Source organism: Hydractinia symbiolongicarpus, chromosome 11 (assembly GCF_029227915.1).
Source record: "Hydractinia symbiolongicarpus strain clone_291-10 chromosome 11, HSymV2.1, whole genome shotgun sequence".
NCBI classification, from domain to species: Eukaryota; Metazoa; Cnidaria; class Hydrozoa; order Anthoathecata; family Hydractiniidae; genus Hydractinia; species Hydractinia symbiolongicarpus.
In genome coordinates, this window is record NC_079885.1 from 12,931,742 (window position 1) to 13,003,830 (window position 72,089).

Below are 72,089 nucleotides of genomic sequence, written 5' to 3' on the forward strand. Positions count from 1 at the left end.
TATTATTGTAACAAAAACATCCAGATCAGGGGAATCTTAGCGAAGATACGTTAATAGAACAACCGTCACAGCGAATACATGATATTGTTTTTGATATCATTGACGAAGACATGGTATTGAAAGCTGCCACGTATACCAAAGGTGGTTCTGGTCCGTCAGGTTTGGATGCTGACGGATGGAGACTTATACTTTGCTCGTCCACATTTGGTACAACCAATACTGATCTACGTAAAGCCATAGCCGAGTTAACTAAGAAGCTGTGTATTGAATCTATTCCAGAATCTGATAGATCCCGCTTGAAGCCTTTGTTGCTTGCCGCCTATTACCGTTAAACAAAAATCCTGGTTTACGACCAATTGGTGTTGGTGAGGTGCTTCGTAGAATAGTTGGGAAGATTGTGATGAACATATCTAAAAATGACGTAATTAAAGCAGCAGGTTCGTTACAAGTTTGTGCTGGTCAAAATGCTGGTGTTGAAGCAGCCGTCCATGCGATGCATGACATTTTCGACAACGATGATACTGAGGCTGTTCTTCTAATCGATGCTGAGAATGCCTTTAACTCAATTAATAGAAAGGTAATGCTGCATAACATCTCGAAGTTATGCCCAATGATTGCCACGTTCATCAACAACTGTTATGCTGTACCTGCATGTTTATTCGTGACTAGTCAATAAGGCCCGTGGAAAAATCCACTGAGGCAGGATAAAATTGAAAAATAAGCGTCATATGAATTTTGATGACGTCAGCAACCCATCTGAAAAAAAAAATTAGAACCTTGTTTTTACGTTGCCGTTATTGTGTAGACCTTAAGCGCTGATCAAGAAAATGTATGTAATCACGTGCTTTTGATGGTTAATGAGATTTACGGGTTTAAAAATTTTGCTGATGTCAGCAAAGTCCCTAATAAAAGTACAGAAAATTAATTCTTTGAAATTTGTATACCCGTTGCCTTCATGTTATAGCTCTTGAAACGCTGATCAAGAAAATGTATAGGATCATGTACTTTTGACCAACGGTTACGGAAATATTGTGATTTAAAGGTTTTTTGATGACGTCATAAACCCGTTTATTCCGAAACGGATTTGGGGACCCAGGTTTGGAGAACTACCCAAATTGGTCCCAGCTGGTCCCTAGTTACCCACGCGGTGAAATAACATTGACGTCACCAACTCGTTTCCAAGTTATTTGCCCTCAAAGTTTTAGGTGCACTGTAATGGCTTCATTAATTTAATATAGGATATTGACGTTAAAGTAGTGTTATTGACGTCGCGCCGTAACGTCAAAAAACTTAACATATTAGAAATGCATTTTTCGGCAACATCAAAGAAAAATGAACACATCTACTTTGCCTGTTACAGAGACACAGAACTGGCGTATTATTATACAGACTAGTCGATAAAGCCCGTGGAAAACTCCACTGAGGCAGGATAAAAATTTTGATGACGTCAGCAACATATCCATTAAAAATTTAGAATTTTGTTTTCGCGTTGCTCTATTGTGTAGAGATTCCACTGCCTCGAGGTACAGCAACCAAACTTTACAGCATCTTTCATTTCGAACGAGAACGAGAAGAAAAGAAAATACAATCGTAGAATTTTGAGTGTTGATAATGGCAGTTTCACGCTGCTTACATTTTCAATTCACGGAAGCATGGGTCGCGAATGCATCACTTTTTACAGTCGGCTTTCGGAAATGATAGAGGATAAGAAGAACATACCCATTTCAACTGCAGTCACACATATACGCACAAAACTTTGTTTTGCTCTGTTGAGATCTGGTTTAATATGATTAAGAGGTTCGAGAAGTTTATATAAAAAGTTCGATGTAGGAGATGATATTGTGGTTGATCATAAAATTTCAAAGTTGAACTGTTAAATCGTTAGCTAGGAATATGTTGTGTTATGTCGTAAATTAGTCCCTCGTAGTCATATAATGTTCTACTTATTGTTGTAAAATTATGTGTAAAAAAATATTAATTGCAAAAACATAAGAAACTTCAGGCTTAAAGCCTGCAACTGAAAATAGAAATTCGCCGATCATAAGTGCACCACCCTTGCTGGAAACTCACCTACGTTTCGTAACTGAATTTTATTTCGGACTATTATACTATCTACATTATGGATGGAGCAAAATGATCGCAAAGTCTCATTCACCGTTAGTAGAGCTACCTTTCTGATGCTCTTTTTCACCGGTTTTAAATCAACGACCTTCCTTACTCGAATTTCTTACAGTTCTCATATACCACTTCTACGCCACACCAGTATATAAAAAGAATATTCGACGTTTTAAGAAAAATATTAACATGTGAAAGAAAATGGTGCTACTGCCGAAATCACAAAAACGTGCGATGTTGGGATTATAGATTCCAAGGCATTAAACAGATTATGTGATTTAAATTTACTACACAACTAAGAAAATATCTACATGTAAAATTTTTACATTGCTTCTTTCTTTTTACGCTGTTCTCATATCGATAAATGAGCGAAATGCCAAAACTATTTTTACCGCCATGCTGACGGCGCCGTCCAATCGACGTCGTTATAGAAATACACGATGTATTACTTTTGTAGAAGTCTTTATTCATCATGGGATGTTGATCTACTTAAAAGTGCGTGCATGCGCGTTCCATATCCATCATATCGTCCAGAATCTAAACAAAGTTATTATTGGAAAAAATTAACAATTCGAATAGTTGTTTTTTAGTTAGCAGAATGGACTCGTGTAGCCGGCTTTTTTATGAGAATAGTGATGCTACTGAGAGGTACCAGTGTAGTGGCACGGGATTTTTCAGAGTTGTTGAGTACTGTAAAAAGAATTACCTTGTTAAAAGGTTAAAAGGTACGTCAGATAAAAGCACGCAAAAAAACGAATTGTAATTTCTTTTCTAAACTATGTGTGTTTTTTTCAATATTTTGCAGTCATATTCTTTGTTCTTCTGATGGTAGCAATCGGACCACCGAAATATAAAGAAACAAAAAAGGTGCACTTTAGACTCAACACTATTGTTTGGTATGGCTTCGTCTTTTTCGATGCAATTTTGCTTGTTCAAAAATTTGGAGAGTAATTTAGCCAATTCGGACGGTTGAAATTTGTAAAAAGTCCTACTAGGATTATATATGGTCCCTAGTAGCTTAATACGAAAAAAGGTCTATAAGTTTGGGATATATATATATATTCTGGTCCGTCCAACTGAAAAATTGTGGATACGCCCGGGCTAGTTATACATTAATCGCATAATGCAGCTTGTCGGCACATCTCCACAATAATAGAGTATACTCTCAAATTAGCGGACACCATCCGTGTATGACCAAAGTGTCCGTTAATTGGAGAGAATACTGTAGCGGTATTTTGTTTGTCTGTCCGCAAAAGACGCGTCCAGTTACGGAATCATGAAGCCTAATAATACAGTTAACTGGAACAAAACTTTCAAATGTTACCTATATTAAATGCAGGTTGGTAGCTACACCTTTTACTGTAATATAAACTTTGGCAAAAGTCTAAAGTTTATTGATTCAATAACAGTCTCCATTTATTTTGTTTATTTAGTAACTGCAATTAATTTTGTAATCACAGCCTGTAGGTGGTGCTCTTATCTACACTGACAATTTTGCAAATATCACGAGTTGGTGACACTGGGTTGTAAACTCTGTTCTATTTCGGCTAAAGTTGCAGGAAAGTTATTTTTTGAAAAATATATTACACCGGAACACCAATATTGTGTTCGCTTTACTCTTTTTACGACATACTGCAGACCTGTACTAAAGCGCTCCACCTGAATGTGTGACACAGTGGCTTATCCAGCGTTTCGACACCGGGTCCTCCAGCTAGTCTTTATATTAATAGCCGTTGTTTGTCTGTCGGCCAAAACCCGGCCATGCTAAAACACGCACGAAATCTTCATGCTACCAATAACAAATCCGATATGGTTTTTTCTATTTTAACGTGATAGGTAATTTTGCATGGATTTTTCACGGCTAACGACTACCTTAAGGGAAGGAATTTTCGTGGGAATAAATTTTCGTTGGAATAAAATTTCGCGAATTTCGCGAATTATTATCGAATTCGCGAAATTAAATTCTCGTGAAAAATTTGATTTTCTGTAATACACGAATAAAAAAATTCCTGCAAAAAACATTTTTTCGATTGTTGGATTTTAATGGCAAAAATACTTCCTTAGCTTTACTGTCATCCACACTTAATTGTAATATTTGCAATCGCAAATATAAATTCTCGCTAAAAATTCGAATTTTCTAAATTCGCAAAAGTAATTTCTAGTACAAAATCTATTTTTTGTGATTCCGGAAATACAACTTCCGGAAAAAAAATTTCCCTTTTTAATATTGAATATTTTGTACACTTTTTTTTATAAACAATCATGTGCTGAGGACTGGGGATTGAATTAAAAATGGGTCTTCTTATAAAAATCTGCATACCTGTGCAGCTGTCGTTCCCATCTTTTTTGCGATCTCAAATCGTTCTGTAAAATTCAAGTGGACATACTTGGATAACAACTGACCATCTAGTATGTTCTTCTGAGCGTTTGTTAATGGACGTAATGGAACATTCAGTGCTCTGAATGGAAAAAATTACTTTACAGGATACGGAGGGGATGCATAGCCGTTCAAAAAAAAGAAATTAAATCAAAAGAAAAACATCAAAACTATTGCGCACAAATGGGAAAATATATTTAAAAATTATGTCTTCCTGTTGTAAACCCAATCGTGATAAGCAATAAGTGTCATGTGACCACTAAACTCATAATAGTGAGAAAACATTCTCAAAATGACAAAAAATACTGTGAAAAATATTGCACAGTTAATTTGAGATTTGAAAAGGATTGCTTAAAACGTATATGAAATAACAAATTTAAAGGAGCTAGAACCTCCTTGGTATTAATAAGTTAAAAAATATAAAAAAATAACAGAACAGCTCACTAACCTAAATGCTCTCGGGTTTAATCCAGCTTTGTGTTGGAGGCATTCTGTTAATTTATTTTGCAGCATCAGCAAACGTCGATACGGTTTCTCCGGTAAAGGAAGTATAGAACATATGCTACCATCCAACGTCGCTAAAAAACAAAACATTTTTTATCATGCAAGATTCGAATTTACGAAAAGCAAAGTGAAACACATTAGGACTTTCAAGACAGCAAATAAGTATTAAAAAAATGAAATTGTGAAACTCCCTGTTAATATGTCAAAAGGCGAGATCTGCCAAAGTAAATTCTAAGGATTTTTTTTTACTTGTTCACTAAGACCTAAGTCAAAATTCTGCTAACTGCTACCTCGTGAGGTGTTCAAGAGATTGAGAAATTTATCGAACTTGCCTGGTAAACATGTAGGTATTGGGTTTTAGAAATTTCCAGAATTGTTACCTTAAGAAAATTTTTTTTGCGACTTTGGACCCTTTTCGCAAAATCAACTTCGGCATAAAATTTTTCTACAAAAATGTCCAAACTTGAAGAAATATCCAGGTCGTGGAGAAAAAGTTGAAAAACAAAAACATATCATACGCATAAATGTCACTTGTCTTTGGTCGGGAACTTTACTAAGTGTTGCTTCGTCTTGTGCTACTTTTATTCGAAACATTGTGTTGACATGACAACCAACGTTTATGTCGGCTTTTAACAATAACCGCTGGCCGCCAAAACTCTCCAACGCTATGAAAAAAAGAAAAAATTAAAACTAAACAAAAAATATAATAAGAAAAAAAGTAAACAAATATAATGAGAGAATATTTTCAGCAAACTAATCAATGGGCGGACTTCAGCCACTGTATCTATAATTACATATTCAAGTATAAATTTCTATTCAAGTTGTAAAATCTCATGGGGACACGACACGATATTTTCAAGCGATAGAAACAAATTTTGTTACAATCGTCCTAAAAATATCGTGTCATCACACATCTGCACAACAGGTAACATTACATTACAACAAGAAAATAATATGTTATAATTACTGTATTCAGATTTGTCCTTGTTATTGGCAACACAAATAATGTTGCGATTAAGAAAAAAAATTGTGAGCACTGACGACACAAGTTAATATTCTTAGGCGATAGTAATTAACATAAATCTGTTAAGAAATTTTGTAACTTGTTACTGGTAATAAGATAAATTTCCTTCGTGCTGCCACACGACAAATCGAAGTTAACATTTTTGTATTCAGCCAATCAGAATGCAGTAATCATACTAAATTATATTCTTGTTGTGATAGAATGTTACCTATTGCACAGATGTGTGGTAACACGACAAATTTTTTGACATAAACCCACCAACATAATGCAGTGAAAATCATATATTAACATTGTGTTTTATACTTGCCCCTCAAAATTGCGTAACTCATGGTTTTGATACTAATTTTAAGTTTTATACCCTTCTACCCACCCTTCTTACATTACACGGAATACATTGGCTGTGGAAAGAAAAATGCAGAACCACCGTTTGTGATAGCAGCCATTTTAAGCATCTCATTTTCAATATTTACGAAAGAAAATTTTGATACAGACCGAAAACACAAATTAGATTCGAAACAAATCCTACCTTCAGGTTGATAAGCAAATATGAGAGCATTCTTTTCTGCATCGCAAACTATATGAAAAAAGTAGCATAAAATAAATACACATAAGTCACCTTGTAGAAAACAGCTGAACAATTGTATCACGTTATCATGTAACCCTCCACCTATTGTCATCGCCTCGTGTTAGTCGTGCAATTCGCAAACAGTTTTAACTTCCATAAAGAGTACTTTTGAAAGAAGGTATTAAATTCATACCTACAAATCCTATCTGTGATCCATCAACGAAAAATTCTGAAGAATATGCTTCTAATGGTTTGCTATCCTACAAAAAAAATCAAACGCCTCACTAACCTGAGAAGTAGTAACTTCTTTAATAATTTATTTACAATAAACCTGTCTTTAACTCTTTGTGGTAACTGAAAACGATTGTTGACTCGGACTCGACATCTTTACCAAAAAGACTCGTTTTAAAATTTGGAAGGGCGTTGACTGAAGAAAGCACTTTGGGGAATAGTTTAATCGTAGAGATACATCTCGGGATTAAAATAGTACTGAATTAAAACAGTACGAGCCCCGGGTGCTTAAAATAGTGGATTTAAGAACAAAACCCTGATTTATTTAAAAATTCTGATGCATGATAATGAAATGAAATAAATGAAATGCATGATGATGACGACAATGCATTTTTGCAAGGTCTCATACAACAAAATACAGAACTAATGTCTGCTATATTGGGTTACTAACTAGTATAAAATACCAATCAGTAACCCGTGGATTTTTCGGGTATTATTAATAAAGAGATAAGCGTCTTAATGTTACATTTCGAATATTTAAAGTGCCTTTCCCAAGAACGTAAAACATCCACTGCCACAAAGTTCATTAGCTAACGATTTGGTTGTGCTACAGAAAAATAACGGAATCATTTCTTTACACATAGGGAAGATAATTTCATCGTAGCTATTTTTTCCTATTTAGAAATTTAGTGCTTCGCAAAAGATTGTAGCAACAACATGATTGTAAAGCCTATCAAAGTAACTCCCTATTAAATATTCCTTTTGAAAATTTGTTGTGTTATAATGATGAAAAAAAAACAACTAAAAAGCAGTTATATTCCGATTTAAAGTTTAAAATACTTTTTTAAAAACTCTATACTTTGTCGGAAATTTGTCCGCCGAAATGCTAAAAATCAGGCCGCAATTTTTTAACGCTGGAATATTTTCCATCAAAATCTTCGGTTCTTAATGTTCGGTTCTTAATGTGAACATTAAAATATGAAAAAAACTTACTCTACTAACTAATGCCAGAGATTTATGATTGGTCTAAAAAAGAAATTCTCGATCACCTTAAAAACAAGAAGAAAGGGGGACGTAAACATTGATAAAATAAACAAACCGTCCAGCAGGAATACCTGGAATCTTATAAGAGAGATACTTCTCGATATGTCAGCAGCGACAATGATATTTCGAAGACTGAACAGGTTAACGGTAAAGACTTGTGAATCCACAAAGGCTACTCCAACGAGATCAGCATTTTTAAATGAATACGCGTAAATCTAAGAATAAAAAACGAAGACATAAATAAATATATATTATATCTAAAATGCAAAACGCAGGATAATGATGTACGAAAAAACTTTATGTTCCTAATCTCAGCTAAGTTGAGATCATGTTAAAAAAAAACACATAACATTTTGTAAAAATGAAATTTCAAAATTTACAAGTTATATTCCTTTAATTCACCGTTCCCATAAATAGTGAGATGCGCAATGCATTGTGGTACTTGAAGTCAAGAAAAAAAGCCGAAATTAAAAAAAATTGCTTGCGTATAACAATTAAATAACCGTAGCAATATATTGTGGAGAATAATCATGTTTTGTTACAAAATAATTATCTCCATGATCATAGCTCTTTGTAAAACCTTTATCTCTGTAATAGATTAATCAAGTGTTTAACAAAACAAAGTAGAAAAAGGCTTATTTGAGGGAAGGATAGTGAAACGACAACTTATAATGGATATTAATGAAGATTTAAGTATATTTTTTACGGATAATGATACTGCCCTTGAGCCTAGCTTTTCTCAAAGCTCTAGCACGGTATCAAGGCCAGTTTTCAGAGAAATTTCAAATCAGGAAATTGAAAGAGACGAAGAAGAGGAACTGACCTGTAGTATAAAAGAATGGTCCAAAGACTTATCTCTTTTGCCTGCCATTTCTCATAAAAAACTACAAAAGTATATGGTAGAAGATACTTTAGAAGTGGATAATAAATCTAGAGGTGCAATTAAGCACAAAATTCTGGGATACAGGTTATTTAAAGAGCATTTCGTGAAGAAGGTCAGAGTAAAACCAAATATTGTTGCAAATACAAGTTTGTTTATTGTTAAATGCCTGGCAACAGCCTCCATGAAGAAAATTCAATACAGCGTGTACATTCACCTTTGTCAAAAATCTGGAGATGTTTTATATGCTAAATGCAACTGCAAAGCTGGAGCAGGGGGTTGTTGTAAGCATGTCGCTGCAGTCCTTTACCAGCTTGTAGATTACAGGGAACTAGAACTGAAAAGTGTTCCTGATGATAAAGTATGTACAGATGTTTTGCAACAGTGGCATGTACCTGGTGAAGCTGCGAACTCTGAGGCTATTTTATTTTCAAACTTGCAGTTTGAAAAGGCTGATTTTGAAAAGGACAAAAATAAAAGTCGCAAAAGACCAATAGTTACTGGTGACCGAAAGCACTGTTCGACACCGTTATTTGCAAGAGAACCGTCAAGTGAAAAAATGAAGCAGCTTAGTGGGAACTTATTAAAACTTAAACAAGGAGTAACAATGGCTACTTTGCTACAAGGAAATGACTATGAGCCTTGCTCTTTTTCACAACATCTGTGACAAACTGTGAGATGGAAGCAGAGGAAAATGCACCAGTTAGAAAACATATTAATGAACTCATTGAAAACTTTAATTTTGATATTGAAAGTACCCTGCTGACAGAGCTTAATCTTAATTTCGTGAAAAATCATTTGAGTGTAACATGCAAAGAAATTAAGACTATTGAAGAGAAAACGATAAAGCAATCTAATAGCAAAGCGTGGTTTGCAGAACGAAAAAAAAGGTTAACTGCATCTAATTTTGGAAGTGTAATAAACAGGCGTAAAGGGGTCTTTCCAACTTCATTGTTGAAAAAGATTTTGTGTCAAAATAAGTCTTTTTTTTCAGAAGCCTGTAATTATGGAATTTCTACGGAAAGTATTGCAGTAAAAAAATATGAATTAGCAAAAGAAGTTACTGTGGAAAAATGTGGTTTTTTTATAAATCCTAAATGGCCTTGGTTGGGTTGCAGTCCAGATGGAATTGTTAGCGAAACAAAAGCAATTGAAGTTAAATGCCCTTTTTCAAAAAAAGATTTGACGATCGAAGAAGCATGTGGCGACAAAAGTTTTTTTTTGCAAATGTGTGATGAAGAACCCAAACTTAAACGGAGTCACATATGTTATTTTCAGTGCCAAGGTGTCATGGCAGTAACTGGAATTAGTGAATTGGATTTTATAGTTTATACTGAAAAATTTATGCACATTGAAACTTTAAAGTTTGAGAGTGAAAAATGGAACACGAATTGGTTACCATGTCTGACAAAATTTTATTTTGACTTTATGTCCAACGAAATATTTAAAGATACATAGCATATATATTTTTATATACATTTTATATTCGTATATATATATTGTTTATTCCTCATTCTGTGCTATAAGTGGTGGAAGAAAATTGACTAAATAACAGCAAATTACCCAGACTTTATTTAAATCAGGTGCCATTGACAATGGAAATATTGACTGTAAAATTCTAAAGTTTTTAACTCGATTAATTGCTCTCTCCACATGAACTCTTACAGAAGCAATTCTTCTAGTTTCAAGTTCTTCTCCCAAATCTAGTTGTGTTTTACCTTTTAGAAACGCAGGTATATTAAGAGTTACTCCATCAGGTAAATCCTCTTCAATATCGAATCCTCGATCAGCCATTAACGAGTCACCATGTTCTAATAAATTTAAAATTCCACTGTGTCGAGTAATTTTTTGGTCACTACTTCTTCCAGCATATAAATCAGATACGAATGTAACTGCTCCACTTGGTGCAATCCCTACCAATCCTTTAGCAGTGTTGTGATGTTTATAGCTGGAAAAAGTAGCTGATTGGCTGCGGTATGAAGAAGGCATCTCTGTAAATATTTCTGTACAGTCTATTATAACACGTGTTGTGGGATATAAATCTTTAAAACATTTTGGCATTGTCTCTGCTACTGTTTTTTTTGAAGCCCATATAGGAAGTACTCTCAGTTGAGTGTGCAAAAAGTCTATCCAAGTAATGAATATTCGACTTACATTACTAGTCGACATGTTAAATCGTATTGCCATATCTTCAATAGGAAATCCACAGCGAAGTCTAATAAGAATCATAAAAAATTCTGTTTCAGCTGTTGTAGCTCTGGATCGCCCACGTTTACCATTATAGGTTTTTGTGTTTTCAATGTTAGTATTTGATCCCCAGTATATTAGAGAGTCAGCAGCTGGTTGTAAATATTCAAGTACAAGTTTAAACATTTGGTAGCTTTTAAAACCAGTGTAAAATTTAAAATGTGCAGTGTTGTGTTTAAATCTGTCCACTGTAAATTTATTTTCATCAACTTCTGTTTGTAAAGAATTTATCTCTTTAGGTTTTTCAGGGGAAGGTAGCTTTCTTTTTAAACCAAGACTAGTCATGGTGTTTCTTTTTTTAACCGGTGTAGGTGCTATAGTTTTTGGTACAATCGTTGGAATATTGTTCATGTACGTTTTTTTACCACCTTCAAAATGAGCAGAGCATACTCTATGGCCTGATGTTGGTTTAAAGTTTTTTCTACTTATTTTTGAAAGCCAAGTCTTTCTTAAACCTTCATCTTTTGGAATGACGTAAAACGACAATTCTCTGTTTCTTTTTGAGTTGTTGTAACATAAAGGTACACAACATGTAAATCCTCCCCCAGCTGCAGCGTTTGTTGTTGAAGTTCCTGGCAAATTCCCAATGTTTGTAGCATTCTCTACGGTGAAATCTGTAGATAAATTGTCTAAGGAAACTTCGATGTTGTTTGGTGAAGTAAAGCTTTGAAAAAAGCTGTTTTTAGGTGTTGAACAAGCTGATAAAATATCTGTATTAAGTGTTTTTTCTCCTGACGCCTCCATGATTGTTTATGTTTTTGACTACATTTACCACAATGCATTGCGAAAACTCTCTTTTACGGGAACGGTGAATTGCAAGATCCAAAAGATTCTCAGAAAATAAAACTTCGAACAATTCTATACGCTCTGATTAATCGAAAATCGCATCAAGAGTTAAAATATTCCATGAATTGTTTACATGTGAAGTTGCTATTATGATTTTAGTAGTTGCGTAAGCGTTTTAATTCGAAATTAGTTATTTCAACCTGGGGAAGAACCGATTTAGAAAAAAACTTTCTAAAATTTATTGTGCTCTTTATCATAGAACGGTTGTTGTCAGTTTTATTAATAAATCTCGAAAAATCAAATAAAACGAAGTAGACAACAACAAAAACAGTGTTTAATTGTCTGTGCCTGTGTCTGTACATAATTTATGACATACCAATTACATTGCCCGTGGTTTAAAAACCCGTCACGGTGAATTAGATTTAGAATACAATAGCTAGAATTCCTAGCTAATGAAATTGCTTTATAATATTGATTTGGTCGAACCAAAAATGTACACAAGAATTCCATAAAACGCAGAATAGTTTAAAAAGGGGGTACTTTTGCCTGTTACAGACAGACAATTGTTTAAATGAGTTTTTAACTGTCATCGACTATATAATCGTGATTTCCGATTACATTTGGCAAACCACTTTAACGCAGAAAGTCACGTTTTATATATAGGGTTCAAGTCCCAAAAATTCAATATACTACCTTTTGGCCAACAGCTGCTATTAGATACCCGCTGGAAGCACACATGGCGGTGACAGGTCCCTTTTGTTCTTTGTTATATAAGCACTGTATTAGAAATAAAATGCACAAATTTACAAAAAGTGGTAAAATTTGTTTGGCATTTTGATATTTTAAAGTCTGATATTATTTGATCAGAGAAAAGAAACCGACATTGAACTTGCATTCATTACATACATACTTTGGCAATGGGAGATAAGAAAGAAATAGTTACGATGATTAAACCAATCCAGTGTACCTTCGATTTCGTTTTCGTCAACGGTTGTCCAGGTTCTGGTACCACTTCCACAACATCAAAAACCAGAATCTTGAAATAAAAAAATTATACGATGGAACATGATATGAAAATACTAAAAAGTCCATAAAACACTACCAACTTCCTATGTAATAAAGCATCTATGCGTAGGACAAATACTTATGCATATAACAAAGAAAAAGAGGACATACACTTGTGCACACAATAGGAAAAATTTAATCGAAAGGAACTATTGAATAAATTCGGAACATCTTGAGTGTTTTAAAAATTTCTCTTTGATTTTGCTACTCTGCGAAACATAGCGATCATCATCATCTTAATGCATTTCAATAAAAAGACACAGTATCAAAGCCAGCGTATTATTTTATACAACAGCAATACATTATGTTTGAGATTTCATGTATGTTTCGAAACAGAACAATTGTCTTTTTTTATTACTAGTTATATTAGACATTTTGACGCAGCATTCTATGGCTCTATTGCGAAATTTAACAGGACTAAAATATGTTCTAATTTTTATTATTAGGAACACTGTATCATTATTTAGAGCATGGATACTGAACATTGCAAAAATGCTATGCAAACCCCTTTCCCAACAGTGAACTAATGTCGTAATAGTGCATTTAACGGCTCAGATCCTTTTTGGAATTTTCCGTTGACCATTGATTTTCTTAAAGCTATAAGGTTTGTTTCTGCTAAATCTCGCTTTTGCTGAATCTCGCTTTTGCTGAATCTCGCTTTTGCTGAATCTCGCTTTTGCTAAATCTCGCTTTTACTGAATTTCGCTTCTAAAATTTAAAACCCAATACCGTTGTGCTAGTAAATTAATTTAGAATTTTTTTTAAATATACCCTTCCTTTGCAAGCCAGGTCTTCTCCGTAATTGAAAGAGGTTCCAACCACTACAAACTGTTTCAAACCAGTATCAACAAGTTCACTCTGCAGGTGGAGAACTTTAATACTAGTAACGTGCTCAAACTCCTCCAACACTGTCCTAAATTTTAAACAAACAAACAAATATTCCAGTGTACATTTATTTATAAACTTTATTTATAAAAAAACACATTTAAAGCCTAACTAAAGTACACTTTGTCAATGACATACTAATTGACGAAGAGGTAAAAATCTAAAAAAGATTTTCTCTGTTAGGGTACCTTATAAAGAAATGTTTCACAGCCGTTCTCAACAGCAAACAAGACTGAGATGTATTTCAGTGAAAGACATGAAACAAATTTCCACATACCTTGAATTGGGTATCACTTCCCAACTGACTGGTGATATTAATTCAATAACAAAGCGATCAATTTGAGGGTAAATGTACCTCGATTCTGAAATGTAAAATGTTATTTACAACAATAATGTTCAATTTCTCCAATGTATCGTAGTTATTGTGATTTATTAAAAAACAGACACAATATTCTTAAGAGTATTGCGAAATAGAAAAAAAATGCAAGTTCAGACGCTTTGACTGTGATAATATATCATTACAGCAAACATTCCTGAGTTTAGCTACGTCCCTTATACCAAAGGAGAGAAACAAGTACGTGTTGTAAAACTTACCTCGCTCAACAGTATCAAACTCTCGATCTTCTGTATGAAAGCGAGGTAATTTTTTGTGGTTTTCACCATAAGCTACAGCAACAGCATACACCTGTCCCATAAAATTAGGAAATAAATTAAAAAATTACCAACATTAGTGAAAAGGTTTCACTTTAGGTACTTGCAAACATAATCATAATGCTTTCAATTATCACGCAGTTTTCCATGTGAATTGTACGCCTTAGAATGTCCTTTGCTACAACCTTTTCTTCAAAAGTCTAAAGGCATTTCTCTCTATCACTTCACAGGCAAACTAACAGTAAATAGGGCAGATAACATAACATTTGCTGTGTAGAATGCAACACACAACACGGCAACATGAAAATGTTCAACCCTTTTCCCCAGCTTTCAGGACATGCAATTACAAATAATGTTTTACCTTGGCTTCTGTCTCGTACGCAATATCATATGGTGTCATTCTTAACGGTACCTTTCGAACAGGCCATGGTGAGTCATAGGTGAGATGAGATGGTAAGACAGCTATCCTTAACTCATCCTAAAAATCAACATTGCCAGTTCTATTAACGCTTACTAGCTTCTGTTCATGTTAAATCAGAACATATACAATCAATACTGGAACTGAACCCTATTCGGTCCGCAGGGGGGGGGGGGGGTTGCATGGCTACGATACTTACTGAGTTTCAATATTTACCTATTAGACACCTGCATGCCAAATTTTTAGGACCCATAAAAATGTCTATGAAACCCTTATAATGGGGAAAATATAATAACTCTTATTAGGATTATCGTTAGAACTTGAAACTTACAACACAACTTTGTTTCATCAAGAGAATCATTTCGCATGTTGGGGACACGTGATTAATACGATTTCCCGATTTTTTCGGATTTTACCCGAATATTTGGAAAAACCGGATTTCGGGGCAATTTTTGGCAGTTTTTTATGTAAACTGTGTAAAAAACAGAAAATATGTTAAATAACTTTTATTTAGATTTCAGAAACTTCAAACAGCATGTAAAAATTCGCTCTAGAACTAAATTGAATTTTGAGCAGATAGTGGCATTTTGGACAAATTTCAAGCTTTTGATGACGTCACAGAAAATGTGCTGACGTAAGCAAAAATTTATTGCTGCCATTTTGTTCCTTTTGTGACGTACTATGTGCTAAGTTTGATTCAATTTGGAGAAGCCTATAGGGTTAAAGGAATCCTTTCATGCAAAACTAACACTAATTTTTTCCATTAGCAATTTACTTTTAAACTTACAGCCTTCTTCCAGGGCTCCTTTCACGCCAACCAGAAAAATCATAATACCGCTTTCCATATACGTGATTTACAGACCAGATTTAAGTAATATTCAAGTCGGTATTATTCTCTTGTTAAATATATATAAAAATATGAGCAAAAATAATTTTTAAGAGAAGAACTAAAAAGTTCTTTATGAAAAGATATAAAATATTTTTCCAAAATTGCTAGACTCTCAATTCAAACCTGAAAGTAGTTTTATAGACCTAATAAAGAAGACATCCGAATGGTCTTAATCTATAGAAGATAAGATCGGTGCCAATATTCTGCTCTTAGCCTGCTCTTCTGCTCGTCAGGTCAAACTAGACTTTTCCCCGATTTAATTGGATTAATGTGAACCGAAAAGCTCTGAATGCCTCAGCGTCGTCTCTCCAGGTGACCTGCATGAAATTCTATTTTAACATGCGTAGCGGCGACAATCAATAAAAGTTTTTAACCATCATAATATCGAAATTTTAATTAATAAGCTATTGGGTAATAACAATGTTTCAATTCTGTTCTGTAGGGGATGTATTTCCTGGACACGGCAACTTCATCTTCATATTTTTAAATCATATTTATATATATTATAATGCCCGTATACGTCTGTCCGTCCGTCCGTCTGTCTGTCACGCAAAATGATAGCTTTGCTGCGACGGGCGAACCTGTGGATTTTTTCACGGGCTAACGACCAGTTTTATATAAATACGTAATTTGCCTTTGTGTCACAAAAACAACCACGTGCAAAACACAACTCCTCGACCTCAAAAAGCGATGTCTAGTACACCTGGTGATTCTAAACTTTCTCAAAAGAACGGTAAACAGAATGTTATCTTCTATGGAGAAACAGTGTGCTATCTTCTATGGAGAAACAGAATGTTATCTTCTATGGAGAAACAGTGTGCTATCTTCTATGGAGAAACAGAATGTTATCTATGGAGAAAGTGTATTTCAGTTAGTATCATGGCGTATATTCCTGCTATCTAATAAGAACTTGTTCATACTTTTATTGGCAAACGTGAATTACGTAACTTCGTTTACGGGCTTCCTTTACCACTTATGTTTCTATTAGAAATGGACACATTACAATAACATAGCTTGCTTAGAAAGATCAACCCGCACCCCTTTAAATCGTGTAAAGCCTGTACACCTCATAGAAAAATTTCTCAGAAAAGAAAATGGAAGGGGGTGAGAGATAATAAACACCTGTGCTGAGAGGCGGCCATTATTTAAAGTCATCACATATAAATCAACCAACTTTGGTTCCACAGAGCCTCAAGCTCGTTCACAGCACCTTTTTCGCCCTCTGATATAAAAAACGCGTAAAAGCCCTGGGAAAGAGGTTGCACAATCACAATGTCCGTATTATGGAATAATCCACGACCTGGAAATGTCTGAAAGATCGTGGAGTTGAGTCAGAAAAATTAGCTCCGTTTAAGATATTTAGATTTAACCAAATAACGTAAGATCCTAAGATCGCTGTGGAACATTTGCAAGTCAATTTTAACAAGTTTGGAGTGCATGTTATATACATAGAAACGGCTTACTCAATTGCTTGTGGTTACGAACTTTCAAGTGTTCTCCCTTCCTTTGCAATAAGTTCCGGAATTTTATCTTTTCATTGACGTCCCATTTCAAGAAATGATTAAAGATGTCCTGGGTGGCAGGTTGATAAAATAGCTATATGTTTGACAGTGATATCTTCGTAAGGGATGTTTTACTTTGTGCTTTTTTGTATTATCAAACTATATTATTATCATATAGCACTACCTTCTAAGCCGTTCCTCACATGTTCGTATTTCTTTATTGTGATGCTATTGATCAATTAAAAAAGCAATGAAATTTGAGTTAATAAATGTTCAGTAAAAATACATACTAGCGTCTGAAGCACAGTGAGAATGATGGGTTGTTAATAGGTTTTAGTTCATCCCGGTGGTTAATCTGGTCTTGGTTTCTGCTCGTTAGGTCACATACATATATCGCATTTGTTAGCGAATTAAAAGCAAACTGTAATGGTCGTCGTTAAAGCTCATCCTGCGTGTTATGGGTATAATTATATTATTTTTATTTTCACATATCTAGAGAAATATTAAAAAGTAGGCAAAATGAAATATATTATTATTCACTTATTCATTTGATTTTGCATGGAAGAATTCCTGTAAAACGGTTCTGGCTTGCAGTCCTAGCTATAAATATGTAATTACTCGCCAGTCTATGAACAATCTACTCAATAACTCCTTAAAACAATGGAACATAGTGTGTTTTCGCAGCTAAAACCTTGGACAAAATTTAATTTCTGGCCATGCTTACAAATGGAAACCTCTTATTGCCTATATTAATAGTAAGCGAGATTGTCAACAAGAGAAAAAGAGCCCGCAAGGGGCATTCCATATTTTTTGGTGGGTCTTCGCTAAGGTCACCAAAATTTTAAAACACTTCTATTCCCTTAAACGTTAGCTAAAGGCAAAATAAAGACAGCGAGTTAACGAATTTCTCAAAAAATATTTTGTGCATCGATGGATTAATGCTGACGTCATCAAAATATAATTGACGGATGTTTTGCATTGGCCTTCTGCTTAAGTGGATTTTTCCACAGGCTTATCATCCATCCGCCTTCATTTGTGACAGGCAAAGGGGATATGTTCTTTTCTTTCAAAAATAGCTGTAGTAGTATATCTTCTTTGTCGAGAAAAGCCTTGACTCAGCTAAACGAGGCAAATAAAACTGCAATATGTGATAAAACTCAAGTAAATAATCGCTTTACTATTTCCAGTGTATATAAACTGTTTTTTTTTTCTTACCAGTTTGTTAAAATATAAAAAGCCTTTGGGGCAATTGATGTTGTTAAATGAGGCAAATGACGTCACAGCCCCATCCACAGTCATTGGATGACCATTCACAATACCTCTTGACGTGACAAACAACCAATATGGATGCATTCCACACACGAATATCTGAACGTGAAAGATTAATTTTACTTGAGAACTAATCTGTTTACCATATGTGCGGGAATAGGGGATTTCATAGCATAACGTATTTAAGCCCACTCTCCCTACTATTACCCATCACCATAAAATCTCATATTTTATGTGAAATCTGAAATTCCTGTTTGAAATAGCATATTCTTGTTTTACTAAATTTATAGAATGTCAAATGGAGAAGCATCATATCGCAAGCAAATGATTAAGCGCCCATGCTTAAAGCGAAACATTAAATAAGCATCCGCTGTTCAAATTAACCAGAGCCATAATAGAGTTCTTATTCATGAAACACTGTGTTATGTCTCTGGTTAATTTGAACAGCGAATTGAACTTGCTATTGAACAATAATATGGGACGCACAAAAAGTAAAATGTATCCTAAAAGAAGAAACAACAAGTTGGTTCTAATGTTTTAATAAGGAACCCCTCTCTATCGCTTAAATCAGTACCCATCTAGTGTCCCAAAGTTGAAGATAAGCATTATTGGTGCTTAATTGGCCATTTACAGTTTATCTTACATCTACTTACTCCAACTTTATAGCTTGAAACATCATATACAACACGGAGACGCGGGATCTTTACTTTCTTCTTTTCACTTGATGCAACATCAGCCATTTCTGCTAATTTCATTTCTTCTTTCATACGCATTAAAATGTGAGTTTCTAACTAATATGGAGATGCATAAAATTATTATTTATTTTTGTAAGTCTTGTCTTGGAAGTCATCTAAAACTACTCTATTATGCATTCAAGTAAAAAAAACATCTATGTATGAAGGTAAGCGTTCCCTCTAACAAAAATACAATATCTGCAAACAATAACTAATAGCTCTTTGCTTTGGTGTTCCAATTCAATAATTATTTTTAACTTGTTTAATAATAAACCTTTGTTTTGTTTAAAATAATAAAATCTAGTTTATTCTATGATTGACAGTACCGCTGTCAGTAAACAAATGATTTCCAGCAACTTACCCTCTTAAATCTAATTCCAAGGTGACCACTATCGATATGTTTGTTGTAAGAAAAACATTCATAAATTACTAGATCTTGGTCAATTATAGTGAACAGTAACGGTCTTCTCTTTTTGTTACCAACTCCAACCATCACTATTTCCTTAACTTCGATACCTTTAGACATGGCACTGCAAGATAACAAAACATTTTAGCTTAGAGTTATTAAACAGAATAAGAACATGAACACATTCTTTCCTAGATCTCAATCTTATTTATACTAGACATTTTGGGTAAAATTTGGTGACATCAGTAATTTTGCCATCATGATGCATACCTTTTCTCGAAACACATGCTTTTACCACTCACCGCTATGAGTCCATTGGATCGCTAGCATATAAATTTGTAAGTGTTTCCTATCTTATTATCCCTTATAATATTATCTTTAAGAACAGTGCAGAAAAATATTATAAGTCACCAAGTTTTAGGCCTGTCGAAGGCTGAAACATTCATTTTTTTGGCGATACTTTTTTTACATATCTACCTTTCTTGTTTAAAGGTTTTTAGGTAGATATAGTAGGTATAATAGGTGTTAAAATTAGCAGTAAGCTCGTTAAAATTTGGATGGATTCCACTTAAAGCATAAATAGGCTTTTTTCTATTTTTTTTAATTATATCCTAAAATACCGCTTCAATAGAGCTATAACTTGGTGATTTTTATTGTTGTTCTATTTGGTAACTTTCTATTAAAAATATTTTTGGAATCTAATTTTGAAAAATTTTCATAGCAATAGCTGGTAAATGTGGACCGAGAAAAAGATTCTGATTTTGTGAGGGTTTTATTACTTAACTCATGGATAATTTTTTAATCTCTGTTTTAAATATTAAAATAATCACCTAAGTTTCTTTGGTACATCACCACTATCGGCTAGTACTTTGGGAGCATTTGAAAACTCATTACATGTAAAAACCAGTGTGAACTCTGGCAGGCTATATATTTGCAATTCTCCATTCTCGCGACAAATCACACACCAGTACGTATCTTGGTTCGTTCTAGCTGGTCCTTGGAAGGCAAAACTACAGTTAAAATAAAAATAAACTTTATTCTAAATAATCATGATTATTTTCATGTAAGAAGCCCTTAGGATTATGGTTTGTTGACGAGATTCTAATACAGCAAGTATAATTAACCTTCTCCTTCGTATATTAGCAAGCTGAGCTTGTTGAACATCGGGGTGAGGGAGAGCAGAGGATTCACCATATAACATTTCTTCCTCATCTTCAATTGTTAATGACCTAAGATAAATTTTCCTGGTTTGTTATTGATAAATTTATAATTATTACAAAGTAATAAAATATATTCAACATTATTATCCAAATTTTCTGGTTTGTTTCTGATTAAACTAGCCCTAATTTTCAGGTAAAAGTTTTTATATACACACATAGTATTTGTGTGACGCGCTTCGTAATACTGGAACAGACATTGATCAATAGTTATATTGCTTTGTTCTTGTCGTAACAGCTAAGATTGGTCCTGATTTCAACTAATTATTTCAAAAATTGCCACAGCTAATAACATCAAAAATACTACAAAGAAATTCAAAGTTTAAGACACCAACAATCAAATGTAAAAGCAATTTTGTAGATTTTAAATTACTATAGCAACGCATCAGCAGTGTATCTTGCACTTTTAGATTGTTTCCATGCTTGAATAAAAAACGAAAAAAATCGATAGAAATAAAGTTTCTTTTGATGATTTAAGGTGGGTGTGGAATGACTAATACCATTTTTGCATGTGAAAATAAATTAGATTAACATGCATTATATGATATGATATCATGTCTTGTTCAAAAGTGATCTGCTGACCCCTTATTTTATGAAGCCACCTTATATTGGGTTTTGGATCTAAAATCTGAGTTTGGCAAACCTTTTTGCTTCATGAATATTGGATACAGTTGATAAAACCGCTCCAACAGATGTCAAGCGTCTAGCACGCAATGGTCTCCTTTCCTTATGTTCAGCTTCAATTTGAAATAAACCACTTTCATCTTTGTACATACAGACTGAAGTAATTTTGCTTTCCTGAAAATAAGAATAATTAAACAAATCAACACAATTTGCAAATTTATCCATCACCAGATTAGTCATCTCTGGTTAACTGTTCTTAACTAAAATCTTGTGTAAAATATATATGTGACGATGCCAGGGAACTAAAATTATCGATAGCTAATTTGATAAAAAGAACAATAAAATTATCACTAAAGAGAAATTGATTAGCGATAAAGTTATATAGTAATACAAAATAATGCTAAGCATACTTAGCGCTATCTTGATTTGTTTACTCTCTTGATATCCTTAGCGCAATATGGCTGATGATTTTAAAGCTGTTTATGCAGAAAGCAAAGAGGACAACATTCTTTGTATGTTCGCCAATTAAATAGCTTGCAAACCAGTTGTATTTAAAAACCATTGTATTTATATTGTTCTCCACTTTCGCCTTGAAATAAAAACATTAATTCTCTCTTATTTTTTTTTTTGTTCTGCAAAATAGAGAACGCTGTAAAAATGCGGCCCTTTTTTAGACCGCTTTTATTTTAAGATCTTCTTTTGGACACATTGGCTGCACTGGGGCAAAACCTTAATTTAATAGAATTATTTTACAACAAGGAAGTAACACGTTTCTTTTTTTAAACTAAAACATGTCTGAGTTAAGGGATCTAGCCTAGCTCATGCTTTGAAATAACTTTAGATGTGATCCTTTAATTTGCCAACGTTTCAATCAGGAAAAACACAATATAGTTAAATGTGTTTTCATTCTGAAACTAATTTTGTCAATATTTCCTTTCTGTTTCTCCGCAAAAGAATACGGTATTAGACATTTCGTTTATGGGAGATGGTGTCATCTGAAATTTAATATTTTGATGCCAAATTTTTAGGTGAAAATTTTCACTACATATTCATTTAATTAGAATTATATGTATAGTAATATATTTTAACCTAAGAAATAAATTTAGCCTTTTTTTTATCACGCGTGATATTGAAGTGATCTATGAATCCGTACATACGTCTCATCTTTTCTCTGGATCCAGTCATTACGTTTTATTGATCAATAAATGCTAGAAATTGACATATTTTGATTTTTTTTTAAAAAAATACAACATGTAAATGTTAGTACACATAATTAACTACAAATTTCATTTGGTCTCACATGCAGCAAAACTCTGGTTTTATAATTAGCTGATAATATAATTTTTCACATTTTCTAAAACTCATTTGTTTCGTTTTTTTATATATAGATAAATTATAACCTGAGAACAGTTGATTTGATGTTTAAGAAACATTATGCTGCTAGGCAACAGGCCTTAACTACCCTATATGTTTGTCTAAAAATTTCATTGTTTATGCTCATAATCGTATGTGCCCATTTAAGTGACTACAAAACGGCTGTTGGTTTTCGACTTGACAGGTAGTCCAGCTAATGGCGGTGGGAAAATTTATGATCGGTGAGGACAAAAACAACATCTTAAATCATATAATATTGGGCATCTAAATATAACTGAAAATCACAGAAAAGTTCCATACATATATTGAATATCCATAATTTATTCGATATAAGTACTTGCCTTGCTTTTAATTCAAACTTTTCTAATAAAATAAACTTTAAACATTTTGAAATAGGTAATCAGCTATTTCCTTCGAAGTTTTACATAGAAACAAAGTTATTGCACACAAACTTCAAAATCTTTTTAGGGGTATTAATTACCTTCTTAGCATTTTTAAACAAATACAGCTCTTCGTGGTGTCTCTGTACGTAATCAAAATAAAATTTCGATTTACTAATATTTAGTATATTTTACAGACCGTAGCTTATTTTATCACTAGAAAGAATTCTGAAGGAAGAAAAAAAAATTAAAAAAGTAGCAAATTTATCATGAAAAGTAATTATTTATAAACAGGTTTAAAATTTGTGTTTAATTTCTTCCACCTAGACCTTTTCAGTGGTCTATTTATTACACACCACTCTTCGGAATGTGCAGGGATTGAGCTCATTGAATCGTTTTGTAGCCCCTTTCAGATGTCAACTTGTTTTACTGTACAACCCCAGAGTACTCACAAATATTTTTGATGTGGTTTTCACATTTAAATTTTGGAAGATTTGTATTTATTTACATATATTAAGAACTAAAATTTCAACAGAAAAACTTTTGGGGAAGATTCAAGTAAAAAAATGTATGGGTAAGTTTTTTGAACGATTTTTAACCAAATTTCAAAAGTAATGATTACAGGAAATGACCCAAAAAGAAGGCTAGTAGCATTTAAAGTGTACATATATTCAATCAAGATCTAAAAAAAGGTCTTCAGGATCCAACTTTATATATAAAGCCTCAGCCAAATGTGAAAACAACAAAAATAATAAGAAAAATGTGAAAACCACATCAAAAACGACAGTTTTTAGTGATTTTCTGATTACCGTATATATAATTACTATGCACTGGTCCTTTTTTTAAAAAATTAGAAAAACCAAAATTTTCTGGCAAAAAAACTTTTGGGAGACACAAATTTGGAACGGAAAAATTTTCTGACAAAAAAAATCCGAAAGTTTTTCCGTCCGGAAACTTTAGTTTATAATTTAATTAGATACTTTGTGTTCTTCTCTTAAAAATCTCTAATGTTGTTAGCTATAAAATACAATTAAAGAGAGTATTGTATATTTTTGACAAGTTCTTGCATTCCTAGTTAATACGCATTTTTTGTAAGAAGTTTTTCTTTCAGAAGGCTTTTACTTAACAGCAAATGACAGTTCAATTCAACCAGACAATATACAATTTGTTCCTTATGGACAAAGCCTTTGCTACTTGTTTACTTTTGTATTTTATTTCACATCAAAATATAAAATGGAAACGTTGATGTTATTAAATTATTTCTTTCCTCCAGTTGCTACCCTTTGGGAGTAGAGAGAGTTTTAGATTACAGGAGAAAATTTTACAGCTTTTGAAAAATTCTCAAAAGTTTGTTTTTGGATTTCTATGTTGAAAAAACGTAAGAAATTTAACCCTATTCAGTCCGGAGTTTTTCGAACATACTATGAGGAGGGTTGGGAGGGGGGGGGGGGATTCCGCCCCTCAATAACTTTTCATAGGGTTGTTCAAATTGAATCAAACTTGGCACACCTATAGTACATCATAAAAGGAACAAAATGGCGGCAATAAATTTTTGCTTGCGTAAGCACATTTTCTGTGACGTCATCAGAAGCTTAAAATTTGTTAAAAATTGTGCGTAATTGTACATGTCAGAAAGAAAGCAAAATCTAAAAAATAATTTTTTGAGGAAACAAGTCCGAGGAGACAATTTAAATGAAAGAATAATTTACTGAGAAACAATGCACAAGAAAACAATGCAAAAGGAAATAAAGTCATTGGTTGTGTGCAATACCTGTGTGTGCAATTTAAGGCAACTGTTGCTTAACACCTTTGGTGCTGAAAATGAAAGCAATTTTAAGCATTGGGCTAAAGTTCATTAAAAAGTGTGTACTTAAATTTCGTTGAGGTTGAAAGCATTTCTTTTATTTTTATTTTTACCATGTTAAACAGAGCTCTGAAAATTAAAAAAGTACTTTAACAATGTTCCCAATACATGGTCAGTTTGCAGTTAAAAGTGTTCCTTATAAATGTGTTTTTTATATATAGAAAACAATCTTGTATCCAAGGCTTTCTGCATCTGCTTTAAAAAACCGTTCGGACAAGGCTTTTTTCTTAACACCTGATCTTGTTAAAAACTTCGTTTTGAAAAGAAAAAATGATACAGTTTCTCCAAGTAGGAACTACACGAAAATGTTAAAGTAATCAAATGCTGGAACTATTCACATGTTCAACACATATCCTTTTGCTTATTTCCTAGATCTTAATCCTGTAAAAAAAGTTTGCTGACTATAGTTTGTTATCTGGAATCTCTAAAATTGTCACATATAAACATTTAACAGTTTTTTGGTTATGCTTTAATATAAACATCATGATGTAAAACTCAGTCCTAAGTCCTAAATCTGTTGTAAGATTGCAAAAATAAATCTTGACATGTTCAAAATGGATGTATGGGATGATATTCAAAAATTTTTACCCTGTTATAATTCATACCTGGCATTTAAAGCAATGGATTTTCTTTTTAATTTAAAATTAACATGGGCTCCAAGAACATTTTTAGAGAACTAAAAAAGGCAATTAGGGACAACAAAATGAAAAAATGTTATTCTTGAAAGAAGGACAAACCACTAAAGTTGTTTTTGATGATGAAGAACGAGAACCTTTGATCACATTTTTCAACAACAATCCAGCTTTATGGAATCATGGATTGCAAGAGTATTTTAGTTGAAGAGTTTGATGAAAAATTTACAGAAGAGGACATTAAAAGAGAATGGAACTCTCTCTTAACACGATACAAAAGAGAGAAGAAATCTGAAATGATGTCCAAATCATCTGGTGCAGTAGCAGCTGATGTCGTCAATTCTAATTGGGAACATTATCAACAAATGTTGTTCCTGGAGTCAACACCAGAAACTGACTTTACTGTGTGTACGCTTAATGATGAAGAGGTAACACTCCTAGCTCCAAAGAAGTCAAAAATTACTCAAGAGAGTGATGCTAAATCTGCATTGTGGACAAGAATTTTGCAGCACTCTATTGCTGCACGTGGATGAAAAATGCTGCACATGGCCCAAGCCTTTAACCACGTGTTTTCATCATGAAAAGCCAATATGTTTATGAAGTAGAAACACAAATTTGAAATGCTGCAAATAAAATATGCTGCAAAAGGTCGATTTTTGCTGCAAAAGCAAAGAGATGCATGCTGAAACTCTGCAGAGTTTCTCCAGCATTTTTTGCTGCAAAAAGTACAAATTGTAGCATGTTGCAAGTAGCATTTTTCATCCACACTGTTAGTCCAATCTTGTCAGAAAAGAAATCAGATATTCTTGGTTATTAATGAAATCATTTTTTGTGTACTTACTAAGCGAATATCAGGACCAATTAACTTCAATTTTGGGCCATTAAAATCCTCTATCAGCTGCATATACATAATAGAACCATCAGCCATTAACAATACAGCATGTGGGTCTGCTATAGAACAAAATGTAACATTTGGAGAATCACTTCCCATTTGAATATCCTGAATTTCTTTTGAACCTTCTAGTAAACGTATACTCATTGGGCAAACTTGCACAATGTATCTATCAAGTCCTAAGTTACCAGCGAATACGGTTGGGTTTTGTGCATTAAAACCTGAATTGTCAATTTCAGTGATTTCATCTCCAGTGTTTAATACCTGAGAAGAAAAAGAAGCTCGTCATAAAATCTTTACCACACCTTAATGATAGAAATAAGCAAAAATAAAATTACATTCTAGGTTCAACAAAGATTTTTGCTACGAAGGAAGGAGTTCTTGCCTGAAAATAATTTTTTTCAGAATTATTTTTCTGCTATTTTTAAGCTGTCGATTAATTTTGCGATTAGAAGTTCTCGCAAAAGTAATTGTTTGCAAAAAAATGTTTAAATTCTCAGTTGCAAATATAAGTTCCAAAAATAAAATTCAAGTAAGAACAAGGGGCGAACCAGAAGCAAATGCGCTGAAGATGACAGTTTAGTAAAAACAAGGGACGAAGCAGAAGCTACCGTGCTGAAGATGACAGTTTAGTAAAAACAAGGTATGAAGCAGAAGCAACCATGCTGAATGTGACAGTTTAGTAAAAACAAGGGATGGAGCAGAAGCAACCACTAAATGTGACAGTTTAGTAAAAACAAGGGACACAGCAGAAGAAACCATGCTGAAGATGACAGTTTAGGAGAATGCTTGGAATGATATTGAAAAAGAACTTGGCAGGGAAGAAGGTATTAACTTAATTTGTAGGCATGAAATTCAGATAAAAAAATGCAGAACAGAAAAAACTTTAGGATTTTGAGAAGTTGTTATTGGTATATTTACATCAGTAAAAATAAAACTAATGTGAACTGACAGGTTAATACAGAGTTGTGTTAAATTTGGGTGCTTTATCAAACTGTGAAATTTAAGTATCAATCTTTGTTCACATTGATTGTTAAAATTATAAACATACCATTGTGGAATCTTCTCGAGATAAAATAAGAAAGGCATGATAGTGTTCTTTTTCATCTTCCTATCAATAAAAAAATAGTGAGTCCCTTTCTAGTTTTGTGAAAAAACTTTCTAATTTTTTTTTTCTATGCTGTTGTTAATAACACAGAACAAAGAGTGAACCAAACAAACCTTTTGATTGGAATATACAGTCCACATATTTGTACAACCAGGCAATTCAAACGTTGTAACAACTTGTGGACGAATGCTCCTCTAAATGTGTACAAAATGATTGTACAAGGAATACCATGTACATACCAGATAGAAAGTATTTCTAGACTTTGGCTTAAACATAATTATTTGAAAAAGTTGTTTTTTAAAAAAATTATGCAAGTCATATCATAAGTTTCACTTTGTAAATTACCTTTTTTTGTTCAAGTTTTATTTACAGAATTTGCAAAAATTTTACCTGTAAAACAGTGAGGGCACCATTTTTACCATAACCAGAACAACACACTAATTCAAGATCTGCCTGCCCTCTGAAAAACTAAACATAAATTATAATTGCTTATCAACCTGATGAAAGGATGAAGCAGTACAAAGTGGTTATATAAATTTAAGTTTAATCTCAGCCTTCCTAATTCAATTTTTTTTGCCAACATGGTACGTTATTTGACTACCTGCTTAGTCAACATGTAACAATTCGCGTCCGCAAATTGATGGTTGACAACGTGAATTACAAAGGCTAAATCTTCTTTGATTTAGGCCCAGTGTTTACAAGGCTCTATAGACACACAGCAGAAAATTGTAGCCAATAGAGGCAATTAAAAAGTAAACTTATAATTTTACACAAAGTTTGTTTGCCTGAACTTTATATTTTATGTTTTGCGCGAAACAAGATTAAATTCATAGCAACTTTTAACACATCTTTAAGGTGTCCATGATCAGGGACGGATCTAGGATTTTTTTTGACTGGTGTAAAAAAGCCTCGAAGAAGTTTCACCGCACGCCAGGGCAATAATTTAACAACTGGGGGTTTGGGGGGGGGGGTGTTGTGAGCCCCCCAATGGGACCCGAAAGCGCTCTGGAAGCCAACACCCTTAAACGGCTAAAATAGCTTAAAATCATCACTAAGACTTATCTTTGCTAAGTAGGTGTAAGGTGGTTTTTTTAGTTTTTTAGCTCACAAAGATTATATTTTGGAATGTTTTTTGTACAACTTGAGTAATTTAAATTTTTTTTTAAATTTTGGTGTCATGCCTTATTAATTTTAAGGAATTTATATACAGGGACATTTAAACAACAGATAATAATATACAAGATTTATTCCTTTTTTATCAAGACAGTTACACTTTTTATCGTTGTTCAGGATATCTAACATTTTAAGTCTTTTTGGATATTTTACTGCCAGAATATCGATTACGTCATCTAAATTTATTTTCATCTCGTTTTGGATATTTAGCAACACCAAGCCATTAAATCGTTCCTAAACAAAAGTTTCAAAATTATAATTAAATGAACGTAATGTGGTGTTTCACAATAAATTAACTGACAAGATACACAACAAGATTAAAAATGTCACATTCTCCTTAATATGCAACGTTATATTGTAGAAACATACGTGGGTCATAGAGTTTCTTGAATATGTCTTTCGTTCTAGCGTTGATATAGATCTTTCAGAGGAACATGTCGTTACTGGCACTATAGCAAGAATATATAAAATTTAAAGATATTTAGGTACAACATAAAAATATGTACAGCTAATGCATTATTAATTATTTCTATGAAATAAAGCTGAATGTTTACTTGCAACGTATAGAACTATCTCTTTTAAAAGCACAAGCAATAAATTATTTCTTACCTCTTAAACCTTTGCCATTTAAATTCATTGTTGCTGACGTTTTATCTTATTTTATGGTGGTTGGAGATATATACAAAGTGATTTAGCTCAAATAACCCAGATGGCATTTTTCTCGACTCACCCATTCTTGACCACATAATGGTTATACATTCGCTCGTATATTCTGTACTTGTTCTTGGGGTAATCAACCCATTATGAAAACTTCCATGGATGTCATCTATATCATGAGGGTATACGGTTTTTCCCAATAACTGTTGCAAGAGCAAGCATATCCATTAAAAAGGAGAATCTTGTATTTTTAGGATTTTTAATGGCTTCCTTGACGACACATGACTTCCTATCTAAGTTTTTATTTCCTGTAAATTCATCAGGAAAATCATGAGGAAATATTGATGCAAAAAGTCCTCTTTCATTACGAGGAAAGTTCTCCATAATTTTTTTGTCAACATTATGTGAAGCATAGAAGTTTGAATGTAAGCGCAGCTTTATTGAAACAACAGCTCGAAGTAGATAGCAAAGGCTCTCATTTCCAACAACTAATATTAAAACAGAATTGTATAAACAATTGCTGTATCCAGTAGATCCAAATAAAAATGTTTTTTCTATTGTTTATAGACGATAGTTAGCTAGAAAGTTTTCTGCAAAAACACAATGATAAAATGAAAAAATAAAACAAACAAATAAACTATAATTACTAAGTCTATATATATTATTGACTAAAGATGAAAGTTCAAATATAAACAAAAAACACTGTTTTAAAAATTATGCTAAAAAATTTTACTAGCTGGTATTTGAACTTATCATGTGACTAGCTAGGCAACTAGGCAGCTATAACTAGCTAGTATTTCTGTATTTAAAATTCATATTAAAAAATACACAAGCAAACAAATAAAATTTCTTACCTTATACATCTACAACAAGACGTATGATACACGTAAACAACCTCGCGAAGAAAGTTTATAAAAAGCTGTCTATCAAATTGTGATTTCTGTTACGAGATCTTCTTGAACGAAAAATTCCTCGAAATTTTAATTTTCGTTGGGTCAGTCTGGAGTTAACTGACTGACAGGAAGAAGAAAAACCACAAGCTGCACCTAAAATTTTCGAAATTCAGTAATCCCCCCCCCCCCCCCCCCCCCTCAAAAAAAGGACCGGGTATAAGAAAGTCACTCAGTGAGAAAAAGAAAAAATAATATACGATGTTAATTGTTTAAAAAAGGAAATGGCTTTAGTTAAAAAAATATATTACCAGAACTGTCACTCCTGTACGCTTATGACGCGGAGACAAATAAGAGGAAGGGAATCGAAAAATTTACGTTTTTCGGAGTGTTTCCGAAATCATATTTCACTATGTTGGCGTGTCATTAGCGTAGCGAAAAGAATTTCGCTCTCGTCATTAATTATATAAGGTGTAGCGTCTTCGTTTTTCTCTTACGTATTTTTGTGGAAATTTTATTTTTTGCAGACTACTTTCCAGGCATTTGGGGAGACCTTAACTCTGCCTACATTCACTTTGAAAAACTTTGGTGGAAACACCTTTACTTTACCAGTTAGTTAAATACATCTTTTCAACACTTATCTTTTTAAACAATATACAAGATGCAGGAGGTGCTTAAGCAATCTCGCTATTAAAAATGCACAACTATGAAACATCGAAAATGCAACCCAATTCTACAATTTCTGCTAACAAAAAATACAGCCTATCATTCATGGTTGAAAGTTGCGCGGTTGAAACGTTTATGGTCTTAAACGGCCTTTAGTTGACAAAAAATTAACATTTTGATGTCACTATCATGTTCAGCCTACTTTTTTTGTTAACTGTGCCAAATTTTGTCGAAAATAAAGTAATTTTAATTTTTGGACCAATTTTGGCCTATAATGACATTTAGGTGATAAAAATCAAAATTTTGATGTCACCATCATGTTCAGCATACTTTTTTGTCAACTGTGCTATATTTTGTCGAAAATAAAGCAGTTTTAATTTTTGGACCAACTTTGGCCTAAAATGACATTAAGCAAAACTTTGATGGCACCATCATGTTCGGCATACTTTTTTTTAACTTTGCCGAAAATAAAGTAGTTTTAATTTTCAGACAAATTTTGGCCTAAAATGACATTTAGGTGAAAAAAATCCAAATTATGATGTCACAATCATAATTTTTTTGTTAACTGTGCCAAATTTTGTCGAAAATAATACCAATTTTGGATGAATTCCAAGTACTTAGAGAGTTTAGTTACGAAGTTTAAATCTGTGACGTTGCGATTGACCATTTGGTTAGTTAGTTACGAGTTGGAAACACACCCTCGCAGGCAAGATAGTGAAAAAAAAAAAAAAAGTAAAAATAGTGACCAAGATGAGATTCGAACACACGACTACTCCCGTGTCGGTGCTCAGAGAGGCAAAAATTTCCATTCTTGTAGGACAAATTTGCGTTTTAATACAAGCTCACGAGCTTGTAATAATAGACCCTGTAGGAAATTTTGCCAAGTGAGCATTCAGTAGTGTCTGTGAGATTCAGTCCAACTTTTTCTTCCCAACTCCTGCATCCAAATCTGATACTTCTCCAATATTTGTCGAAATATGGTGCTTTAAAACTCGCTCCAAATCTTCGATTAACTTCAGTTGTTTATCTGATATCGACTCCGCCACTTCAACACTCTTCAAGATATAAATCAAGTAAAAAACACCGACCTGCACAGCGATCGTAAAAGAGAAAGTTTTCAGATCACTCACCTGAATATATGTCCTGGATCGTCATGCCATATAATTTTCATTTTACACCAGTTGGCTACACCGGAGAAATACACCAGAATATTTTTTGCCCAGAAGAATCCGCAGCTTACACCAGTTGAACTGGTGTAAATAGTGAAGCCGGCACCGATTAGGATATCAAAAATTTCGCAAGGTGAAACAGCCACATTCGGCTAAATTGACACAAAACAGGACCACAAAACCCAAATGGGGGGGGGGAAGCGGGACCCCAAAAATCAGTTTTATACGCGACGGACGCTGGCGGCCATTATTCTAGTTCATTTTAATAATGGGCGTAAAAATCAGAGAGCAAAAGGCTCACAGAGATACATCTTAATTTTTTGAGCAGAATTTGCTGGTGTATTTACACCAGTACACCATAGCTAAATCCGCCCCTGATGATATGTAGTTAAAATAGCCTTGTGCATAAACAAAAATACAGATGCGCTACACTATGTAGTTAGTAATTAATTTTTGACTCGCCTAAATGCAATGTTTATGCTGCTACTTTTTTGAACTAATTTTCAAGGATGTTCAGTTATTTGTACAAATACAAAAACTTTAGGTCATTTTTAATTAATTATTGGATTGCCGTTTTCTGGCTCATAGTTTTGTTGCAGGGTTAGTTGGTTGGGAGATTTCAAATAAAAAAAAATATAATGTCTTGTCTGGTCTTCTTGTGAGACTCACTTTTCTGTATTCCGCCAGATTTGACATAATATGACATCCTAACTTCAATATTAAAAAGTTTGTTCCCCTTATAGCTGTATTAGCATAACAGTGACAGCGAACATTGGCAACATCTTTACTAACTTTAAACACATCAGCGTAAATACATATGGAAACAAATGGTATCCGCCTATTGTTTTACTATTATGTTTCTTTAGCTATACTTATATTTTATAGAAAAATAATTAGGCAAAATACTGGGAAAATACAAGAATGTTAAAAAATCTTAACTCAAAATTTTTGTGGCCGATGAGATATTGCAAAGGTCAGTTGGAAAATGGGAAAAAAAATATGGCCTAACAGATGATTATTCCCATGACAGACTACCTTATTCATTTTTTAACAAACAAGACATTATATGAGAAACGAAATCTGTAAAGAATATAAACAATCATCTTACCTCTTCCTGAAGGATTCATACATAAATAAAATAAATAAGAAATGTATTAAAAACATTAAAAAATCTGGTTTGCACGATGTAAATTATTGAAAACAGGCTTTAAAGTTAATCTTCAAATACTTACAGATAAAAATGCTGGCTCACCAACAGCAGATTTCGAAATGGGACCAATATTCAACAGGCTGTCTGATACCTATATTTGTTTAATTTTACATTACAAAATAATTATGTGAAGGTATAAGTAATTTTATTAATACAAAATAAACTGTTTTGTTTATCTATACCGAAAAATATTACAAAAGTACAGACTGAGTTTATGAGGTTAATACGCTGACCAAGGGTAATATTTCTTGGAAGAGATAGATAAAACAGTTTATATTGTATTTATTAAGTTATAGCTACTTTGTTTAGGTTGTAGAAACCAGGATCATTTTCTAAGATTTACTTGTGACAAGATTGTAAAAACCAAGCTTTCATTAAAAGAAGAAAACTTTTTATTTAAATTTCATTGTTTTAATTTTTGAAAACAAAACACTCTAATAACCATATAGGGAATGTTTTTAAACCAAAGTTTATTCTTTATCAGAAGAAATGTTTATGACACAAATTCGATGCCGTATGCTTGTTGCTAATTGTGCTAATGAATGTTTACAAAAAATACAAATTAAAATTATTAACATTTCTTGTTGTTTTTCTGGCGGTGTGATTCGAGATATTGGATTTATTGTAACTTGATTTTTGTCTGTATATATGTAGCTATGTTTTCACGATTTTCCGGCAATGTTAATTGATCACATTTGTAGCTACTATTTTAGTTGCTATGAGGTTAAAAGTTACACCGTGCTCTATAGGGCTCGTTGTGAAGGCTTTTTAGCCAATCAGCACTGCGGATTTCCGTAAAAACTTGTTGAAAATAGCTATAAGTTAAAAACACACAAGACTTACATTAAAAGTGTATGTTGTTACACTGTGTGTTGTTGGTGCACTCAAATCCCCAAAAATTTCAAAATCATCCAAATCAGCTAAAAAAATATACATTTCAGGTTTAAGAAAGAAAAGTTCTGGTACATGTTGTTTGTGTATCAGACAATAATAGATACATTCACAGCCTTTCTAATTCACATCAGTAACGCAGTTGAAAATGTGTTGACAAAACTGTATGCAAATGGCCTTTTAAATGCCGATGTCAAAGGAACTAAATTAGGCTGATTGAAGTATGCAATAGAAAGTTATTAACTTAGATAAATCACAAAGATGCACAAGTTAACATTAAAAAACCCTTGGATTTAAACAGACAATGTAAAGTATATAATAAGCATTAAAATATAGCTAGTTGTGCACATTTTCCACATCATGACACATTAGCACTGAAAGATAATACAATATGTGCAACATTAATAGCATGAGCCTAATTCTCCTGATGTAACTATTGCGATTATTTCACTAAAATATTAAGTATTTGCTTTTTGCTGTACTAAAAGGATGCAGTACAACAAAAAGTAAAGTGAAAACATATATTTTATTTTTATAGCACATTCAAGATGCCAGCAGGAGTGGTTGCTTTCTTTTTTATTTCATAATATAATCATAATTTATTTACATTGACTTACAAGGATCCGTTTTTCTTTTCTTGGCAAGAGGAAGCTCACCAGGCTTAAATACAGAATAAAATATTTCAGAAACAAAAACAAACAAAAAAATATTTCAGAAATAAACAAATAAAAACTGGTTTAGGCATTTCCACTCAGCAATTTTTAACAAATTACCTTTGTCTCCGAATTAGGTTCTAAAAAAATATCAGATAATGGAACATTAGCTTGCAAATACACAAATGCTCCACATGCCACAGAAAAAACAAACAAACAGAACTACTTAAAGAAACCCGAGTTCTGCATGGAACATTTTTACACAAAACAAAAACAAAATAATTGATAGCTTGAAAAGTTTCACAAGAAATAATTACATTGACATACTATCTTGCTTTTCTGTATAGCGGAGCAGCAAAGAATTCCCAAGTCTTGAACCAAGAAATACAAAACCATTCTCAATAACACAAACCTGAAATAATTTTTGAGTTATTATAGCCGTTGAATCGTATCTCCTAATGTTTAGACTAAGGTAGATGGAAATAAATAATGCTGGGTGAATGTTAAACTAATGTGTGAAATGGTTGTATGAATAATTGTGATTATCTGTGATGAATATTAGAAAAACTGGTCTCATAGTTGTAGGAGTGTACTGTGGTGGAGTAATTGATATCTATCTATATCTTGAAACTCGTCTAAAACAATTGACCAAGAAAAGAGGTTTTGATTGTAATCTGTTGTATTGTCTACATTGAACCATTTTTGAAGACTTTTATACCAGTAATATACAGGGCTTGCAATCCAACCCTTTTTTAGGTGAGTTTTTTTACACTTGCGGTAAAAACGTTGCGTGAATCCATTGAGTCCAAAAATACTCGTAAATAATAAGTCTAATTTTTCTTATTTATAGTTATTTTATTATCTAACTATTTTACTTAAGCTCAAAACAAAATGACATGAATAAAAACATGTAAAATAATGCAATCTGAACAAAGTTTACTTTAAAGGTTGCCTCCGACCTTATAACAAGTTAATCTTAATCGAAAAAATTTATTAAAACATTATTTATTTATTTATTTATTTATTTCCGAATTTATATACAGGATGAGTATGTCAGTAAAAAATACTGTTATAAATATACGTCCTGTTTATGCATACGTTAAAATCTAGTTAGTAATATATATTAAAAATGCAAAGAAAAGTATCAAACTGAAAAAAATATAATCTCAAAAACTGATGGGAAACGCAAAATTAGCCAAAACGTGCGAAAAAGTAACGACCAAAAGAAACAGTGGCAGGAAAGAAGTAGTTGCCATCGAAAAGAAATTAAAAACTAGTTTACACATACACACAATCACACAAATAAATCAATATAACCAAAAACTAAAAATTCGACGAACTATCTCGGCAAGTGTAACTTAGAACAAGTCGCCATGAACAATCTAAAAGGTGTATTACGAGAAAACTTAAAGTATAAAAAATACTCAAAGAATTTATCTAAACTCAAAATTTAGTAACTTGTTACTAAACTCATGTCCACTCTGCCGGATCTCCTGGGGCAAGGAGTTGAAAAGCCTAGCTCCTTGAAAGAAGAAACCCGACCGAGCAAACTCAAGTTTTATTTTAGGAATTTTTAAAAGAAAATTCTGATTTCTAGTTGAAAAATTATGGGAGTTTAAAGTAAAATAATTATCAAAATTCGAGCAACAATCACCATCCAAACATTTTTTTACCAACTTAACAGCATGTTTTTTAATCATGTCTGATGTGTTGATACTCGCATCTTTTGTTATCGTTATTGCTCGTCTATCCAACGATCGTAATTTTTGTGATTGTGTTGCTGTTAAATTTAAAAATGACAAGCAATTATATCGAATAACAGATTGTATGATAGATCGATAAACACGTCTGATAGCTTCTTCGTTCAAGAAATACTTGAGTTTACACAACAACCTTAACTTTGACGAGGACTTTTTGTACATACTATCAAATTGCGGACCAATATTAAGAGTGTGATCGATTACTGTACCAAGATATTTATAAGATGTAGTCACATTGATTGGTACTCCGTCAAAAAGCAATGCAAAGTCAGCTTTTGACATTGCTAATCTTTTTGCTGTCCCAAATAGCACGCACTCAGTCTTTCCAGGTTTTAAATTAATCACAAGTTCATTTTCACGAAAGTATGAGCTGATGTTCTTTAAATCATTATTTAACAATTCTTCTATCTGAGAAATTTTGTTTGAAGAAACGTAGATAACAGTATCATCAGCGAATTCCACAACGTCAGCTTTTTTCAGAATGTCCGGAAAATCGTTAAAGAAAATTAAAAACAGTAGAGGTCCAAGGATAGAACCTTGTGGCACCCCACACAAAACCGGATAAGGATCGGATAACACATCGTCAAAACCAACAATTTGTTTTCTGTCAAACAAATAGCTCTCAAACCACTGAAGTGTGACATTGCTTACCCCATATTGTTTTAACTTTGCTAGAAGGGTTGCGTGTCCAAGGGTATCGAAAGCTTTCGATAAGTCAATGAATATCGCGCCAGTAATTTTTCCTTTGTCTGCAGCTTTTCTTATATCATCTAACAATAATGCTGTTGCAAGCTCGGTCGATCTCTTTTTACGGTAGCCAAATTGCTTCTCTGACAGTAAATTGTTGGATTCTAAATATTCACTCAATTGGTTGTGGACAGCTTTTTCCATAATTTTGGACAGCACAGGCAGTATTGAAATAGGGCGGTAATTATCAGGATTTGCTCGTTCTCCAGATTTGTGAAGAGGTTTGATCAAAGCAATTTTCCATTCAGTTGGCATAACTCCGGTCTTTAAAGAAAGATTTACAATGAATGCCATTGGTTTTGAAATCATCTCGGCACTGTCCTTTATCAAGTTAGGAGGTAAATTATCAAATCCAGTTGCTTTGCTACGCTTTAACGATTTCAGTTCTTTTTGGATGTACACTTTGCTGACATACGAAAACTCAAAGACTTCCTCAGTTCTAGAGCGATTCTGTTGTTGACGTTTCCAAGCGAAATTGACGAGTGGTATAAAACGATTCTTCAAATCCCGAGCAACAGTACTAAAGAAATTACAAAACTTGTTTGCTTTCGAACGGTTACTGGCTTGGTCGTCAACAGGTTTTACTAACGATTCAGGTGTTTTATTGTTGGACGGAAAAACTGACTTTAAAGCTTTCCAAAATTTTTGAGGATTGTTTCGATTTTCGTACAATAAATCTTGATGGTAAGTTCTTTTTGCTTTTCGAACTAAATTGTTGCAGTGGTTTCTGGCAATTTTAAATGAAGTCCAGTCGTTTTTATTTTTAGATCTTCGCGCTTTGCGTAACAATTGATCTTTATGATTAATCTGCCCTTTTACTTCCTGTGTGAGCCATGGACAATGTATTCCCTTTACTCGTTTGGTTATCTTGGGAGCATGCTTGTTATATAACGTTGTTAAAATATCTTTGAAAAATGTCCATGCACGATTTACATCAGTCATATCATAAAGTGCATTCCACTCTTCCGATTCAAGATCACGGCACATATGCGATTTGTTGTATTTTGAATAATTACGACATGTAATAGTTTTGAATTGGTATTTAACGTGATTCATTTTACGCACGCATCCTATCATGTCATGATCGCTGAAATCTAATGGTGCTACATCAACCGTAGATATTAAACTTTTGTTGTTAGTTAAAATAATGTCAATTATAGTACTCGTATCTTCAGTCACTCGAGTTGGTTTAGTTATCAATTGAACAAAACCGTGCAAAGTAATCAAGTCTTTTAATTCTCTGCATATATTTCTATTTCCGTAGTTAACATTGAAGTCCCCAAGGATTATAGTCTCAAGATTTGTACTGTTAATGAGAGTTAACATATCATCGAAAATGTTGTTAAAATGTGCGTGAAGATAATTTGACCCATCCGGGGGTCTGTAAAAACTCCCAACTAAGAAACTTTTTGAGTTTTTCTGGAATATTTCTATAATGATACCTTCAACTTCATCTCTTTCAAGATCTTTTCTTCGTTTCCAACTGATTTTATTTGATATATACATGGCAACACCACCGTGGGTACCATTTGTTCTGTTCTTTTTAATGAACTTGTACCCCGGAATTTGATACAAACTATCGTCATCGTTAAAACTGTGAGAATGAATATGTGTTTCGGATAGTGTTAATAAATCTACGTTTTTATACAAACCAAAAAACGATTGGATTTTTTCAAAACTTTGTAATAACCCTCTGATATTTTGATGAAATATGCGTATTCCTTTTTTCTTTATCAAATTCTCCATACATGGATTAGGACCGGGACATGTCTCCACATCTCCACATATGATCAACAAAATGTGTAACAACGATCTCGGTTTGAATTTCGAATAATTTTTCTTCTGTGTAAATAAAGATGATAAAGCAAAGTTCTCCTGCTCATACATATCCTCTGCATTCATCGTAATGCTAACACCATCGTTTGTACAAAAATTCTTTTTGCTCACTCGGAAAACCGTAAGCCAAACTATGAAAATAAAAACTGCCAGCCACAAGCCAGTGACCGCACGTTCCGCCATCTTAGAACGTTCCGCCATCTTAGATGTAGAAAAAAGTATTATTTAATGAACAACTATTAGTTGCTCATTAAATAATACTTTTTTCAAACATAGCCAACAAAATAAAAGCACAAACACGATTTACTTATTCCATGTTTTCATAAAACCTTATGCTTCGATTGCCATTATTACAGCATTAAAAACACATTGAAAAAACATTAGGATACCTCGTGATGTCACAAGAGCCGAAACCACAGACCACTATCTTGCAGCATAAAAACGCTGAAGAGAGATTTCTTTGAAATTAATTATTAAAAATTTGTTCCACTATCATAATTCTAATTAACTTTAAAAATATTTTCTTTTTAATATTGTAAACATGGTTTGCTAGGATGTAAAAATTACAAAGCAAAAAATTATCTTTTTTCGAAGGATAAAAACCTTGTCGCAGAATGGAAAGCAAAAATAAAGCGGAAAGATCTTTCTTAGCTAGTTTATCTATGCGAAACTGTTTTGATTAGTCAATTAAGATGCGTCTAATGACAAATTCGCAATCACATATTACTGGTGTGATGGAACTACATCTTAGGCGAAACAATACTCAAAGCGCTTTGTAGCAAAGAAGGTGAAGAAGGAAAACACGTATTCTTTCTTGCGTGACATTGCCCTGGGTGTATATTTCCTTGTAGTGAACAAAGAGAAGAATTGCATACCCGGAAGAAAACAAGCCTTCCTCACATCTGCCGAAAGACCCTGTAGATGGGAAATTGTAGAAAACTCATTAAATACTCACGAATGACATAACTTTTTTTTTAGTTCTATTTTTATCTCATTTGTACATATTTTTTAATTTTTTTTATTTCTTGAAGTTAAGTTACATTTCAGACATCATGGAAAACACATGTTTACTCTTTTTTAGAAACCACACACCCTTCCATATATCCTGTGTATAAGCATCACAAATTTGTTGTGAACCAAGCATGTGCACTTTCGGTAAGCAGCATAGCGATATGTTCTGAAAGAAAAATGTTCCTTATTTCTATTTTCTATTGTTTCAACCTGAAATCTCAGCCTTATGTTCTTATAACTCATATTTCTATAAACAGTGTATTTTTACTGAAACATTACCTACTAACTTGTTAGGAATGTTATTTCTTGGAGGAAGATACGTCGAATCTGCATGATGTATTCCAACCAAAGCAGTCCAGAGATATCCTTTCCTCAAAATAACTGGGCCGAAATCTTAGTGATTGACAATACATTTTATTTTTAAAGAATATATTTTTTAATAACTTTTTATTTCTATTTCATGGCAGCAAAAACATTCAGTTTCAGTGGTCATTTGACAGCAATTGTTGCATTTACACCACAACGTAGTGTCAAGGTAATCCTAATTCTAGTATTTCTCTATTGCTATTACTGTCATATGTTACCCTCGATGAATCATATAAATCCCTGCTACGTTTAAGCTCAAACTGGTACCAGTATAACATTCTGATTCTGACTCACCCGAAGAAGACATAATTATTACAGTACTTAACATTTTTTAAAAAAAACAGATAATTCTGCATCATGTAAAATTAAAAACTTTCTTTCTAGCTCTGAATCATCTATCTATCATAAATACTTAATACTTTGAAACATATGAAGGGGATTCTACACATGATTCAGTCAGTAGAATATTAGCGCAGAAGGCATCCTATAATTCTTTGGTCACTTTAACGTCAATTATGCAGCCATTATCAATTTCAAAGTTCAAGAAGAGCATGATAAAGCTACATGAAGTGAGGTAGCACAAAATTGGAAAGTTTATTCATAATTATTTGCTGTACTAAACTTTTACATATTTATATGAACAGAACTAAAGTAGATAGCATTATTAAAACGTAAAAGGCAACAAACAATACCTATGTTGCTTTAAAATAACTCGACTCACAGACTTGAATTGGATTTCAAACCCTGATATGTTATATTCTTTATTACAAGTTGAGTTTTCAAGTAATTTAGAAATCTTTGTATTCTTTTTGTATGAGCATATAATGTTTTCTATGCCAAATATAGAGGGCATGGAAATAGGAATGATAAAAAATCAAGGGTATTGAGCTAGGCTATACTCTAAGGCTAATCAATTACAACTAATGCTTTCCTAGCCAACCAATCTTGTTAAAGCTCCTGTAAAAAGAAATATTTCTCTTTCCAACGTTTTCAGAAGTATTTTCAGATTACAAATTCATTATGCAGTTGAAAGAAATTAATTGTTTAAAACATAAAATGTCACATACACAAGATGCCAAAACACTTCCAGCAGCTTTATCGAAATGAAAACTTTTAACACTTCTCAATCCATCAGTTAATAATGTCAACACATATCTGAAAAAGCAGGTTGAATAATGATACAAATTCAAAAACAATCTAAAAGACTTTATTTGTCAAGGTAGGGATTTACAAAAAAAAGTGTTTGCAATAGCAAATAAATTGAAGCCATTCTTTCCCTATAAGCATACCCTTTGTTGAAGGCATGGTGTTGTTTGGTAGAGTTGTTTCTCCCAGAAGTTGTTGGTGAAAAGCGTAAAATTGCCCATCACGGACACAGTTGCACAAAGCACAACTGCACAGGAGACAATAAAGTCATTAATAGAGTCTATGTAAAACCGAGGGCAGGTTTTACTTGTTGCCTGCTGTGAAGTACAGGAGAGAAAACATTAGGGATTATAACATCCTGGACCTCTTTTTAATACAATATACCATAGTAAAATTTGTGTTGTTTTTCCTTTTCTTTAGTTTCACATCGCAATAGTGGCCTAACATAGCTGGGTGATAGATCTTTAGACAAATCTAGTGAGTGTATTCAATTCAATAACACGCATCAAGGGGTAAAATATTTTTTAACGATGACAATTTTTTGCCGTCACTGTGTTAACATAGAATGGCAATTAGGATGGCATTGCTGAAGGCTAACATTGATTTTCAATGGTGTAAATGAAACAAAATTAATTTCACCAACAGTTGTAAAGTAATGTAATGAAAGTAGTGAACTAAGGTAAACATCGTTTATTAGGACTCTTTTAATAATATCCATACTGTATTTAAACAATCAAGCTTGAACATAGTCATAGTGGGAGTTTTAATCTGACACATATTTCAGATATTTTCCAGAGTTTCTATTAGTGCACAATGAAAATCCCAGTATACATAACATACATTTCTCCACCTCCAAGAGATAACACAAGTTCTTCTGGTGATATAAAATCACAACAGGCTTCTGCAAGTGTGATTACAACATCATCCTGGATTTCTACAAACAGCAAAAATCAGAATCAACACTTCATTTCGCTTTCAACTTTAATCAGACACTGTTTTTAAGGCCTCTAGGCTTGTTAATTTAATTTCTGCAAGTTTATGTATTTCAATCTAACCTGACTTTTCTACAATTAACTCTAAATAAAATTAAAAGTGTACTTTGTAAGTTTTTTTAAATTGTGCATCATACTTACTTAAAGGAAACATTGTGCTTGCTTCAGTCATACTGTTAAGCGAAACACCACAGGGAGGAGAGCTCTGGTTGAGGTATATTAGCGAATTACATGCAAATACTAAAACCCCACCTGAAAAGAATGTTATTATCATCAGTGAATGTAGGGTTTTTTAAAATCAAAATTGTTAACAAAGTTATAATGTAAAAGTTAAAGAACACTCTGCTGCTCAATATTTTTTCGTTTAATGTCTCTGTAAATAAAGTTTGTTCTTCTTAATAACTACAAGATCAACTAGCATTATTTATCAACACGAAACGCAAATGTAAACAACACTGGTATCTTTGCACACAATCAACATTAACTTTACCTATTGGCTTTTGCACAGCTTGTATCATCTGGCAATCAAATGGAAGGTTGTTTACGGTCCATATAATTGGATGCACTTTTTCTGTCATGTTTAACGAGATGGCGCTCACACAGTATGTGTCTTGACGCACTGCAATTCTCCTATGAAAAAAAAAAATTTCTTTTTTTCAGTGAATGACATAACTAAGTCGTTAGTTTGGCAAAATGTACTTGATGTATATATTTTCTGTTTTGGACAAATTACAATTTTTTGTCATCCAAAGATTTTTATTTCTGAACTTTTAATAATGCCACAAATAAACAAAGTAGTCTTTAAAAGCTTTACACATACTATTGAATCAAGTCACATATTGGAAAATAAAAAAAAACATTTGCTTTTTTTTCCTGCCAAATATCTTGCCTTAGCAAAGAAAAAAAGTGAACAAAAAATGTTTTTAAAAAAATGCTATTAGCAGTTATACAAATAAGATTGTCCCACAATATTGACATCTTAGAACAGTAAAATTCAGTAAAACACAAATACTAATTTTTATTAACTTTCCTTCAGGTAATTTGAATGTAGGGCTCTTTCAATTGTTAACAACAGTGTATAAAACTACCTATATCAAAATAAATTTAAATACACACCCAGCAGATGTCTGTACTGGTTCATGTAGCAACATTAAAGTGGGTTCATTGTACCCATGCAAATATTGCAAATCAGCAATGTTAGAAACTGGCTGATCAAGTGTGTGTAAGTCAATCATATAACTTGGTAACACAGATCTAATATGTTCTCTGAAAAAAATAAAATAATATATCAGTCAAAAGCAGAACCTATTTATTGCTTTCATTGATATACTATATAAAATATTGTGCATCTTTCCAAATAATTTTCCATTCTCCTTAATAAAGATTCATCCAGTTAATTTTCAACATTTCTCCCCCCCCCTCCCCCCCCCCCCTAATAAGGGCAGGTTTAAAATTATCCAACCCAGCACTCATTGTTTAGGGGTTCACACTATGGAACAAAACAAATTACTTATTATGGAAGACTAAAACATTCTACACATGCCTTTAAAATCAAATTTTTCATTTCTCTAACAACCCCCATATAACATTTTTTTGAAAAACTTGATATATATATATATATTCAAAATACCTCTCTGAAGGTAGTTCTTGGATATCTGTACCAGTCGAATGTTTAAAAGGAAGCACTACAAGATGTCTACCATAAATTAAAACACATGCACAGCGTTGATCGGGATCAACTCGAACCAATGGCTGATGAATATTGTGAGTAAGACCACACTAAAAAGTGTTAATCACATATGTATGTTGCAGAAAGCCATATACTTGTAGTTGTATGCATTGAAATATAACATGCATGAATGTTATTTGTGTTTCAGGCCTCCTAATTTTTTCTGTTTGAGAAATTACAGAAGTAATACAGGAGTGACTGTTAAATCCCAATAATAGGAATTTTATCAAGGATCTCCTAGAAAACATACTATGGTGCAGCCAATCTTACTAAAACAGTCACTCAAAATTTTTATTTTATGAATAAGACTAGTCTATAAAGCCTGTGGAAAAATCCACTGAGGCAGGATAAAAATGAAAAGGAAGCGTCATTTGGATTTTGATGACGTCAGCAACCCATCCACAAAACCTTGTTTCCAGGTTGCCTCTATATTGTGTAGAGCTTAAATTGCTGATCAAGAAAATGTATATGATCATGTACTTTTGATGAACAGATAATGAGATATCAGGGTTTAAAAATTTTGCTGACGTCAGCAATGGCCCGTCAAAACCCAAAAATTTGTATACCCATTGCATTTATGGCATAGATTTTGGAACGCTGACCAAGAAAATGTATAGGATCGTGTACTTTTGACAAAGGGTTGCAGAGATATTATGGTTTGAAAGTTTTTTGATGATGTCATCAACCCGTCTATTCCAAAACGGATTTGGGGACCCAGGTTTGGGTAACTAGGGACCACCTGGCACCCAAATTGGTGCCAGGTGGTCCCTAGTTACCCACATGGTGAAAAATCATTGACGTCACCACCTCGTTTCTAAGTTATTTGGCCTCAAAGTTTTAAGTGCACTGTAATGGCTTCATTAATTTAATATACTTTTTTTTGACGTTAATATTAGTTTAACGTTAAAGTTTGGTAAATTATAGAACAATTTTATATGCGATGTTTTATAGAATGCATCCATGAAATTTGTGAAGAACATAATCCAATTTGCAAAAGTCACAGACAGACGGACGGACGGACAGACAGACAGACAGAAGCTCCGTATTATATTAAGAGATGTTCTAAAAAATACCATCTGTTGTACTTTTTAGCTAGAGGTAGCTCCACCTAGCCTCGACCAAAGCTGTAGTTTGACGAAAATTGGATTAGTGATTATATTATACAAAAAGAAAAAAATGCTAAGATAAAAAGCACTGATACCAAACTAAATAAAAAATGACACAGAGCAGAGGTAATACTGGCCAATACTGCTTCTCACAATGCAGCTTGTAACAAAGATCATTTGGGGGCTGTTCATATGGAGGCAAGCTGGCCCATTTACCAGGCTGGCTCGCTTAGCCGAGATCTCGCCATGGTTCAAAATTGTAAAAAAAAAATGTGTTCATATGAGAAGCGAGCCAGCCCGCCTTGCTGAGATCTCGGTTGTTTCTACCAAGATCTCGGCAAGGCGGGATGGAATTTTTCCATATGAAAACGCCAGCCCGGCTAACCGGGATGGATTATGTACAAATGCATATGCGTGAAAAACAAGCGTTTGCAAGTTTAAAATGGCGGATGCGAGCAAGTCAAACTTATCTGCTGAAGAAGAAAACCATAAGATAGAGGAAATAAAGACTAAAAAAAGAACTTTAAATGGACTCCTAAGATGATCAAGGAGCTTATAGCTTCGATTGACACATACAAGTCTTTGATGGAGTTTAAAAACCTCGACTTTGACACAGATAAATCTGCACAATATATGCATACGTGACAGAAGCCATGGCTGTTATTTAACAAGAAAATGATTATTTGGACCTGTAGTAGCTCCTACCCTTCTGCAGGATTTTAAAGATCTATCGAAAGAAGATCGGGTTAAAGTGAAAAAAGAAATCAAGGGGATAAATGAGTTATTAAAAAGAGGCAAGAATAGAATAATGGAGAAAACTAAAGAGATTCGGCAATCATTTTCTAAAGCTGTTAGTTTTGGCTCATATGGTATGTAACTGGAGATAAAGTCTTTTATAAAAGAAAAGACAAAGAAAAATGGCATGGACCAGGCACTGTAATTGGACAAGAAAATAAACAAGTACTTGTCAAGCATGGTGGAAGTTATGTGAGAGTCCACATTTGTCGGTTGCAAATGGTAAATCAAGTAGTACATTCACAGAAACCATCACAAGACTCTGAAAAGAGCCCAGAAGTAACAACAATGCAGTTGGACAACTGTGTTTCACCCGAAGACGAAATTTTTGATATAGATGATCTTGAAAGTAATACTACGGAAGTACCAGTAACAGAAGCACCAGTAACTGAGGATGCGGCCATTGATAATTCACAAACCAATGGGACACCAATAGAGGAAAGATCTAATGAAACATTAAAAAGTGAAACCACAGTCAATGAAAAAAAAGGCAATACCTCTATATTTCAAGGAATACCAAAGTTAAAAACCAGAATCATCTATAAGCTAACTCCAGACAGTGAGTGGATTAAAGGATTAGTTCACAGCAGAGCAGGTAAAGTGAGTAGAAAAGGAAAAGAAGGCAGGCAATATGGCAGCTGTTTAAATGTGCAAAATGAAGACACAGGTGAAATTAATTGGTTAGATTTCAAAAGATGTGTGAGTGAATGGCAACCGGTCGTTGAAGCCAATGACACTGAAGAAGTATTATTAGCGATAAAAGCAACTATTGAAGACGAGGTCTTGAATGCGAAATTTAAAGAATTAACCAACTGGCAAGACAACAATGTTTTCTCCACTGTTGAAGACAGAAGTCAATCTACAATATCCACAAGATGGGTAATCACAACAAAAAATATAGAGGGCAACAAAATTGTCCAAGCTCGTTTGGTCTTAAGAGGTTTTGAAAAAGAGGAGGTTCAACATCTGACTACAGACTCCCCAACGTTTTCAAAAGAAAGTCTCCGAATTGTACTCACAATGTTAGCAACTAACGAATGGGAATGCCACACCTTAGATGTCAAAACAGCATTTCTTCAAGGTAACCCGATTGATAGAGAAGTAATTATAAAGCCCCCAGAGGAAGCAAACGTAATTGGGGTTCTTTGGAAATTGAATAAAGTAGTATATGGCCTTGCTGATGCTTCAAGAGCTTGGTATTTACGAGTAAAGGAACAGTTAATTGGTTTGGGAATGAAAATGTCTTTATTTGATGAGGCTTTATTTTATTGGGTTCAAGATGACTGTTGTCAAGGATTGATCGTAATACATTTTGATGATTTTCTTTGGGGAAGATCAGAAGATTTTCAAGTAAAAGTCATTGCATCCATTAGAAAAATATTTCGGGTTGGGTCAGAGAATTGTAGTAATTTTAAATATGTTGGAGTCAACATACAACAATTCAATAGTTCTATTGAGTATGACCAAAGCAAATGGTGGTTTGCAACACATCATTCAGTAAGAGACAGAGTAGGCTGATAACATATGAGTCAGGTGGTTGTAAGACACAGATAGATTACTTCCTGGTTAGAAAGTCAGACAAGAAAGTGGTGAAGGACGTGAAAGTTATATCGGGGGAAGAGTGTGTTTCCCAGCATAGGTTGCTGGTTTGTTATATTATCTTGAAGAGTGTTAAAGAAGCCAAGGGAAAGTACAGGCCCCGTCGTAAAGTCTGGAAGCTGAAGGAAGAGATTGCAGCAAGACAATTTAGTGCAAAAGTTCAGCAGTTAGCCCACAATGGTCAATGTGATAGTGACAATGCTGAAAGTATTTGGACTACTTTGAAGAATTGTCTTCTAGAAGCTTGTGATGTTACCTGTGGGTGGACAAAAGGACCAGCTAGACATAGACAGACCTGGTGGTAGACTAATGAGGTTGACCAGTGTATAAAGGAAAAGAGGAAACTTTGGAAAGAGTGGAGAGAGTGGAAGTCAGGTGGTAGTAAAAATATTTACTTAGAAGCTAAGCGTTGTGCTCGTACAGCAGTGTAAAAGGCAAAATCAGAAGCAGAGAGAAACAGATTTGCAGATGTGTTAAGAAGGGAAGACCAGCGCAATGAGGTATTCAAGATAGCAAAGCAAATGAAGAAGACTAACCAAGATGTTGTAGGTGAGAAGTGTATACGTAATGATGAAGGTGTTTTGGCTAGCACAGAGGAGGAGAAAAAGGTAGCTTGGAAGAATTATTATCAGAGGTTGCTTAACACTGGGTTTGATTGGGATGAAGATAATTTGTCTGATGATGATGTTGTAGAAGGGCCAGCTATGCAGATCAAGACAGAATGGGTAGTGGAGGCTATTAGGAAATTGAAGATTGGCAAGGCTGCAGGATTATCAGGTATTGTTGCAGAGATGGTAAAAGCATCTGGATATATTGGAGTTGAGCTTATTACAAGTCTTGCTAACCAGATTATAAAGGATGGTGCTATTCCAAGTGAGTGGCAGTCGAGTGTAATAGTGAATTGTTTCAAGGGCAAGGGTGATGCATTAGAAAGGGGTAACTATAGAGGTTTGAAGTTGGTTGATCAAGTAATAAAAGTTATTAAAAGAGTGATTGATAAGTTACTTACAGAAAGGATTGATATAGATAAGATGCAATTTGGTTTTGTTCCAGAGCGTGGCACTACAGTTGCAATATTTTTGCTCAGACAGCTTCAGGAAAAGTATTTAGGAAAGAGAAAGAATCTCTATTTTGCCTTTGTAGATTTAGAGAAAGCTTTTGATAGAGTGCCACGTAAAGTTATTTGGTGGGCTATGAGAAATTTAGGTGTGGATGAGTGGCTAGTTACGATGGTACAGTCTATGTACAGCAATGCTAGAAGTCGTGTCAGGATTAACGATTCACTTAATGATGAATTTAGTGTAAATGTTGGTGTACATCAGGATTCTGTACTTAGTCCTTTGTTGTTTGTTCTAGTCTTAGAAGCGCTGTCGATGGAGTTCAGAACAGGTTGTCCATGGGAGTTATTGTATGCAGATGATTTGGTTCTCATAGCAGAGTCGATGGAAGAATTATTTGAAAAGTTTGAGAAGTGGAAGAAAGGACTAGAATAGAAAGGGCTAAAGGTAAACACAGCAAAGTCTAAAGTCATGATTAGAAGCATTGCAGCCAAGTGTGACCTTGTAGTTGGAAAGTGGCCTTGTGGAGTTTGCAGGAAAGGGGTTGGTAGCAACTCAATTTTCTGTCAGACTTGCAAGCATTGGGTACATAAAAAGTGCAGTAGTATTAGTGGAAGGTTAAGAGCTGACATTCAGTTTGTATGCAAGCGTTGCAAAGGTGAGACTATAGAGAATGAAGTGTTTCCAGCTTTAATGATGTACAACAGTGGCTCGTTAGAGATAGTTGAGAACTTCTGTTACTTAGGTGATATGTTGGGCAGTGAAGGGGGTGTTGGAAGAAGTGTTACTTGCAGGATAGGTTCTGCTTGGAAAAAGTTCAGAGAGTTACTTCCTTTGTTGACTAGCAGAGTCCTGTCAATTGAGGTAAAAGGTAGGTTGTATGAGGCCTGTATAAGAAGTGTTATGTTGTACGGTAGTGGGACATGGGCAGTGAAGCAGGAAGATCTTGACCGTTTAGATAGGAATGATATGAGGATGGTTAGGTGGATGTGTAACGCCAGTCTGAGAGACAGAAAGAGTTCAGATGAGCTAATAAGCAGGCTAAGTCTCCGTAGAATTAAAGATGTTATCCAGATAAGAAGATTGAATTGGCTGGGGCACTTTGAAAGAATGGAGGAGGATAATTGGGTAGGAAAGTGTAGAGACTTGACAGTTCCTGGGGCAAAGCCCAGAGGCAGACCGAGAAAGACTTGGCAGGAGGTTATAAGGACAGACTTGATACAGAGGAAGTTGAGTTTAGATCTAACACAGTCTAGATCAGATTGGAAGAGGGTCATTAATATACCCCGTCCAACCCATGCTAAATGGAAAACGGACGTTAAGCCGAGAATGATGAATGATGAAATATGTGGCAACCATGGAACAGGTTGAGATTCAAAGCACCAAAAACAAACATGAAGAACTCTCACATGAAGAGCAATCTAAGTTTCGATGTATTTGTGGTCAATTAAATTGGGTATCTTCTCAATCAAGGCCAGATATTTCTTTTGATGTTTGTCAGTTAAGCACAAAGTTAAACCATGCAAATGTTGATGATGTTATGAGAGCTAATAAATTGGTAAAGAAGTTGAAATTGGATCCTGATATTTGCCTAAAATTTTGGAAGTTGAAACCTCCATTACAATTAATCTTGTACGCTGACGCCTCATTTGGAAATCTACATGACTGAAGCTCTCAAAGTGGAATTTTTGTTTTTCGTAAAGGTGTTGAGAACACCATGACACCTATCACATGGCAGTCAAAAAAGATTAAGAGAGTTGTGCGTAGCACACTTGCAGCAGAAACCTTAGACAGACAGATCTAGAAGGTATCTTGTGCTACACAGATAAAAAATCTTTGTATGAAGCTGCATATTCAACAAAAGCTTTAGAAGATAATCGATTAAGAGTTAACATGGCTTCTCTCAGACAGAGCATCAATCAAAAGGAAGTTATATTGAAGTGGATTCCCACCAAACATCAGTTAGCAGATGTGTTAACAAAGCAAGGAGCAAATAGCACACTTCTACTGAATGTGCTACAAAATGGTCATGATGAGTATTAGTGACCAATCAAATGTTGTGTTTTCAAAATGTTTTATTATAAAGTTTTTTTTTGAGTTTTATTTTTCAGAATTCATTGCTGAAACACCACTTAGCACTTGGCATCACACAACTAAGGACTGTCATGTTTAACGATTCGCAATCTTTGAGATAATACAAAGCTATAGCAAATTTTTTGTCAGCATGTAGCGCCCTTCTGTTTGGTGATGTAGGATTTGGTAAAAATATAAGGTTGAAGCAGTGATACTAGTTCTAAAAAGGATGCTTTTTCCATTCGAGAAAATTTTTTCAAAACTCTTTAGGTGTCACCCAGTAATAAGGTTTTGCCACCATAAGTTTGTACGTCCTGGTTTGAACCAACAACTTCTAATATTTACTTTCCTTTTTCTGTCCATTTTCAACCTTTGTAAATTTTTTTTCCGATCAATTAATAGTTGACTCATTATTGCAAGTTGCTTCCTTTTTTCGTTGACATTCCAAATCAGTAATATTCCATGTAGCTGTAGGAGTACTGTCATAATACTTATGATGTTCGTGATAGAGTTTGCTACAAATCGAAACTGATTTGGTAACGCCATTTTGAAAATAAAAATTTCCTGTGAATTGATCATGTGATGTAAACAATGTTTCAGCCCAGTGAGGCAAGTTGGAAAACTCCCATATGAACGCAGGATAAAATTCATCTTGGCTAGGTGAGCCAGCCTAACCGGGCCAAATCGCCTCATATGAACAGCCCCTTAGTCTTAAAATTGGTTTGTACGGAATGTATATACATGGCTGAAAAAGTGATGAATTATTCCTTAAAAAGGTTTAAAATATATAAAATTTAACTATCCCTATAATAGAAATACAAACATTTTGTTTTGCGAGCTGAACAGGGGATTGATTATAAAAAAACGCTAAGCTATGGACTGTGTTTTAGTAAAGAAATATACTGACATTTTTCTGAATTTTTTTCTGATCATTATGGACTTTGCACAAACAGACATAAATTCTGCTACCTACAGTTTTACCTGTGCATATCATGAACTTATGGACATTTACAGGAGTATTGTGATCATGAAACAAAAGTGAACTTTTCCTTTCTAGGTCTGTATCAACAAAATCAAACATATACCTTGAATTCTTCATTTTCAAAAAAATGCATCGAGTCAGTTTTTAGATCATGATTGAATGGATCGTATTCAACAATGGATAGCTTAAATCAAAGATAAAAAGTGGTTATTTTCTTATATTACAAATATTGGAGGATGGCATTTCCTTCTAGGCGAAACATTTATCGAAGTTGGCATTTATTAGAGGAAATACCATATTAAGGGACCGTCTCAGTGTTTGAATATAATTCATATAAAAAAACTTTGTATCAATTTATTAAATCTTTTATATAATTTTTTTTTAAAACAATCTTGTTCTCAACATCAAAATTAGAAAGTTTGTACAAAGTTCATTTAATTTAAAAACAATGTTTGTATGTGATTCGTACAAAGAATAACAAAGTTCGTTTCGCTATACGTATTTCGTTCTAAAACAACAAAACACAATTAAATTAAGTTTAAACAATGCCGTATTTTGTTCTAAAACCATTAAAAGGCGATGGTATGAAATTTAAACAACACTGTATTTTGTTCTTAAAGCATGAAAACGCAATCGTATGAAGCTTAAACAATGCTATATTTTGTTATAAATTTTTTTTAAAAATATTTTATGCTCACTAACTCTATACTAACTCTTGTTTTATGACAAAATAAAAACATCATGTTTCAACACATGATAAAACAGGGATACCTTAGCGTCTTTGAAAACAAGTAAAACTGAATCTCGAATATTATGTCCAAGTCGTACAACTTGCATGTTTACAACATTACCAAATAAGGAATACGAGGCAACTTGCTCCAATTTTCGTTTTACTTTTACATCTAAGGAAAAAACATACTAGAATCTTTAATTAGTGTTTTCTACATTGGAAGATTTGTTGTTTTGGAAATTCATAAAAGTTGACTCTGTTTACCTTCTAATTTGGCACCACCATCTTCCTCTTTAGTTCCATCCTAAAAATATGCAAATTTTGTCACAAATAATTTGCATTTTGAAGGCCTTAAGGGACCTCATATCGTATGATGTTGGAGCTTAAAAGGACTTCTTAAATTTTCAAAAAGTTATTTTTTCTTCTCAAGATATTTACATTTTCAAATTTAATTATACTGCATAAATGATGCCATATTTAAGGAATAGCAAATTTGGACATTTTCTGTCATCAGTAATTTAAACCTTAATAAGGAATGTGGATTCAAACTTCAACAATGCATAAATATTCGAAAGGCCACTTGATTGCTTGTCCAAAAATGTTTACAAATAGTCCAATATCTTGAGATCTGCATATAGGTTTGCAATAGAGATAAGTGGGTGAAAGCTTGCATAGCTTATATGTTTCATTTAAAAACCAATGAGCTAAATGAAAACTTTTAAGGAAAAATTGAGGAAACACATGTACTTGCAAAAATGTGAGAAATGTTGTTGATTTGCCATTTTTTTGCCATTTTCTTTTTCTTCCACACATATGCCCCACCCACCCCCCCCCCCCCCCCCATCACCACAAAAAAAATGCCTAATGCCTGGTGCTAAATTCCTGAACAAAAAACCTGGAATTTGATAAATTTAAAATTTGACGAAATTGCAAAAAATTCACAATAAAGTATATCAACAGTTACCTCTTCTACATCATAAAGTCGATAAATTGATAATTTTGATGAGCCTGCTGTGACTAGATTTGTTTCCTGATCATTGAAGAAGTTGCAACTAATTGCATGGTCCACAACTGTAACTGGGTGAATTTCTTTTAAAATTGAATGCATTGCTAATGTCTTCCCAAGTGTATGTTATTTTTTACTTTGGTTGGAAGTGTTCTAAATACACCGTGAAAAAAATAGTTACCCCTGTAAACCTTTGAAATATATTCTTTTCATGATATCTGCATTGGGATATCTGTATCTTCAAGTTTTGAGTTAGTTTATTATGTGTGAAAGAAACCAGCTTATGCAATAAGCAAGCAAAAACCATTACAAGCTTTTTGTAGGTCAATATAATATCACACACATAACGACCTTTATCAAAAGCATTAAAAACTTTTTAAGAAATAATTTAGAGTATGCAAGGTTAAATAATTTTACGTAAACCAAACTCATGACTGACGTTTGTACAAAAAGTTGGTGTACTTGGATCGTAATGGACTGACAAAAATCTGGGGCATAAAATCTGTGTTTTTGCCAGCTATTAACTTCTATATTATCACATTTATGCTTATCACAATCCTCTTATGTCCTGAATTCCAAGTTTCGAAAAAGTTTAATTACTTCCAAGGATATACGAAAATGCTTTGAACAACTTTCTCAAATACTTGTTTCCTAGGATTGTCAACATGTGTAATGTTGTGTTATACAGAAAGACGTCGTATATGTCAATTTTAATTCAGGGAAACTTGGGGGTGCAGGTCTCCCTTTGTCAGCCAGTTTGGGTGCAGATGTGTATGTTTCCCTCAGTAAATGGCTTAAAAGCAGGCATTTCATACAGTATTTGAGTGTAAAATCATGTCAGTCTGCTTAAATAAGATACACAATCATGCAGCTGCTTCAGGAAGAAGCATAAAAGATGCTGTGTGCCATATCGGGTAAAAGAAGAAGCCTAATAATAAGACATGCAGTGTCAATTGTCATGACACTATTCTCTACTATTCTCTAAAAGATCGTACTTACTAAAACAAGAAACAAGCAAAAACAAGCAAACCATCAAAAACCACCAGGGAACAACCTGTAAACGAACAGTCAAATTGACAACTAGGAAAACTTAGGCTTTTTCTATGACCGCCTAAGACCTGGAGGACCAAAATAATATCTCCGATTTAGTGTGGCTGTAGAAGCTCCACTTTTATGTATAACTACATGAAAAAATGTTTTATGCATATATATATATGCTATAGATAACATCAAAAAAAGTTTCATGGAAGCCAAAAAAATATAGTAAAATGTCTAGACATATAAAATTTAGGTATAGAGAAACATTTAATATAAAATAGTTGTTGCTTTCATGCATGCATGATCCATATTTTTAGTTTTCTGCTAAAACCTTTATTAGGGCGGGGAATTCGAAGATATCATACAAGCTTGTTCTTAGTTATCTTATATGTGTGTCGCCGTGGAGTCCCATCCTGTTACATATCATAGGCGCAGGGAGTCTTTGAGATGAGATTGGATAACATCCATATGTATCATTCATATGCATCATATGCAGACAAAAATAAAAAAAAATTAAAAAATATTCAGACATTGCCAAACTAAATAAGAAGAACAGTGTATACAGTTGTCATTGTGGTAAAAACACATATAATTTTGAATTGTGTTAACCAGGAAACCCAGCATAACTTTTCTTACCATCGAAAAATTGGAATATTTGCAATAAATTGTGCTTGGTTGCTAACAAGTGTTCTACAGTCAGAATACTGAATGCCTTTTTTGATTGTTCTTTGCTCACGTATCATTATCAGCAAGCCTTTGTTTTGAGTGCAAATGACCTTAATCACCTAAACAAATATAATTCATTCTCACACTATTTCAAAAGGTAAGATGTGACCATGCTAGCTTTGCTCATTGGTTGCTTTAACCATTTTGTGTGATTTGAATTGATTGATTTGAATTACAGATACACTAGATAACTGGTACAATAAGTAATTTAGAATGATTTAGTAATCATTATCATTTTGCAAAAATATTATTTTCAATGATTACTCGATTTAGTGTCCCCTCTCAAAATTGCATCCAATATATACGGGAAATATTCCACTACTAGTCTTTAGCCAAGGGGAAAATCCATAGAAATTCACTTGTTGCAAAGTCAATAAAGATATATTGCATTTGCTATTTGGTGTGTCTGTCGCACAACTTTTTGCGTTAAGAATTTATGGTAATTTGCTGTGCATGTTTTATAGCTATTTGCTATTGTATTTTAGTTGTATTTTGTACATTTTCATGGTTTTCTAGTCCTTTACTAGCCATTTCTGCTCTTTTCCTGGCCATTTCTGTTCGTTTCCTGGTCTTTTCTCTGTTTCCTGCTCGTCTCTGATAGTTTTAGTAAGTACACTAAAAGATGCACAGTGTGCACATGGTGCAGAAACCAACTGATAGCCTTGTGGTAGAGCGTTCGCTTCCAGTGCGGGAGGTCTTGGGTTCAAACCCCGGCCGAGTCATGCCAGAGACTATAAAAGTGTGAATCTATTCTTTCTGCTTAGCGTTCAGCATGAAAAAAGAATTGATATCTTAGTCGGTTGTCTAGTTGAGCGATTGCTGTGCTTGCAGAACTTTCGTAGCTCAAATGGGAGCTTTAAATGCGCTAGGACCCTCTTCGCAGGACCCTCGTTGATAACAGTACCAATAGGAACTGAAGAGGCTATCCTGGGTAAATAATTTCAATAATTAATAATAATAATAATAATAATAATAATAATAATAATAATAATAATAATAATAATAATAATAATAATAATAAAAAGCCCCTTGGGCCAACCTTCACAATAGCCAATTGTCCAACAGATGCACTTAGTTCCATATCTGACAGTTTTGGGGAAAACCATAACAACTTAGGGGTCATCTACAAAATTCGTAGCAATTCGTATCAAAAAAATCGTATATGTTTTACGAATTTTCTTTTGCCATACAGTAATTAAATTCGTATGAAATTTTTCTAAATTCGTATAAAATTCGTATGAGTTTTTAATTAAATTCGTATGAGTTTTAAATTAAATTCGTATTTAACAAAAAATTCGTATGAGAGTTTAATTAGATGCGTATGGTTTTAAAAAAAAGAAAATCGTTTGACATTGTATAAAATTCGTATATGAGTTTCAAAATAAAACATTTTTTTATATCGCATTTTAAAAGTTTTAAAACGAAAAACGGCGAAAGAAATGTTTTCTAGATTACATGTTAAAATTTGAAAAACGAAAAACGACGATAAAAATGTTTTTTTAGATCGCATTTTAAAAGTTTTAAAACGAAAAATGGCGATAGAAATGTTTATTTTAGATCGCATTTTAAAAGTTGAAAAACGAAAAACGGCGATAGAAATGTTTATTTTAGATCGCATTTTAAAAATTGAAAAACGAAAAAACGGCGATAGAAATGTTTTTTTAGATCGCATTTTAAAAGTTTAAAAACGAAACACGGCGTTAGAAATGTTTTTTTAGATCGCATTTTAAAAGTTTAAAAACGAAAAACGGCAATAGAAATGTTTTTTTAGATCGCATTTTAAAAGTTTAAAAACGAAAAACGGCGATAGAAATGTTTTTTTAAATCGCATTTTAAAAATTTAAAAACGAAACACGGCGATAGAAATGTTTTTTTAGATCGCATTTTAAAAATTGAAAAACGAAAAACGGCGATAGAAATGTTGTTTTAGATCGCATTTTAAAAGTTTAAAAACGAAATATAATTTGTATGAAAATTCGTATAAAAGAGAATATAATTCGAATGACAGTTCGTATGAAAGAGAATATAATTCGTATGACAATTCGTATGAAAATCGTATAAAATTCGTATTAGATTTTTTAAAAATCGTATAACTATTTAACACTATACGAATTGTATACGTATTTTTATACGAATTAAAAGCAATTAAATTCGTATATATTCGTATAAAATATCATACAAAATTTGTAGACGACCCCTTATATTATTAGTTATACCGCTTAATTTTTATACTTTAACCAGTAAAATCAAAATAATAATAGTTTTGTTTTAAAATAGCTACAAATAGAAAGAAATTTTTTTGGCTAATTCAGTACTGTCAGCATTAGCAGAAGAATGACTTGTTCAAATTAATTTCAATTATTATTTCGGCAATTGGAGACAAGGAAGTTAAGACTGAGAGAGTTGCTAGTCCAGACACTCGGTTCTCATATTTGGGGTTCACCAGTTTAAATGTCCCCCACTTGTCCCCAGCATGAAAAAATAATGACACAGAACTAAAAAACAAACAAAAAAGCAACCACATGCAATGTTTATAAACGATTAGGGTAAGTAAAAATATGCTGAATTTTTTTCTTAAAGGGATCTCTAGGTACTTTTACAGTTGGACTCACCTGTAAGATTCGCATGAGAAATTCTAAATGATATTTTCACTTTTTGTTAAAATTTCAGGAAAATCCAAATATAACTTTTTAAATATTTATTTTTCTTCGTACACGACCGCCATCTTGGCTATCTTCGTTAAAAATTTCCATTCTAGCCCCAGTCTTTATAGTGGCACGTGACCCTGTTATGTAATATTTATGTAGCGCCTTAAACATTACTGACTGTTATAGCCAGAATAGATACCTTTGCACAGCAAAGTAAAACAAAAGTTTTTTACGAACGATAGTTTTTTTAAAAAATAATTCATGCAAGCATTGATGAAATCGATCTTATTCTGACAGTCCCTGAATCTGATGTTGAATATATTTGCTTTTAATATACTTAAAAACTTAAAACAACATTGCCACGCTTTGCTTTGTTAATATTATATATATTATTTTTAAACTGCTGATATTTTGTAGTTTTGACTTTAATATATACTTTATTTTTTGATTGATAAAAAAGATTATATTATACATTTTATTTGTGTTCTGGTTATATACATAAAATCAGAGTTTTTAAACTTTCTTTTAATCAACTAATCAACTTCTATCAAATCATAGTTGACATTATTATGCAGCAATAATTCATAACATATATATGTAAGACGTAAAATGAGTTGTAAGAAAACTGCAGTGTCCCTTACCTGTTAACACTTTTATTATGTTCGATATCGTGGGACTTTGTTTATAAGGAATATTTATAGTCTCCTAAAAACTTCCGCCCCAACTTCATTTTAGCAACAGTAATTTTTTTGCCGTCGTAGTGCTGTGTGTCGGCCATCATATTACATCGCAACAACAGTAAAAATTAAATCAAAAATGCTTTCACCCTAATTTTCAGATTTCTATGCTACAAGGGGCTACAAAACGATTATAGCTAAGGGATCGTCTCCATGATCGTTTCCAAAATAATTGTTTCAATTCGTATAATTTTTATTTTGAAACGATCTCTATACGAATTTGAAAGGAATTTAAAATGCTAAAAAAATAGTTTTAAATTCGTTTCAAAATAGTTTAAAATCATTTCGTTGTAACAAAAATTGTTTCGCAATCGTTTCCTAACTGTCTTACAATATCAAAATCAAATCGTTTCAACAGTTTGTTAAAATTCAAAGTGCAAATTGTTTCAAAATCGCTTCACATTTAACACCATTATCATTATTATGTTTATCACACACACCGATTTCTAAAGAAATTTAATTATCAAATTATTTAAAATATCTATATCTTTCGATCTACGGCGATGATTCTCCTTCCTACAATCGCGTATTGATGATTTTTAAACAATCTCTGGCGATGTTTTTGCTTCCTATGATTGTGTTTTGATGGTTTTTAAACGATCTAGGGTGATAAACAAGATCATAAGAAGCTAAAACATCGCCATATATTGTTAAAAAATTATTAAAAAACGATTGTAAGAAGCGAAAACATCACCATAGATATATAGTTTAAAAGTATCAAGACACAATCGTAAGAAGTAAAAACATTGCCATAGATCGTTTAAGAATTATCAATATGCGATCGCAAGAAGCGAAAACATTGCCGTAGATCGTTTTAAAACCCATCAAAAATGGATCGTAGATAGTTAAAACGTTGATGTAATTCGCTAGAGAACTATGAAAGTCACCCTAATTTTTTTAAAAAATATCAAAACAGGATCTAAAATAGTCACATTTGGTTTCAAAACTACGTAGTTTTATCACCCAATTCAATGAAAGTTGTGTGCATATTTTTGTGACGGCTGTCGAAGTGAGAAAGGAAGTTTAAAAATCGTTTCAAGCAATTAATTTATCACATTTTTGATTGTTTTTTAATTGTTTTGGGAGAAAAATTTGCTTCAGAATTCGTTTTGAAATTTGTTTCAAAATTTTTTTCTGCATTCGTTTCAACAGTTTTAGAATCGTCTTCCACTTCATATCATTTTTAAGCTCACAGTTTAAAAAAAATTCAATCGTTTCACCTTCATTTTAAACGATCTGTAAATGATTTTAAAAATGATGATACAATCTGGAAACGATCATAATTGTTTCACTTCGTATAAAATGTGAAAAGATTGTGGAGACGGTCCCTAAGAAAGATTCCTTAGCTAGCTATAGCTTCTATGTATTATATTTTCAATATATAATAAATTTAAATCTGCTTTACTTCATCATTACCTCCCGAGGCAACCATCCCTCTACTTTGGCCACTGCTGACTCCCCCATGGTTTTTTAGTACAAATGCTATACTGCATAGAGGATGTGAAAGCTCGAAACGATGTTTATCCGTTATGTTGTAACCTTCAAATGTTTATCAAATCCGAAGACTGCCATTTGCAGTTGCTGAAAACGAATGCGAGGAATCTAATCCCGGTCTCCCCGCACAGAGTACCAGAGCTATAACAAGAAACCCTGCGGAACAACCATTACTAAAAAGTAAAAAAGAGCCCTGGGGTGAGGTTACCTTGGGACTTGTAAATTGCGAAAAAAATTTTCGCTTGCGAACTTAGGGAACCTCTTTCCGCTCCGCAATCCTTTTAAGTCAGCTAGCTATAGCAAAACATCACAAGCAGAAGTGCTCACATGGATTTTTCCGCAACAACCTCTACCATCTTGGTGGCGGGTAGTTTGTATCGGCGAAAGTAATTTATTGACATATCTGTTCCGGTTCCGCAAAATACACAGAAGTATCGCCGCAGTAAATATGAAAACGAGGTTTATCTCTATAGTAATAGCCGTATTTTGTCTGTTCAAAAGGGTTACCGATATTCCTTTGATCTTTCCGCGAATTTTTAGAAACCAGGGGGGTTGTTTAATTGGAAATCTTATGATTTATCAAAATAAATTACAGAAATTAATTTATTTCCTTACATAATTTAATTAATTTAATTAACAAATTAAGTGATTAAAATTAATTCATTATTTAATGCGCCATTTTTAATAATAATTTACCCCCGTGACCTTAATCGCCGATTCCGCTCAGGAGCCACGGAAAACAAATAGAACAACCTCGTCCCCAGGCCCATTTTTCTCTTTTTGACGTCTCGGACGGCGAGAAGAAATTCGCGCCGTCTCGAATATCAAAACAGCGAAAAATTGCCCTGGGAACGAGGTTGCAAATAGGATGGTTTTACCGACAGTTTACCTGACTTTGTTTTGACCGCTCGCACGTGTATACCAATCAAAACGCTTGATTCTTTGAAAAACCAATTAAGACTTTCGCGGCCTAGACATGCCAACGAAGAAACATGATGGCCATTTTAGTTTTTAAAAAGTAATGGTGGTCAGTGTTGTTTCTAAGTCTGTTTCACCTTTTTGTCTTCTATAAGCTTTTTATATTTGTAATATTTGTTTCTTTTTTATGTTTTAAAATGTGAAGATAAATATATTGTCACGTTTTTTAGCTACGTACAGATCTTAAACGCCCCAGTTTTAGGATTTTTGGCTAGGAACGAATATTTTGAAGGCTAGCTAGCTAATAGCCTTACTTTTTACTAATTTTGTTTGGTATAAGAGGTTTTTCTCCAACCCAACATTTATTTTTATGTCAAGGATATAGCCATTTAGCTATTTCATATATTTACCTAAAAAGTGAGAGTATAAAAATTCAGTTTGGCTATCAATATCGCAATATTCTCAGCAATAAATCTTATGCTAAATACAGTTCAGCTAGGTAGCTACATCTTTAATTATGTTTCTTAAAAAATTTTTTGCAAATAAAATGGCTGAGCAATTGCTTTAGCTGGAGGGGTAACTACAGGCTGTTTCCTGTGTTGTCATTTAAACCAAAGTTGTGACAAAGTTTTTTTGGAGAAGGGTACTGTTCACATCTGTTTAACTGTACTAAGCGGTCAGCTCAGTGTTAACAATAGCTTGTTTTTTGGAAAGGCTGTTACGCCTATGCGGGTCAGCCCACTGTGACAATTAATTTTTAAACTTTCTTGGGAATCACGCCTGTACGAATGTCCAACAATGTTTACCTGGACTAACCGCTTAGCCCTGTGCAAGAAGCGAAGGACTGTTTCTTGTGTTTTCATTTAAATAGAGTCTGCAAGAAAGTTTTTTTCAAAAGAGTATTATCCCTATACACCTGTGTAACATCGTTTAACTAAACTAAGCGCTCACTCCGGTGTCACTTTTACAAAAACTTATTCCGAACAATAAAATAATATTGACCGATTGTTTTTGCTATGACAGAGTCAAAACGGTTGTAAACTGTGTTTTTATTTCAGCCTTTGTTGCAGGAAAGTTATTTTTTAAAAAATATGTTACAGTCGCAACACTATAATTTTGTGTGCACTTCACTTGATTTACAACATACTGCATACCTGTACTAAAGCGCTCCACCTGACTGTGTCACACAGTTTGCAGTTCTTTTTAAGCGCTCCTTAGGGCGTTCAACAACAGTTACTTGTGGCACATCCCGGCGTCGACCCCGGGTTTCCCGGCTAGTATATATATACTAGTCGTTGCCCGTGAAAAAATCCACGGGTTCGCCCGTCCTTTATATTTACCCATCGCAACAAAGTGGATAAAATATATCGCATTTGATATTCGTGTCTCCGTAACATCATTTTCTAACTCAGCGGGGGGTCCGCGCAGAGACAGACAGACAACGGCTATTATTAAAGAGACTAGCCGAATTCCCGTGGAAGAATACCCGTTGAAACCAAAACGTTGAAATATAAGCAGGTGCAACAACAACAACAACAAAAAATGCAAAATGCATTATGTCCAACAAAATCAAAAGGTGTCTAACAACCGTTACTTAAGAAGCGAAATCTGCTAAAATTTATACTTGCTTTGCCATGGCAGAAGTACAACAGGGAAAAAAGTATATCAGACATTTAAAAAATCCAACATATTTTGCCCAGTTATACAAATAAAGTTATTACAAAATTTCCACACTGTACAGTTTGTAACACGTCATACCAACAGGGGCGGATACATACCACGTCAAAGACGTCAAGTGACGAAGGTAAATTGTCTACCTGTATAACGGACGATGTCAATCGAGAGGGGCATAGTAGTGCGTAAAGTTCTTTTTATGTAAATAACGTGCGCCGACGAGCGGGAGTTGATATAAAATAGGGGACCAACGGCTCAGGGTGCCGCAGAGCCACGTCTGTGCGTTGTATCTGTTTTAATTTGCATGGTGCGTGATTGTTTTGACGAATATAGTCTGTGGTCTGTTAAGCGGTAGTGTTTCTTACGGCGGTAAAAGTCATACAAATCTACAGAGTTGAGCAAACCTGTAACATAGACTAGTGACATATATAGTTTGTGCGGCACGATTTTTGAGTGAAAAAAAAGGTAGCCGCCCTTAACGATATAACTCGAATTACCAGTCTAGTGACTTAGCAGTCCGCTGGATTCGATTACCCCTGTGAAAAAAGGTTCTTTCTTGTTAAACATGGCTTTAAAAACCATGTCTGATAAGGTGACTAGTGCTTTTTTAAGTAGAAATGTCGATGTAATGAAAGAAATTTTTAACTCCCGCATTGGTGATTTGTCAAAATTACCTACAATAAATTTTCCGCAGCTGCTGGAGAATGGAAGTGTATTAAAATATAGGTTAGCTCCTTTGGACTTTCCTACAAAGTTTGTTCAAAACAACTCGGAAACACTCATTGCTTTGAGGTAGGTTTGTTTAAACTTTTTTCTGATCCCTAAAGCTTTGTTTTTGTTAATAGACTGTGAAGTTTACAATTTAGTTTTTGTTCAGCTATAACAATGCAATTTTCAGTCATAAACTGAAACTAAAGCCAAAGATTTAATATGGCTGACCTTAATTGTTTTTATTAAATATTCCTTTGTTTTATTCTCAGAATAATTTAATTTTTCAAGACGTGTCATAAACAAATATATAAATGGTAGCTGAGTTGTGTTGTTATGTTTGTGAATGTATTAATAGCTAGGCACAAGACTCAGATTGGCTTTGTTTTTCTTGTTTTAGCTCTGAAGCAAGTGGAAACTGCTTATACAGCTCGGTATCATTAATGTTGTCAGGTGACAATTCATTGTGCCATGATTTAAGGTTACTTACTTCTTTAGAGTTGTTTATTCATGCTGAATTTTATTCTACGCATCCCCTTCTATACTCAATTTTTGAACAAGGACAACTAAATAATAACCAACTTTTTAAGAATTTCAAGCAAGTATTTGATATGTCCCTGGCTATATCTGATAAAGATTACCCCCATGGTTCTTCACTTACAGAATTGTGCAATTTGAAGCTCTGTATAATTGCAAAAACGGCAGATGGGCAGGTCTTCTTGACATACTTGCCCTTTCTACTGTCATTAATCACAATATAAATGTAGCATACCCCGAATGCGGCGAAACATGTTATAAGTTATTGTTTGCGGAGAAAGTTCAACCTCGAATCCCCAATGAAAACATAGCTTCTGACATAGAGCTTTGTTATGTTATGCATGGTTATGTATCCAGACCAGGTGAAAATTATAAACCAAACCATTTTGTTCCCTGTATACGTTTGTTAAATCATAGTAGTAAGCGTAAATCCTTTTCCAATGAAAAAAAACTTGTAAAAAAAATTAAAACTGTGGGTTTTGCTAGTGATAAAGTACAAGCAAAGCTATCATTTTGGACTGATAAATGCAGCGATAAGCTTGTATTACCTAAAGTAAAAAGTATGTCCAGACAAAACAGCTTGCTGATAACTAAAATAAATAGTACTGATTCAATAAAAAGTTCATCTACGTATAATTCTAAAAATAGTTTAACGGTTTCCATTTCTACTTCCAATGCCAGCCAAGTTTTTGGAAAAAATTCTTCTACTTTTACTTCCCCTGCTAATCTTTCTTCCCCTGTATCCTTTTTGTCCCAAAAGCCTTTATTATTTCCTTCATTTTTCTCAGAATCATCATCAAAAGCAGGTTGCTCATCTCTTGTCACTTCTTCAATAAATGAGTGGGATGTTGCTGGATATAGGGACAAATGTAAAGGTCTTAGGCCAGAAGAATTATATAATTTGATAAAAAATGTTCACAAATGTGGTGACAATTTTGTTTTTCCTAAAGAAAAATCTAGAAGTTTTCGTCGGGAATGGCTTAAGTCGTTTAGTTGGCTATGTTATTCTCCAAGCCAAGATGGTGCATACTGTCTTCCTTGTGTTTTATTTGGAGACAGATTTCCAACCAAGGCATATAAAATAAAGAAACTGTTACGTGAGCCATTACCATATTGGCCTGATGCATGTGCTGCTTTCAAGCGCCATGAAAATGTTCCCAATGGAATACATAGTGATACCATAGTTGCTTTTACCTCACTGATAAATGCTGTTGAAGGTAAATTCAAAGCAATTGATGTCTTAATTGACAACCAAAGGAAAACTGTTGTATTAGAAAAAAGAAAAAAACTGATTCCCATTACAGATGCCATCATATTGTGTGGGCGGCAAGGTATTGCACTAAGAGGACATCGTGATGATGCTAAGTATCATCCAGTTCCAGGGGAATATTCAGTAGGGAGAACTGGCAATTTTGTAGAATTGCTGAATTTTCGAGTTCGAGGTGGTGATACTGATTTGAAAGAGCATTTATCAAAATGCCCTAAAAACGCAACATATATTTCCAAAACCACTCAAAATGATTTATTAAATTGTTGTGGTGAGGTAATAACTAATAAAATTGTTTCTGAAATTAGAAAGAATAGATTTTTCTCTGTCCTGGCTGATGAACTTTTAGATTGTTCTAATAAGGAACAACTTTCTTTAGTAATCCGTTATGTTGATTCAAGTAGAAATATCAAGGAAGATTTTCTTAAATTTCTTCATTGTAAAGAGGGTTTAACTGGTGCAGATTTAGCCCAGCTTATGTTGTCTGCTCTGCAAAATTTAAATCTAGATTTCAGTAATTGCAGGGGCCAGGGTTATGATGGGGCTGGTAATGTTGCTGGACATTTAAATGGTTTATCAGCTCGTCTTCTATCAGTTAACAAAAAGGCTATTTATGTTCATTGTCATAGCCACCGTTTAAACCTTTGTGTTGCTAAATCTTGTTCCATCACGCTGGTAAGAAATGCTATGAACAAAATTAAAGAAATTTCCTACTTCTTTAACTTTTCACAAAAAAGGCAACAGCTCCTTGAAAAAAATGTCATTCAATATTGTCCTAATTCTGATAAGTCTAAACTTAAAGATGTCTGCCGAACACGGTGGATTGAGCGTATTGATGGCATGGAAGTTTTTCAAGAACTTTATGTTGCAATTTATGTGACCCTTGATGATATGATGTTAATTTAAATAAAATTGTCAATAATGAAACTGCCACCAAAGCACACTCTTTTTTTAATGAAATTTCTACCTTTGAGTTCATTGTATCTGTTGTTGTGACCAGAAATGTTTTGGCACTAACACATGGTGTTACAACTTTGCTTCAAGATAGAAGTATTGATATTACAGATAATGTTCAATACATTACTAATTTGAAAAATACAACTATGAGTTGCAGGAACAATGTAGATTTTTTTCACAACTCATGGTACAAGGAGGCATTAGATGTTGCGGAAAGTGTAGGAGTTGAGGAGAAAATGAAACGGGTTATCAGAAGGCAAACATTAAGGGACAACCAACCTGCTATCAGTCCAAAGGATTATTATAAAAAAGCCTTAACCATACCAATCTTGGACCATTTAAACAGTGAACTTAACTCGAGGTTTGATTTTGAAAACTTTGTAGTGTATAATGGATTGTGCATTGTACCAGCCAAAGTAGTTTCAATGGTTTACTCCAACAAAGATTGGAAGAGCAAATTTAAAAGGTTTGTAGATTTTTACAAATCTGACATGCCAAATCCTCTTGCTCTAGAGTCTGAGTTAAAGCTGTGGGAAAAGTTTGCTTTGGATTATCAGGGTACAAGACCTGAAACCATTGCTCAAACTTTAAAGTCAATAAACCTGTCTCTATTTACTAATATAAATGTTGCTATTCGCATTCTTGCTACTATCCCTATTACTTCATGTGAATGTGAAAGAAGTTTTTCATCATTAAGACGATTAAAAGATTATTGCCGTAGTACCATGACAGAAGATCGTCTTAATGGCCTTTCTTTAATGTACATTCATCAAGAAATTATTCCAAAGGTAGATGATGTACTTAATATTTTTGCCCGAGATCCTAGAAGATTACAGTTAATTTAAATTCACTTAAAACTTAATACATATTTAAACAATTTACTTTATCCTTACTTACCCATACTTACCTCTACTTACTCATCTTTTAATAAGTCTTACTTTTAAGTTGGTAATTATACACTTAACATCTTAGGTTCACCCTAAAAGTTTCTCAACTTTGGATTTTCTGAAGTCCTAACTCCTATTTTATAACATACATTTATTAAAATGCTTTGAGCACAACCCCTGATTTATATGTTAATGCTGCTTTTTAGCAAGAGTCCTTTCAGTTTATAAATTTACTTTTTGAGCCTTGTTTTTTATATGCCATATCCTTTGTTTTTTTTATATATTTTACTGAAATAGTTCTTGCACATTCATTTTTTAAATTTGTTTTTATATAATTCTTTGTTATCATGTCAACCCGGTATACTGATGTTTAGATGTCAGATTTGATAGATTCATTCATTATTCCATTGGCCGGTTTTGACAATTTGCTCAATTTGACCTATTTCATGTTAGATTCAGTTTGTCCATGGTTTTCTACATTACGTGATGCGCAAGAAAGAAGAAAGAAGATTTTTATGGGTTATTAATGTAACCCTTCAAGTTTTCAAAAAACATTATTTTGGAATACCAGCTGCTTTGAAAAAGTAGCTAGATTTATGTTGTTTTTTCTTTCAATTTATTCTTATGAAATGTCTGGTAAGTATACATTAAAAAAATGATAATTCGGGCATTTGCGACAAAAAATTTTTGGCTTCACGAAAAAGTTTGACTAAGGACTTTTTAAACCTGTATCCGCCCCTGACCAAAATCAGATAATCAGTCTATTGCATACAGCAACCCTTTCAAAGTTTTACACAAAATATAAGAAATTAACAGTTATCTGAATTCCCGTGGAAGAATCTATTGGATCTCTCATTCAACCGATGTAAGGGATACCAAACAAAAACATACAACACAGCTATTTGAATTTTCAAAACTCACATTTCAACCTTGACCCAAGGCTCTTTGTCTCTTTTATAACGGGATGGCAGAAAGATAAAAAAAATACATTGGGATCGAGGTTGCTCACAATCTGCATTATTCTATGTGTATAACTGCTGAAACAAAACGTCTAAAAATATACGCATGTGCAACAAAAAAATAAGTAAATAAATAAAATTGTAAAATAAAGATGGAAAATGTCCAACAATTTTTTATTATTTTATTTTATTTTTATTAACTGTCTTTCAGGCACTTCCATATTTTACAATGGCTATTCGTCCTATTAAAATAGTAATAATAATTAAATAAAGAAATAAGTTATTCTATAAAAAAAAACACTGTAAACTGTAGACAAGATTAGCAGGGGTCAAAGTGGTGAAGGATTGAAAGACATCGATATAATAGATTCTGACGGAGAATTAAGACCAGAACATATGAAAATGAAAATAATGCACTAAAATATATAATATAAAAATATACATACATTAAATATATTTATTAATCGACGGGCTTAAGAAATAACAAAAACAATCGAGCAAATGAACAAAAATTGAGACTAAGTAGAGCAGAAGGAATCAATTAAAGCATAAAGTATTGGATGTAATGGATTGGTTATCAATCGGTCAATACATGTTAAGTTAGTCAATAGATGTTAAGTTATATTGAGAAATTGTCGATTAAAAAAAAAAAAAAAAAACTAGGTATGTTGCATAATAAAAATCGCAAGACTATGGTCTAATAAATATTTTTTCAAAAAAGTACAAAATTTTTTGTAATCAATTTCTTCCCTGATAGCTTTAGGAAGATCATTTAGAAGGCGACTTGCCTTGCCAAGAAACAATTTCTCCGACACATTGATTTCATACTAACTTCGTCAACATTACGAGTTCCACGTCCAGCAATTCTCAACTTGAAACCTTTCAAATACGATGGAAACTTATCCTGCTGAATCGATTTGTGGGCAAGTTTTAAAAATTTAAAGTGTATTTGTTGCTGGATCGGTAGCCAACCAAGTTGTATTACATCCTCGAGCGTGGAATATCTCAGCGTTACAAAAGACGCAATTTTGCATAATAGTTTATCAAGTTTTTTCAGTTGGAATAGTGGCAGGTTCTAAAACAATGAACAGCAATAGCGAATTTCGAACTTAAAAGGGCTTCTGCCAGTTGCTTCCGCAAACGAAATGTTGCTATGCCACGAAGATAGCGAAGAACGTATAGTTTCGAAATTCATTCCAGTTGGCATTTAACTGAGTCTGGTGGGCTAAAGTACGCTTTTCGTGACAAGTTTGTTGTAGGTCGGTGATTTTTAAGTCTTTCATCCAGGATGCCGGAGGACGGTTGACATTGATTCTCTTCAACGGTGCGTAACGTTCCATGCACTCAAAAAGCAGATGGTTGAGTGTGCTTAGGCTGTCATCGGTACAATCAGTTGCATAAAGACATTGAAAGGGATGGTTGCGGTGTCAGTAACATACGCCGACAGGTCAAAATTTCTCATGTCACGAATGATCTTGTACCGTGGTTCAAATCTGGCTACACGAGTATTGATCCAAGCGAATACAGCATCGTGGTTGCAGATTTCTGGTGTTGGAAGGACTTCACAGAATTTTACTTTGCAAGAGGAGTTGGTCGAGATGTGATCGATTAGGGATAATCCTTTTCGTGATAGAGAGTTGACATGCTGAGTGAGGTCGAACGATCGAAGGGTTTCAAGGTAAGAGCCTTTAATTTGAGAGTTCTGCAAAAGCTAATACTGAAGTCACCTGTTATCACCACATTTCCTGACCTGTCGAGAGTAGCGTTTCCAATGATGCGGTCGAAGTTGACGAGCCATTCTGCTTTTTCTTGGTGTGTGAAATTCGGCTGGTAGGCGACACAAATAACAAAATCAAAGGTGTCTAACAACCGTTTATAAAAAGCGATATACGCTAAAACTATATACTTGCTTTGCCATTCCAGAACTCAAAATATAGAAATTAATAGTTAAAACACAAAAGAGAGAAGTATAAAAACTTGAATCATTTGGCAAATTGTATATCTACCGAAAAATTCGAAGAACAGACCCAAACTTATAATCTAGAAAATCACGCATAAAATCAAAGAAGATAACAATGCAGCGTTTTCGAATTTAAGAATCGAATATATTTCAAACGGCAACGTAACAGATGTAAACAATGATTTAAGTTTGAATCACGGTCTGTAGTGTTAAAATCAGTAACAACAGAAAAATTACTTTTTACAGTTTATGTAATTTCTTTTCTAGGATATACATGCCTCGATGTTCTGAACTTCTTTGACAAATGCTATCCTTATTTTTCTCAATATGTTCTTGACATGATTATGGCCTGAAAACATTTAATGCCTTAATAAAATAAAGCATGTTATAAGTTACTATAGCTAGCTAATAGAAATTCTACTACATGTAACGGCCTGTTGCTTGGACAAAAAAAAGTTAAGTTCGTTTGATATACAATAAAAAAAGTAAACTTCTAATCAATTTTGTGCGTCATACAAATGTTCATATTTAAAACAAACTATTAAGCTTAGACATATTTTTAGGATGTTCTAAACTTCTGACCCATTTTCGGAGAATGTACTTACAAAATAAGTGCTTAAAGAAAATAGTTTTCGACTCAAGACACAACAACAAACTTAATATTTAAGGAGAATTTAGCTCTGAAAGAACGAATTGAAGATGCATACAATTACCTGAAACATTTCCAATCAGTTCTCTTTGTGATGTTAAATCATCGTACGTTAGAAACATTTCTAACTTACACCTTCGTTCGACAACAACACAACATTTTTGTTTTTTACATTTCAGATTCGAATTACATTCATAATCGAATCCTACGATGGCCCCTATGGCTCACTTCTCTTCTAAATCAAAAACACTTCTCTTCTATATAACGAAACACTTCTCTTCTGTATTTTGACACTTCCCTTCAGTATTTTGACACTTCTCTTCTGCACTTAACACTTCTCTGCATGTGGCTCTTTACAACTTGAATTCTGAAATCTGGTCCGCAATTTTACATCATTGGTCCGTAGTTTTAACCTTTTGTGAGGTTTATTACACGGGACCAGTCCCCTCGCCATGTGTCATATTTTTCAACCGTCGTCAAGCAAGCATGAGCATGAAGTCTGTGGTACGTGAAATTGTTAAAGAGGAGCTTGAAAATCTAATGTCCTGCTCGTCCCTGACAGCAACTACAATAACACCATCAGCCACAAGGTCTTCGCTGTCTTGTGTAGCTAACACAAGTCATGCTAGCAGTAGTGGTAGAACAAGAACCCTACTAACCAATAATTAAATCATATGGAGTTGCTGTAAATAGAACAACTGTGATGGAAATTCTGAGAGAATTAGACCCTGTAGGTGTTTCTTCAAGAAAAAGAAAAGATTAAGAAGAAGAAATTATTGCATTCCTGGGCCAGATTTTTTGTGGCATCTTTGACGGGCACGACAAACTTAAGCCGTTTGGTTTTAGTATCCATGTAGTGAGGGCTGCTATGTTCTGATATAAAGCTTCGTGTGCACATGTGTGTTAAAAGTGATTTTTTGATTTAAAGTTGTTCCTTAGGTCCCAAATTACCAAAAAAATATGGGTGGCAAAATTTTTTGTCCCATCGGACCAAATTAGATG

General features: G+C 33.5%; 3 protein-coding genes across 4 annotated transcripts; all 3 read right to left on the reverse strand.

Annotated features, from left to right (window-relative positions):
- Positions 1–2,384: 2,384 nt before the first annotated feature.
- On the reverse strand, positions 2,385–54,949 carry LOC130614398 (cleavage and polyadenylation specificity factor subunit 1-like). The gene is made up of 41 exons (XM_057435829.1): positions 54,928–54,949; positions 53,887–54,081; positions 53,187–53,226; positions 52,964–53,094; positions 52,296–52,376; positions 44,481–44,629; positions 43,967–44,116; positions 43,341–43,480; positions 42,992–43,102; positions 42,699–42,792; positions 41,780–41,867; positions 35,320–35,404; positions 35,113–35,132; positions 34,957–34,999; positions 34,292–34,368; positions 33,467–33,539; positions 30,972–30,986; positions 28,074–28,141; positions 27,797–27,877; positions 27,627–27,686; positions 26,525–26,839; positions 21,453–21,607; positions 20,717–20,821; positions 20,423–20,602; positions 19,548–19,716; positions 19,106–19,243; positions 18,399–18,551; positions 14,736–14,852; positions 14,318–14,408; positions 14,001–14,085; positions 13,610–13,751; positions 12,741–12,809; positions 12,467–12,550; positions 7,932–8,075; positions 7,810–7,842; positions 6,779–6,845; positions 6,547–6,594; positions 5,515–5,661; positions 4,941–5,070; positions 4,436–4,574; positions 2,385–2,652 (listed from the first exon to the last, which is right to left on the reverse strand). Exons 2-41 carry the CDS (start codon positions 54,028–54,030, stop codon positions 2,605–2,607), a joined length of 4,209 nt encoding a protein of 1,402 aa, XP_057291812.1. The 5' UTR covers positions 54,031–54,081; positions 54,928–54,949; the 3' UTR covers positions 2,385–2,604.
- LOC130614396 (uncharacterized) lies at positions 8,627–12,460 on the reverse strand. Its single transcript, XM_057435826.1, has one exon. The coding sequence runs from the start codon at positions 11,729–11,731 to the stop codon at positions 10,244–10,246; it is 1,488 nt and encodes a 495-aa protein (XP_057291809.1). The 5' UTR covers positions 11,732–12,460; the 3' UTR covers positions 8,627–10,243.
- On the reverse strand, positions 28,080–30,591 carry LOC130614397 (uncharacterized). Of its 2 annotated transcripts, none has more exons than XM_057435828.1 (3): positions 29,466–30,591; positions 29,226–29,299; positions 28,080–29,090 (listed from the first exon to the last, which is right to left on the reverse strand). In XM_057435828.1, exons 1-3 carry the CDS (start codon positions 29,491–29,493, stop codon positions 28,884–28,886), a joined length of 309 nt encoding a protein of 102 aa, XP_057291811.1. In that variant the 5' UTR covers positions 29,494–30,591; the 3' UTR covers positions 28,080–28,883. The 2 variants fall into 2 exon arrangements, with proteins under 2 accessions (XP_057291811.1, XP_057291810.1); XM_057435827.1 differs by having other exon boundaries at positions 29,226–29,305.
- Positions 54,950–72,089: the final 17,140 nt, after the last annotated feature.

Bases quoted from the DNA above. Each gene is read 5' to 3' on its own strand.
- LOC130614396 (XM_057435826.1), bottom strand. From the start codon at position 11,731: ATGGAGGCGTCAGGAGAAAAAACACTTAATACAGATATTTTATCAGCT.
- LOC130614398 (XM_057435829.1), bottom strand. From the start codon at position 54,030: ATGCATTCAATTTTAAAAGAAATTCACCCAGTTACAGTTGTGGACCAT. The intron at 27,687-27,796 runs GTTTGTTTGGTT...TTTTATTGATAG, and splicing joins CTGTATATTCCAATCAAAAG to GAAGATGAAAAAGAACACTA. The intron at 2,653-4,435 runs GTATGCAGATTT...AACTTTGTTTAG, and splicing joins TGGGAACGACAGCTGCACAG to ATTCTGGACGATATGATGGA.
- LOC130614397 (XM_057435827.1), bottom strand. From the start codon at position 29,493: ATGAATTTAAATGGCAAAGGTTTAAGAG. The intron at 29,306-29,465 runs GTAAGAAATAAT...TTCTTGCTATAG, and splicing joins AAATGGCAAAGGTTTAAGAG to TGCCAGTAACGACATGTTCC. The intron at 29,091-29,225 runs GTATGTTTCTAC...ACTTTTGTTTAG, and splicing joins CAAGAAACTCTATGACCCAC to GAACGATTTAATGGCTTGGT.